The following is a 72,089-nucleotide window of genomic DNA, read 5'->3' as shown; positions in this document are numbered from 1 at the left end:
CCATTACTACCACAGGGTAAGAGAGTATGATTTCTTATCTGAACTGGTCTATTTCCATCATCCCCTCTAAAACATTCTTCATACTTGAGCCAGGATGATCTTTCTAAACTAAAACGTGATTATATCACTCTCCTTCAGTGATATATCACCACATCAAGATGAAGGCCAAACTCCATATTAAGTCTGATATAACAGGACTTTAAATCTATGTGGTAGCCATACTTCTCCTGCCCATGTTGACGTATCTCCTCCTGTCTGGCTTACCCGCTCTCTTCTAGGAACTCATGTCTAGTTAGCTCCTGCTTAAGTATCACTTGATCTTTATACTTTCCCTGAAAAATAAAGGTAGGTATGGTGTGCCAGTAGTATCCTGAATAAATCCCTGTCTCACTAATTAGAATTATTTGCTTATCTTTGTTCCCACTTGGCTGTAGGCTCCTAATAAGTACATAGTGACATTTGTTCATCAATATGTCTTATAATCTAAGAAATAGGTAATATAATCAAACAAATATTTCATTAGTGAATGAATGTCTATAGTTAAATTTTATCTCACAATGTTATGAATGGTGAATATCTTGGCAAATACAGTTGCTCTTGAGCATTGTAAATATTGCATGTCATGAATGAACGTGGTCCCTTCTGTCCAGTTAAATTTGTATGTTTATACATATTAAGCTGTAGGTTTATTCTCTCAACTTTAGATATATGCTATACGCTTTTACATTTTAGGAGTTATTTCAGTTTTGATTATGACATAGAAAATAAGGCCAAAGGAAATAATACATGAATTAATGATACAACAATCAGTATAATAACATTAGGCAACATATTTTAAAATAGGAATTTATGGCTTAATAATGGCATTCCTGATCAGCTTTCTGTCAGTTAAAGTGGAACTGGTATAGTAATAGGCCTACTTGATAAAAAACCAATGATAGAGAATTTTCACGGTTGATGATAAATTTGAGCTGGCTTCCTACAAAACAAATTATTCAGCTATACAATGGCTTTCCCAAAGAGCACATTTGCATGATCTTCAAGTTCACTGCTAGAGAGACTCTAAATAATAATCAGGCCATAAAGCCAGGGAAAGGCATTTTAGATTGCCATATAATTGGCACTGAGAACTTTGAGAATTCCGATGGAGGCTGAACGTGAGTAATCCTTCTTGGATAATAATGGAAATAATTAAGAAGGCTTCAAACACTCTGTCTCTGTAAAAGTTCAGTGTCCTAAATGTGAGAGAGCAAGAACATTGAAAGTTGTTTAATGGCTTTTTGAACAGATCTAATCAGGCGAGTTTTACCCTGTGACACAAATTGAGTCTTGGCTGATGAAAATTGAAGCTACTGTTGCAAAGAACATTCAGATTTTTGCATACTTTTTACCTGTTTGAACAAACCATATGGGAAAGTAATGATATACCTGCTTTAAATCACTTGGCCTTTCAAATTTTATATTCATTTAGAAGCAAACTTTAAATCCTTTTAAAGTGAGCAAAAAGAAAATATTTCAAATGTCCATATATATTAATTTTATAACTCTTCCATAAGTCACTTATGTAGTCAAGGCAGAATCTTAATTATACTAGAAACATTAAGATAATTAGAGGAACTCTGAACCTAAAGTCTATTTCTAAGATCTACCTTTATATCTTCCATTGACTTATTGGGTATCTTTTGGATGTTTTCAACTAAACTTGTTTACAGAATTTCCATCTTACTATGTTACTCCAGAATAGTATTTATCATCATTGGGAAGAACAAAAACAATTTGAATTAATGTAGGGAAGTCACCTATTCCAAAATTTGCTTATCCGGTTTTTTAGTACTATCGGCAACTTCAGAACTATGCTCTTGGTTTGTGAGAAAGATAGCAATAAAATCAGTCCCAACTAGTGTTTGACATAACTCAGACCTAATCCAGAAACCTTCAGAGAGCATGAAATAACCTGGAACAGGGCCAACAGTGAAGGGACCATTTCTGAACATTATGGCTATTCCAGAACTAACTCAAATAGTATTTTTTTTTAAGTTTATTTATTTATTTTTTGAGAGAGAGAGCTAGTGGGGGGGGAGGGGAAGAGAGAGTGGGAGAGAGAGAATCCCAACCAGGCTCCACACTGCCAGCACAGTTCCTGATGTGGGGCTTTAACTCACAAACCATGAGATCATGACCTGAGCTGAAACCAAGAGTCAGACACTTAACTAACTGAGCCCCTCAAATAGTACTTTGAAAAGTGTTTGTTAAAATTTATGCTTCACTTTACACATTTAGGAGTTCAGATCTATGAGAAGGAAAATTTCTAAAGTCTTAAGAGAGCTACTCATTTAAACTAATCTATGCTAGGGATGTGACTAGTGTAAGCTCTAATACATTTGGATGATTATATATTCACGTTTATTACAAATCTTAAAACATTGTGGACACCACTCACACAAACCAACTCAAAATGTGTTAAAGACTTAAAAGTAAGACCTGAAGCCATAAAACTCCTTGAAGAAAACATGAAAAAAGTTCCTTGACGTGGGTCCTGCAATGATTTTTTGGAGATGATAGCAAAAGCACAAGGAACAAAACAAAAAATAAGTGAGTGACACTACATCAAATTAAAAAGCTTTGCACAACCAAAGAAATGATCAACAAAATTAAAAAGCAGCCTACAGAATGGGAGAAAAATTTTACAAATTATATATCTGATAAGGGGTTAATATCCAAAGTGTATTAAGAACTCAGACAATTCAACAACAACAACAAAAATAGTCCAATTAAAAATGGGTAAAAGACCTAACTACACTTTTTTTCTAAAGAAGACATTCGGATGGCCAAGAGACATAGGGAAAGATGCCCAACATCATGAATCATGAGGGGAGTGCAAATTGAAACCATAATGAGCTATCTCCTCACACCTGTTAGAATGGCCATCATTGAAAAGACAAGAGCTAACAAATGCTGGTGAGGATGTGGAAAAAAGGAAACTCCTGTGGCACTGTTGGTGAGAATGTAAATTGATGTAACTACTGGAAAACAGTATGGAGGTGCCTCAAAAAATTAAAACTACCGTATGATCCAGAAGTCCCAGTTGTGGGTATATATCCAAATGAAATGAAATCACTATGTTGAAGCAAGATCTGTATCTTCATGCTCATTGAAGCATTATTTATAATAGCCAAGATATGGAAATAACCTAAGTGTCCATCAAAGGTGAATGGATAAGGAAAATGGAATATATGGAATATTCAGCCATAAAAAAAAGAAGGAAATCCTGCCATTTGATACCATGTGGATGAATCTTAAGAGCATTATGCTAAGTGAACTAAGTCAGCGAAAGACAAATACTGTATGATCTTACTTACATGTGGAGTCTAAAACAAACAACAGCAAAAGAAAAAAAAAAAGGCAAAGAGCAAAGAGAAAAAAAAGATCAGATTTGCAGTTACCAGAGGTAGGGATGGGGGGGGGAGCGGGGGCAGGGACATGGAGAATTGTAGAAAGGTAGTGAAAAGGTACAAACTTCCAGTGATAAGATAAATAAATACTGGGAATATAGCATACAACATGATGACTAGAACTAATACTGTTGTGTGGTATATTTGAAAGCTGTTGAAAGACTAGATCTTAAAAGTTCTTACTCTCACCACACAGTGCTACATATGTGAATTATCTTGATGAAACTAAAAGAAAAAATCAAATTTGTGGAATGGCTCTCTGTGTTGTCAAAATTAAGACAATTTTGTAGAAGCACTTTAGTAATTTTCAGCAAGACAATTTTTGGAAATACTCAGGTTGAGAATTACCTTCATGCTTTTCTGATAAATAAAAGTTGGTCTATGAGCCCATCTTTCATTTCTTCCTTCTGAAAAATATAGGTAGGAAAACAGTCAATTGTTAACAGACTCTGTGGGTATGGTGTGCGTGTGTGTCTATACATTTTGGTAACATCTATTGGTTTTAGTTTCTAAGAGTAAGCTAATATGGGGAAAATCAGTGATACAATGGATTTCCTATCTGATGTGGGATGTCAATGGAAAGGTTATTGGATTAAGCAACTCTTTATGGAAATATAAACACACATTTTAAATCTACTGAGGGAAAATACAGTGAAAGTAGAAATTTTCTATCCTATTTCCCATATAAATTAATCAGTTCTCAATTTACACTTGCTATGTTGGTAATGGGTCTTGGGAAAATAGGTTTTGAAATTTAAAAGAAACATTTACTTCATTTGTCTATTTGTTGTTATTTTTAACAAATTTACCAAGTTTTACAGTGGTGCTTTATCTTACTTCCTCTTAAATGTGACTTCCTCATGGCCACTCTATTAAATTTCATATATTTCAGATATGTGGATAACTAGCTTTTAAGTGATACTTGATCAGCGTTTCTGTGCTTGACTGTTTATAGCGGTAAGAATTGTACTTATTTCAGAATAATTATTTTTGAGAATGTGTAACCCAAGAAATCCTAATTAATGTATTTCTCCCCAAGTTATGAACACACTTGAGATTGCCTTTTTGTTCAATTTTAAGAGTTGTCTGTATTTTATAAGCTACTCTTTGCCTTTCTGATGCTATTAAGTACCTTCAGAGCACATCACAAAATGTTATTCTTCTTTAGCTTTTGGGTTATAATCACTGGAACAAAAAGCCACACAAAAGAATTTCAGAAGCACCAAAATGCACCTTGAGGACAAAATTATTCCCCTTATTATGTTGCTTTCAGGTTATAATAAACTTCCTTAACAGATTTAAAATTTCACCATTGGGATGATGCTTTTGAGCACAAAGGAGGTATTATTGCTAGAATGCTATTAAGGATGATAGATAATATATATGGGAATAGCTATATAAACTATGATAGATAATATATATGGGAATATCTATATAAACTCTCAACCAAGATAGCCTAGTCCAACTGTAGGTAAGTCTAAGAACTAAAAGCTTTTTGATATTTTGGACCTACTCTTAAAATTTTCATTTTAAGAACACTGTCTCTTTCCCTCTGTTTACTCTTCTGTATTCTAATGTGTTTGATTTTGACTACCCTCTAATTTCCTTTATTCCACTGTCACTGTCTTGAAACTTTGTTTTTTGTTTATATATATATATATATATATATATATATATGAAATTTATTGACAAATTGGTTTGCATACAACACCCAGTGCTCATCCCAAAAGGTGCCCTCCTCAATACCCATCACCCACCCTACCTCCCTCCCACCCCCCATCAACCCTCAGTTTGTTCTCAGTTTTTAACAGTCTCTTATGCTTTGGCTCTCTCCCACTCTAACCTCTTTTTTTTTTTTTCCTTCCCCTCCCCCATGGGTTCCTGTTGAGTTTCTCAGGATCCACATAAGAGTGAAACCATATGGTATCTGTCTTTCTCTGTATGGCTTATTTCACTTAGCATTACACTCTCCAGTTCCATCCACGTTGCTACAAAAGGCCATATTTCATTTTTTCTCATTGCTACGTAGTATTCCATTGTGTATATAAACCACAATTTCTTTATCCATTCATCAGTTGATGGACATTTAGGCTCTTTCCATAATTTGGCTATTGTTGAGAGTGCTGCTATGAACATTGGGGTACAAGTGCCCCTATGCATCAGTACTCCTGTATCCCTTGGGTAAATTCCTAGCAGTGCTATTGCTGGGTCATAGGGTAGGTCTATTTTTAATTTTCTGAGGAACCTCCACACTGCTTTCCAGAGCGGCTGCACCAATTTGCATTCCCACCAACAGTGCAAGAGGGTTCCCGTTTCTCCACATCCTCTCCAGCATCTATAGTCTCCTGATTTGTTCATTTTGGCCACTCTGACTGGCGTGAGGTGATACCTGAGTGTGGTTTTGATTTGTATTTCCCTGAGAAACTTTGTTTTATACACACTGTCATCATTTGTCACTCACCAGTATTCCTCCTCCTGAAATTTGTCTACCTCTCTGACCAATATCCAAACACAACCCTCCAGAACCAGACCTAAACATAACATCTTTCTTAAAAATTAACTGAAAATGGATCATAGATCTCAATGTGACATAAAAAACTATAAAACTTACAGAAGAAAACACAGGAAAAATTTTCCTTTGCTAAGGTTAGACAAGAAGCTCTTAGACATGACACCAAAGGCACAATCCATAAAGACAAAAATTGATAATACTTATCATCAAACTTTTACTCTATCATATGATTCTGGTAAGAGGATCAAGGTCTTTTAAGAGTATCAAGCTTACCATTGACTGGCAGAAATATTTTCAAAGCACATATCTGAGAAAGAATTTTTATCCAGAATATATAAAGAATTGTCTAAACTCAACAAGTAAAAAACATTCAATTAGAAAATAAGCAAGGGACGTCTGGGTGGCTCAGTTAAACATCTGACTCTTGATTTTGGCTCAGGTCATGATGCCATGGTTCATGGGTGTGAGCCCCCACATTAGGGCTCTGAGCTGATGGCCTGGACCCTGCTTGGAATTCTCTCTCCCTCTCTCTTTACCCCTCCCCTGCTCTTGCTCTCTAACGCTCTCTCTCTCTCTCTCTCTCTCTCTCTCTCTCTCTCTCTCTCAAAATAAATAAATGTTAAAGAAGAAAATAGGCAAAACAAATTTAACAGACATTTCCCCCAAAAGGGTAAACAGATGGCAAATAAGCACATGAGAGAAAAGACGTTCACCATCATGAGTCATTAGGGAAATGCAAATTAAAGCTACAGTGAAATACCATAGCATACCTATGGAAATGGCCAAAAAATTAAAAACAAATACTGAAAATAGTAAATGTTGACAAGGGTACAGAATAACAGAATTTCTTACACTTTGTTGATGTAAATGTAAAATATCATAGCTGTTCTGGAAAGCACCTTGGCTGTTTTGTACAAAGTTAACAATATACAACCCAACTCTCCTGGGTATTTATCCTAGAGAACTAAAAGTACGATTACACAGGAAAATGTACACAAATGTTCAGTCACTTTATTTAGAGTAGCCAAAAGCTGGAAAGTACCCACAACTGAACTGGTAAATAGATAGACAAAGTGTGGTACCATAAATGCAAAGAAACAAACTATTGACACACAAAACAACTTAGAAGAATTTCAAGGACTTAATGATGGGTGAAAAAGTCAATCTCAAAATACTGCATATGACATCGTTCTGTTTATATAACATTCTTGAAATGGCAAAATTATAGCAATGGATAACTAGTTAGTTATTGCCAGAGTTAGGATTGCAGAAGAGGGCATAACAATTAAGGGGGAATTTAAGGAGTGTCTTTTTGCTGATGGAAGAGTTCTATACCCTAATGGTAATATGGACTGTGTGGTAAAGGTTAAACAAATTGACTCTTGGGATAAAATTTCAAAGAATTGTACACATAAAAGAGAGAAAGAGAAGATTGCATTTACAATCTATATAAAGTGAGGGGTGCTCAGGTGGTTCAGTTGGTTAAGCATCCAACTTCAGCTCAGGTCCTGATCTCATGGTTTGTGAGTTCGAGCCCCGCATCAGGCTCTGCATTGACATCTCAGAACCTGCAGCCTGCTTTGGCTTCTGTATCTGCCTCTCTCTTTGTGCCCCTCCCCCACTCAGTCTCTCTCTCTCTTTCTCTCTCTCAAAAATAGACATTAAAAAAAATTTAGATATTTTTAAATCTAAGATTTTTAGATTTTTAAAATCTATGTAAAGTCTGTCAGTGAGTTGAGAGTATTATACCAATATCAGATTTCTGGTTTTGACTATGTACTGTACTTATGGAAGATATGGTCATTGGGTGAAGCTGCTTTAAAATATACCAGAATGTTCATTACTATTTTGAAACTTCTGGAAGGCAACATATTTCAAAACAAAAAGCTTTGATTAAAAGAAAGGAGAGGACATTGGATATTAAGGGACAATTAGAAGTCTGGCACACTCAATTAAAAATAAGGTCTTGAAGAACAGAATCACACCCTTTTAATTTCATATTTCCCTAACACCATAGTAGCTTAGGCCAAATTGTTTAATAAAATATGAACCTAGAAGAAAACAGGTGATTTAAAATTAAATTGCCAACTAAATATCTTAGTAGGATACTAAAAATTAGTTACCATATTCTTAAATTTCACTCTTAAAATTATTAACATCAATTACAACCAATATAAAGTAATTTTGGCGCATGAAAGAAGTAACCCTTCTTAAGAAAGGGTTCAGTTAACAACTTCAATATGCCTATATAAATTACTTGAATAATAAGAAATAAAATTTTGGGGGGACCTTTTGGTTTCCAAGTTATCATATTGGGCTTTATCAACAAAGATTTTCAAAGGAAGACAGAAAAAACCTATTTTATATTCAACCAATTTATACTTGTTTTAAATTAATTAAATTACTCCATGTAAACTTCTCTGAACTTACATCTTTTTTATTTCCAGACATCTGAACAATTGGATGAATTTGGACATTAAATCTTCACCTTTGGTCCTTAGATATACTTCATATGCTTCAAATATGATTGATTGCTTGTTGAGTCCAATTACTTCTCCAATGCCTGTGGGATTCTTAAAAACCCTAACATTTGCAGGAAATGACCTTTATCCTATTCCATCATGCAACAGCTGTCAGAGATGTTTCTGCTGCCCATTCTCTGTCATGCAGAGATAGGGTTTATTCAGTAAAACCTCTGTTGTTGGGCCAGTAAAACCGCAGAGCTTCATTTTTTAAGGCTCTTGTTTTGACATTGATGAAGATAGCAGGTGACAATAACAAAGATAAATGTTAGTGATTACCACATGAGACTTGTATATGGTCCATGTCTTAAAGCAATGGAGATAGTTGGAAATTATGTAAATACCACAAATCCTAAACTTTTGCCATGTTAAGAATAAATAATTGGATTGAAACCAGGAAAAAATTTAGTTGTCAATTACTTGGCATTAGGCTGAAAACTCCTCCTGCACATAAACTCTTATGAATCCAATTAAGTGCCCCAGGAAGCTGGCACCTTGTTTGGGGCTTGGTTGGAATTAAACTGATGATCAGAATCATCAAAGGAGTCTTAAGAGAAAAGGAGTTGACTAAGTTGTTGGGGTTATTTTTCCCTAGAAAAAGAAATCTGCTTTGAGATCAAACTATTCAGTTTCAACTCAAGGTGGGAAATAATTGTGTAGGTGGTTATGTACAGTTTCCTTTTTTTTTTAATTTGATTTTTTTTCTTTAACACGACTGGTTTTTCTCAAGCATTGGGTGTTTATTGGTCAGTTGGTTACATTTACTACCAGGTGATTGAAATGTACAGTATATGCAACTGGTAGAGGTTTCCATGGCAACTGTATAGGTTGGCTTCCTCACAAGACTTGGCCAGAATGAGGGCCAGGGTAGCAGCACTCTGTAAGTGAGCCGGGGTAATCATAGTGGCCTTGCCTGTAAGGTGACTGGGTGAAGAGCAGACACGGTACTGGGAGTCCATGTAGTTTCTAATTTAAAAAGAATTGTCCTCTGGGGTTAAAAAGCTTTAGTGTATTTCCTTTTTAAAGAATGCTGGTCTTCACATTTTCCTTTTTTCCTCCTTCTTGTCTTTTAAGGAGGCACAACATTACCTGAAGCTCTACTCTGACTTTCTTTCAGAGTCCAATGTTCACACTCGGCTTTACTTAGAGGACAATTTTCCAAACTTAATTCTGGGACAAAAGCCAGTGGAGTCGGGTGCCATTTTGAATCACTACCAGTCTTTTCTTGTAATTTCTTTCCACAAATGGTAATACTGTTTTACAAGTTATGAATATATCCCCAAGCCATTTACTGTGGTTTCTAAAATTTTTTTAATGTTTATTTTATTTTTTGAGAGAGAGACAGAGACAGAGTGTGAGCAGGAGAGGGGCAGAGAGAGGGAGACACAGAATCAGAAGCAGGCACCAGGCTGTGAGCTGTCAGCCCAGAGCCTGATGTGGGGCTTGAACTCACAAGCCTTCGAGCTGTGAGATGGTGACCTGAGCCAAAGTAGGCCGCTCAACTGACTGAGTCACCCAGGCACCCCTAAAGACAGTTTCTAATAGATGGATGGTATTCTATTTAATGTCTCTAACAAAATTTATTTGATCATGTGTCTGTTAGTGGACATTTAGATTGTTCCCAATTTTATGATATATAACATTATAATGAGAATTTTTATATAGAATTAGTTGTCCATCCATAATTATTTCCTAGAAGTGGAATTATGGTCAAAAAGTAAACAATCTTTTTGACTTGTCATTGCTATTGTATTTATTCCCATGAATTTATTAATAATATATATATTTCTACTACATCCCTTATGGATTGTAGAAAGAAGAGTAGTAAGTAATTTGGGACACATTTCCTAAAGGCGCAACCCATAAGGTAAAGTGCTAAATACCTGTTGATAAAGTAAGGCTGGCTGGATAAAATATCATCCAGAGAAAGCCAAGGAAGATTTCTGATTTTCAGAGAAATACCCTGCGGTGCTCTATTTGGGCATTCACATTCTGTGAAGAGTAATTAAATAAAAAGAGTACAAAATGATCCCTTTGTTTTTCTTCTGAAACAATCTAGTCTTTATCATATTCCTTGAACTAACCTGTGATTTCAAATAGTTCCTTAAATGTATTGAGAAATGCTTAACTGAATTTATTTAATCTGGGGAAACCATCAATAGCAGGTTCCCCGCCCCCCAGCCACCAATGGCATCAAAGTAGCAAGAGAAAATGGAAAATAAATGCACAATGGCAGTGATGTACTTTAAAGAGCCGTCAACTGATGTAAGCATATATACGAATGACATGACAGGAATAAGAACATGGACACAGTGAGGAAAACTCAGTCAAATCTCCTTTTAATGCTGCCCTTCCTCTTATCCCTCCCCACAACCCCATTCATAGGAAAAGGATCATGAAGTATTAGCTCCATACACACTTACTGCAGACCCACAGCGATGGAAGGGAGCTCAACTGACCTGGGCACATTTCTGTGAATTTTTATGCCTATTCTAATTTCCATTCCAACGAACAATTTTCATTTCTCTCACTATTCAAAGGCTAAAAGAAATTTAGCTTTAACAGTAAGCTAAACTAACCCTGAAAAGATGGTTTCTGGAAGAGGAATGGGTGAAAAAGCAGAGAGGAGCAAAAGGTAGACTGGAAAAGAATAAAACAAAACAAGACTGTACAAAACTTAGAAGAATAAAAAGTCAAATTAGAGTGACCTTAGGGTTGTCGCTGTTTAGCTGCTCTTATGTTTGTATGTTTTTATTTATGTTTGCACTGTTGGCCTGCATTTGGATTCACTCTTAGTTATGGCTTATAGCTTTCCTGTTACACTCATAGGGTCTTGTGGTTGGTAAGCCACCCACCCTTACATACTCCCAAACACGCATGGTGCATATATGTATATACACACATACTCAGAGGAAGAGAAAGAAAGACAAGTGGTTAAAAAAAAAAAAACAGTGAAAAAGAAAAAAAAAACAATTAGCTAAGTAGGAGTAAATAAAGAAGGAAAATGAAGCCTGTATGGAAGAAAGAGATGGCTAGAGAAAATGATAGAGAGGATTTGTGGTTCCGATTCATCTTCCATAGATTGAAAATAGGAATTTGAACTCAAATTTCTGTCACTAAAGACTATACTCTAATATCTATAGTATTCTGATTTTACATTTAATTTTTTACATGTATAGTAATTTTTATGCATGAAGTGCTGTTAAGTTCTATGAGAAGGAAAAATTTAATTAGGACCCATCCCTGCTTTCTAAGAGTTTAACTTGCTAGTCCCTGAAGATGTAACTCAATAGAAAAATTTTAAGGATATTTGATTATCATTTTGCCAACATATATTGAGTGCCTTTTGTGCATCAGGAGCTGCATAGGGCAATAAAAATACAAAAAAAAATAGATCATAGGTAATGAATGGATACATAGGTAGATAGAAAGATACATAGGATATAATCCTTGTCCTCCATGTACAATATGGACAGAGAGTAGATTACATTATACAGTGAGGGATGAGAACTCAAAGAAGTGAACCTAACTCAAATAGGGTGGGCCCTGGGAGGAATGGCCTATGGCTTTGGCTTTCTTTAGTAAAGCTTTTCTGAGTTGATCCTGGCAAGGTTAGTAGGATGATAGGAGCAATGCAGAGAGAAGGGGTGGATATTACAAAACATAGAGAAAATACAGCATACCAGAAGCAATGAAAAGTGATTGATATTGCTCAAGATAGTTCCAAAAATGATTTAAGAAAAAACAAATGCTGGAAATGAAGTCAAAGGCCAAATATTAGACCCTCTTGCAAGACATGCAAAGATTTGAGCCTTAACCTCTACTTAATTAGGGGACCTTTGAAGGCATTTAAAAAGTCCAGTTGTATCATAAGCACTGAGTGAAATTTATATCAAATGTTACTCAGAGAACAGTGAGAGGGTATCAAAAGGCTAAGACCAATTAGGAAGACAGAAAAAAAGTATAAACATCATCAGATATCCACGAGCTGGGCAGAGGATGACAAATATCTAAGTGTCTACACTCTCTTAGTGTGTTTAATAGCCAGGCTGTACACTTGATGAAAGCAGCTTATATGGGTTTTCTATAGATACAGTAAGTGTGCTTTGCCCTAGCTTCGAGCACCACCTGATACGTCTATTTCTGTTGCCTTATATGTAGTGTCTGCATCTCCCTTCAGACCTAGCTGTGCATGGTTCCCGGTTTTGGCTTTACCCCCCGCCCCGCTCACCCCCACTATCTTTTGAATGACTTGTACATCTATGTGATCTTCAGCTAGTCCTTTCTTACCCAATGTCCCAGAGTAGGTGGGAAACCATATGGATAAGGGCAGGTAGAAAAGACAAAATGATTTATTAGAGAGACATTTATGACATAGATATAGGCAGGGGTGGTGGTGAACAGGAGATGGTGCTTTTTATATGGAGGGGTGGGAAAAGATTTATCAGCCACAACACTGCCTACAACAACAGAACAGAAGATGGTATTATTGGCTGATTTAGAAAATTTACAAGAAGGGAATTGGCATCATATTGTAAGGACAATATATTCGGTTATATATATATCGAGATGGAAGTGCCAATGGGATAAATGATGGCAATTCCCCAAAAACGCAGCTCAATCTGTGAGGCTATAGAAAGACAGTTGGGAGCAATGAACATTTTCGCAGTAGTTGAAACCATGGCAATGGATGGAAACCATTAAGATAAATTGCATAAGGTAAACAGAGGAGAAATTCCAGACAAGGACATCAAACTTTGCAAGTAGGGGCAAAGGAAAGGGACCATGAAGAAGGTTCTGAGAAGTCAAACATGATGACAAAATTCAGAAGAGTGATAAACACTATTGAATGTAATGGCCAGGATGTAAACTGCCTCATGTTCACTGGAATAGGTGGACATGATACGGGTGACCTTGGAGAGGGGATTTTCTGTGAGTGGAAGTTACATTACGTGGAAAATGAGGAGGGGCGCCTGGGTGGCTTAGTCAGCTGAGTGACCAACTTCAGCTCAGGTCATGATCTCATGGTTTGTGAGTTTGAGCCCCGCGTCAGGCTCTGTGCTGACAGCTCAGAGCCTGGAGCCTGCTTCAGATTCTGTTTCCCTCTCTATCTGCCCCTCCCCCACTCATGCTCTGTCTCTCTTTGTCTCAGAAATAAACATGAAAAAAAATTTTTTTAATGAATAGAAAAAAGTGGAAACTTAGGAAAGGAGGGATTACAGGCTATTCTTGAGCTTGTTTGTGTTAGTAAGCTGAAAGAAAAGTTTTATAATTAAAAAATTACCTTGTTTCTTTATGGAGTAGAATAATCTAGCAATGAAGGAAAGATTGAAGATTTGGAAGAAAGAGGATATAATGAATGAGCTAAGTTTCCCAAGGAAGCAGGATGCAATATCCACATTGAAGGGTTTGGGGGTAAGCCAAGAACAAAGGGAAGAATGGTAATCTCTCTCAGCCAGAGGCACAATTGGCAGTGATGTGTGGAAGAATGGATGTAGGGCCTTTAAGGACAGGGATTAACTATTTAGTAGTACAGGGTAAAAGAATGAATGCTGTATCAATTTTAAACCAGAAATAAGTGACACTGCTAAGAAGCATATCATTAAAACATTTACTCATATATTCATTCAAGTAACAGTCATTGAATATCTCCCATATACTAGACACTGTACTAACCACTTGGAAGTAGCAATTAAAAAGCCACCCCAAAAAACTGAGGAATTAATAATGAGGAATAACATTTTTCAATAAGAAACCTTTGGTGTGATGAGTGTTACAAAAGAAAAATCAAGGTTTGTAACAATTTTTAAATGAGTCAGGTATTCTAACTTTCTCTCCTATCATTGCTAAATGGAGAAAAGTAGGAGCTGTATATTTCTACCTGCATTGAAACTCCAATCATCACATTCTCAACTATACGATGTATAGTCGTATGCAGAGACATCTGAAATCATTAAAAAATGTCTAAACTAACTGCCGTCGCAAAGCTACTTTGATGAGAGAACAGATGGATGACAGCATGGAGTTTCTATAAGCAGTTAGGAAAACAATCAGTGTTAGCAAACAACATCCATGGTAACAAGTCTAAAATCCCCAAGAGGATATTTTCCATTATTGGTGGGTAAACATTTAGCAATTTTGATTAGCAGAAGCTCTTCTAACCTGGTGGTGCCCACTCTCCAGAGTGTTTTCCAGAGAGCTTTTAATATAGCTCATATTACCTGTAAAACAGGTAAAGCTGTTTCTTACAGCTTTACTGTATCAAAGAGTATTTAGCACTTTCCCTTATGGGTTGTACATTTAGAATATATGTCTCAAATCACATACTATTATTTCCAGGTTCCTGAGAAAGGTAATGAGGGGGGAGGGAATATATATATAAATACATACATACATATATATATATATGTATTGATACTTAATGTATATGTATAGATACTTATATATATGTATTGGTATATATATATATACATTTAATGTATATGTATAGATACTTATATATATGTATTGGTATACATATATATATATATATATATACCAATACATATATATAAGTATCTATACATATACATTAAGTATCAATACATATATATATATATATATATAAATATAAATACATATATGTATGCATAAAATGAATTTATGGGAATATATAAATGTATATATTATATACTTACACACTTACACACTCTCTCTCAAAATAAATAAATAAACTTAAAAAGTAAAATTTGTTTGCAAAAGAGGAATACATAATTACTCCTGTTTGTATTATATATTCCTATATGTAATATAGATTTACAAGGATCTCACTGGGCTAAAAATCAACATATTATTGGCTGCATTCCTTTCTGGAGACTCTAGGGGAGAGTATTTCCTTGCATTTTCCAGCTTCTGGAAGCCACCAACATTCCTTGGCTCCCGGTCCTCTTTATCCATCTTAAAGCCACCAACATTATATCTCTTTGGGCGTTCTCAAGTGGTCACATTTTCCTACAACTCTCGCCTACAACAACTCTTTCCTACAACTCTCCTACAACATTCTCCGCTTCCTCCTTATACTTTGACCAACCATTGTGGTTACATTGGGCTCACCCAAATAATCCAAGATAATCTCCCTATCTCAAGGTCCTTAACTTTAATTACCTCTGAAAGTCCTTCTGCCATAGCATCATATTCATAGATTCCAGGGATTAGGGTGTGGGCATCTTTGGGGGCCATTTTTCTCCCTGCAAAAACCTATTGCTTAATAAAGAGTTGATAACAGGAAAATGGAAAAAAGAAAAAAAATAATACAGACAATGCTAATTATTTTGATGTACATTTTAAAAATAGAGGTATATTTCAGTGAGGTGAAACTGAGTTTTATATTCCATGTGGCCCCTGCAGTACTCTTCTGCTCAAATAACAGTGATAAAAGCTAAAAAATGTATAATAAGACAGTGTAGGAAGTAGTGAGGCACACCAGATAAGAAAGCAAAACACTTACAGGATAATACTGACTTATGTACTCTGAGGTCGAGAAAAAAGTCGTAATTTTAAAGGTCTTTTCTTCACATGTAAAGTCAGAATATCTGTTACCATTATTGTCATATGCATAGGTACTTTGTAAATAGAATTTCTCCCTCTGCCACCTCAAAACATTACTCTAAAAGTTACATGAGTGATCTGCGTGGGAAAGTTCTTTGTAAATTTTAAACACCATGGGATATTTACAAGATTTTGAAGGCACTTCACATATTTTACCAGTGACTTAAAGAAGCTTGTGATATGTTTGCTATTGTTATTCTTATTTGTTATAATTATAGGACTTTTATTCTTCTTTTTTTTTAAATATTACAACAGTTGAGACTGACAGGTTGGTTGTCGTCCCAATCCATATAGTAACAGACAGCACAGTCTAGTGCTCTAGAAATAGGATTCTTCCCCCACCCCTATTGGGTGCCCATTCCTATTTCTATTTGTGAATTAAGGGATTAAATATCTGAAGGAAAGCATATGACATAAGGTCAGGCTATGGTTGAAAACTTAGCCTCTAACAAAGTAAATATTTAACGTTATAAGAAGGAAAGAGGCTATCAATGTGAGGAGAGTGGTCAACTTCAAGGAAAAGAAAAAAAATTGGATGCAGTTAATTCCAGAGATTTATAAAGAGCCGGGATATAAACCAGTAATCCTGACAACTTGGAGTTAGATTTCAGAGTTTGTTTTGGTTTGGTTTGAGAGGAAATTACACACAATATGGAATTCTGCCAATGTAATGATATCTGTTGTATGATGAAGAAAAAATACTTAGAGATTGACCAACGAGCATATACAAAATTGTTCAACATCATTAATCATCAGAGAAATTCAAATCAAAACCACACTGAGATACCACCTCACACCCAATAGAATGCCTACTATTAAAAACAACAACAAAGAAGCAAACAAAAGAAAAACCCTAAAAATTACAAGTGTTTGCAAGGCTGTAAATTAGAATCTTTGTGCACTGTTGAATGTAGCCACTATGAAAACAGTATGGAGGTTCTTCAAAAAAATAAAAATGGAAATACAATACGATCCAGCAATCCACTTCTGGGTATTTATCCAAAAATAACAAAACAAAAATTGAAAACAGGAACTTCAAGAGATATTTGCGAGGCACCTGGGTGGCTCAAACGGTTGAATGTCCAACTTCGGCTCAGGTCATGATCTCACAGTTGGTGAGTTTGAGCCCCGCGCTGGGCTCTCTGCTGACAGCTCGGAGCCTGAAGCCTGCTTCAGATTCTGTGTCTCCCTCTCTCTCTGCCCCTCCCCTGCTCACACTCAGTCTCTCTCTCTCAAAAATAAATAAACATTAAAAATATATAAAATATGTAAAAAAAAGATATTTGCATGCCCACATTCATGGTAGCATTATTCACAATAACCAAGAGGTGGAATCAACATAAATGTCTGTCAGCAGGTAAATGAATTTAAAAATTGTAGTGGGGTAGCTGTGTGGGTCATTCGGTTGGGTGTCCAACTCTTGATTTTGGCTCAAGTCATTGATCTCATGGTTGTGCAGTCGAGCCCCAGGACAGGCTCCATACTGAGCATCGAGCCTGCTTAAGATTCTCTCTCCCTCTTTCTCTGCCCCTCTCACTCACTCATGCATTCTCTCTCAAATAAACATCAAAAAATGTAGTATATACATACAGTGGAATATTGTTCAGCCTCAGAAAAGAAAGAAATCCTGTTATATGTCCCAACATGGATGAACCTTGAAGGCATTATGCTAAATAAGCCATTCACAAAGGGACAAATACTGTATGATTCCACTTATACAAGCTATCTAAAGTAGTCCAATTCTAGAAAGAGACAGTAGAGTGATAGTTACCAGAGGCTGGGGGTTGGGGAGGAAAAGGAGAATTATTGTTTAATGAGTAGAGTTTTGATTTTGCAAGGTGAAAAATTTCTGGTGATCTGCTTCACAACAGTGTCAATAAACTTAACACTATTGAACTGTAAATTTAAAAGTGATAAATACGGTAAATTTTATAATAAATGTTTTTACTATAATTAAAAAATCCAAGATGTCCTACTGAGGTAGGTAGACCCGATGAGAACACAGGTGAACCAGCAAAGGCCTGGGGTGAAGATGAAGAAATGTTACTGGCAATAACTTAAAATGTATGAAAAAAAAAATGTATGGCCATGGGGTCTGGGAGCAAATGCCTACACATCACAACAGAGGTTTAAATGATACCAGTGTGGTAACCCCAGAGTAACATCCCCCACCAAAGATGCTGTGTGCATCCCAGGACCCACTCATTTCCTGCCACAGACATAGAGTTTTCATCATAGACACAGATACCACCCGGGGGCAGAAAAGAAAAGTGAGAAAAAAGGTAAAATATTAAGTATTTTACCTAAAAAAAAAAAAAAAAAAAAAAAAAAGCAAAAACAACAAAAAAACTCATTCCAAAGCAACCATTTAAAATCTAATAGGAAGTTGAATTTTAAAAAGGTTCAATTTTGGGGGCACCTGGGTGGCTTAGACAGTTAAGCATCTGACTCTTGGTATCAGTTCAGGTCGTGCTCTCCCTGTTTGTGAGATTCAGCTCTGCTTCAGGCTCTGTGCTCAAAGTGCGGAGCCTGCTTGGGATTTTCCATCTCCCTCTCTGCCCCTCTCCTGCTCGTGCATGTGCTCTCTCTCAAATAAATATATAAAAAGTTTCAAGGGGCACCTGGGTGGCTCAGTTGGTTAAGCAGCCGACTTCGGCTCAGGTCATGATCTCGCGGTCCATGAGTTTGAGCCCCGTGTCGGGCTCTGTGCTGACAGCTCAGAGCCTGGAGCCTGTTTCAGATTCTGTGTCTCCCTCTCTCTGACCCTCCCCAGTTCATGCTCTGTCTCTCTCTCCCTCAAAAATAAACATTAAAAAAATTTTAAGTTTCAATATTTAAACTGAAGGGGAACAACAGAGACTGAAGGAAATTCAGCTGTTAACTGGCAGTTCTCAATTATCTAGCCACCTTTGAAAGGTTGGATCATAAAGCAGAGCATGGCCATACTAGAGAATAACACAACTATTTTTTTTTTCTGTGGATACCTTAGTTGTTGTAGTGTACATTAAAATGAGTATCTCTTTTCTCAGTTTTGGCTGAGGCTTCAAGATAGAAACTGTCAATTACGCCCACGTTGCGAACCAGGATGTGGAGTCCACTGAAGCAGACCTTGCTGAAGAGGTGCCTGGCAATAATTATTGTGACCTTTAAAAGACTACCTGCTTCTATTTTTTTTTTAAAGTTGAACAGACTATTAGAACGGATTTTTTTTTCTTGGAGATGCTGGTGTGCTCTCACTACTGTGCCTTGAGGAATTTTCTGAGGGCCAAAGATGTATAGGATGAATCCCTCTATGTGTATGTCAGGAGGTAGACAGCTCTTTGGATTCACCCAGAGTCCCAGACTATTGTCTTAGTTCAGGCTGGTTTAACAAGATACTGTAGACTGGGTGGCTTCTACAACAAACTGGAAGCTGGGAAATTTGAGATCAAGGCATCAGCAGATATGGAGTGTGTTGAAGACTTTGTTCCTGCTTTATATCCAGTGAATTCTTGCTGAATCTTCACATGACAGAGAGAGAGAAGCTTAGGTCTTTTCATCCTTTATAAGGGCACCAATCCCACCATGGAGGTTCTACTCCCATACCTTCATCCAAACCTAACTATCTCCCAAAGTCTCCAACTCCAAATTTCATCATTGTGGGGATTAAGGCTTCAACATACGAATTTGGGAAGACATAAATATTCATCCATAGTGAGTATCTACTCTGGAGGATGTCAACTGGTCACATTTAACCCTTGGTTGTGACCTGATGACATCTGCCTGAGAGTCCATGACCCTTGCTCTTTGACTTGCATTTGAAGTTCTCAGTGGTTACCATTTCATCTTGCCCCAAGATGTGGCAGAGGAGAGGGGCAGAAAGATAGTGTTCCAGTCTGGGGTTCATCTTAGATCCTGTCCAGGAGGACTTCCTAGAAGGACTGGGTGACATCAAGAGAGGGCTAGATCTTCATATTCCCAGGAGCTGAGAGAGGAGACATAAGTGGTTGCCACAGAGATGCAATCCTGCATTCCTAGCACCATGACCGGAATGTCAGCACTGCCTTCATTTCCTGTTTGAGTGCATATGCTGCATACGATACCAGAAAAAAGGTAATGGCTATACCACTTAACAAACACTGGAACGGAGTATCCCAACTTGCTCAGCTGCAGGGGGGAAGGTGTAGGTCTCCTTCTGCCAGGTTTGCATTATGACAGCTACCATTTCTTGTTCTCTCTGCCTACTGAGATAGAGCTGGAAGGAGGAGGGAAAACTACTGCATTAAGAAAGTGAAAACATTTACTGAAGCATAGATTTTTGCCATATCTCCCAAAGAGATAATTGGTAAATTGAAAATAGCTCACAGTGTCCACCCTGTCAGCATAGACTACTCCAATTAAATAGAAAAATATTTCAGTGGTTATTCCAAATATACACATTACATCTAATATGTTCAGATGAATTTTAAGTAGTATGTTCCCCAGAAAGCACCAAGGACTGCTTTGCACAGCACTGGAAATGGTCTTGAATGCCAAAAAGTTCCTTCAAAAACCACAAAGCTATTTGATATACAGTTCACCTGGAAAAAAAAATCCCACAAGGTATCGTATATTGACTTGCTTAAACACACTACCCACAGATGAAGCAAAATAGTGATTTAAGCCAGAGATAAATACTTCATTCTTTTATATAGATTATATCCAAAAGGAAAACATTGGAAATTAATGATGTTATATTGAAATATGCAATTGTAAGTTGAGATTTCTTTGCATTAAGTTAAAAATATAGATATATTCAGAGAGAAAAGCACATGAGAAATTGTCCAAAAGGTGGCTGATATGGTATCCTGAATTTTTAAATTGAGTATGGACAAATGAGTTAGGCCAACTTTAAAATGACTATTCTTAAAATTAAGCCAACATTTAAAGTATAAGACTTAGAAATTTAAGGTCCCTCAATAGACAGAAAAAAATATTTAATTGGTACATTTCACTATTTTGTGAAAATTTTTAAATCTTAATAAGAACTAATGTCTTTTTTAAGGCTAATTCCTTTAAATGTGTATGAAATTACAATGCTAAATAATACATACAGTTCAGAAATTTTTCTTACTCTTCCATGGGTGTTGGTGCTCCATGGGTGTTGGTGCTCCATAAAAAGAGTAGCAATGTGGTACAGATTGTTTTACAATAATCTTCACTCTGTGGCAGTATTTATGGATTTATGGAATGGCAATAGGAAGAGACTCCGTCCAGAATTGTGAATGTAAGTGAACCCATTGTCACTGGGATATGGTCCAGAAAATTGTCTGAATACTTGTAACAATGGTACCAAAGTCTCAGAAAATATTTAATAAATACTAAATGTATCAACTGTATTGGTCATTATGACCTTCAAAGTCTGACCTGATTGATTTTTCTGAAATCCAATTAAACGTTGACATTGTCTCCTGTCTACAAAAACATGTATGCAAATCCATGGTATGAACAAGAAACAAATATTTAGAGGTCCTGAGCATGTTTATAGTGAACGTGAGCTCTGCAAAGTTAATATACAAAATGCAAGGCCAACAGCATATCCTGGTACAAACCAAACTGAAAGACGGCAGTCATTTAATGGGAAACATTCAATACTTATGGAAGCACACTGATTATCAAATCCAACTGTAAGAAGAGTTTTATTATTTATTATCTAAAAACCAAGGTATGCATTACCTATAAGATAGCCCCTGAGACTGAGATCACTATGAAAGGATATTTGATAATATTTAAGTTTGCTGAATTGGGTGTGCATTGAAAGGTAACAAAGCATTGCATGAAAGAAAAATCATAATTTTCTAAGAACTATGGATTAGAAAAGCCTGTTTCCTTCAACAGTGATGTATATTTCCCAAGGGAAAACTTAAACTTGGCAGGATCTGTAGTGTCACAGACACAGGTCCTTGGGCATAAATATTCAGAGTGTTTTAGTTACCTCTGGAGATAAAAAGAACTGTGAAGGCAAGATGGAGAATAAGAAAGAACCAAGGAGAAGCTTTACCGTTATTATTTTTTGGTTGATTGTCATATTATATTTTGTTTTGTTTTAAAGTAACTTCACAATAAATAATGGAAGAAAAAGTATGTAATTTAAGACAAAACATTTAAAACAATATTTTGACCATAAGAAGATTTCCCTATTTAATAGCAATTTGTTCTGTAAGTTTTTCATATTTCATATCTTCTTGATCCCTTATAGTCAGGAAGAATTAATTTCTCTAATAATTATACCTGCTTGTAACTAGCTTGCATGATACATAAAAAAATGTAAGTAACCTTGATTTTTCAGTGTTCATGTGAATACCTAAAGGGAAATCTATTTTAATATAAAAATGTTTCCTAGTATCATAATTTTAAAAAATTGTCATAGTTACCTTAAGCACTAAAAAAAGCCAAAGTTTCAAGTATGATATTAAATTCTCAAGCAAATCCAATGCCCCAAGATCTTTTTATGTGAATAGAACCTTTTAAAGCATATTTCTATAATCTTTTCAATGTGATTGAAAATATTTTAATGAAGAAATGTAAGTTACATAAATTTACTGAAATTGAAAGAAATAATTACTCATATAAAAGTTAACTCATTCACATAACTCTTGATTCTTGAAACTAAATTTACCTTTGAGTAAAATATGACCTTTGTTCTGGAACTCCAGTTGTGTGCTACATTAACTTTACCTCATTACATTTTTCAAAATATTTAATCAATAAAATCAAGACTCAATTTGTGAATTTAGAAACAAAAATCAACACATCACAAATTAGTGGTGAGAATATAACTTAACTATTCCACAAGATAATGGTCAGATACCAAGATAAATGTACAGTTCTGTTTTAATGAACATAATAGATTATGAGGCACTGAGCATTTTTATGGCATGAAGCATTGAACTATGTAATGTAAAAGACCCACATTCTTTTTCAGACTACCTCCCTAGTGAGTCACATGGGATAAATACTTCACTACCTTTACTTATTTTAAAGAACTTTACATCTGTTCTTCTTCATCACCCCAGACCCCCAAACCCAATGTCACACTTTGAATCTTTTTATCACTTACCATGGTTTTGCCTCTTAACTATTATAGTCTTTTGCAGCTTCCATATACTCATTTGTTCTCCATGAATTCACTGTTTCCTCCAGCCTCTTGATTCCCTTCAATGTATACCGTGCTGCAAAGCTCCTATTGGATTGACTTGTTTCTCCACCCCGTTAGGACTAATAGCCTATGTATTACTTGATCCAAACACACATTAGAACCCACTGTGTCCTCAGTCTTTTACTGTACTTGTGAAAATTTCCAGTTCTGGAACCAGCATAGTTAAAAATGGAGTATTTCTAGAGTCATTTAGACTGGGATGATACCTACTATTTAGCAAAGTATGTTGGTGACATTATCTTCAATTGATCCCCTCACAGAATGGTGACTATCATTGATTGATTGCAAGAGACGTTGCAGAAATTAACCATGATGAGTTTGTGTACACATTCTACATGCTATGTATGTCAGCTGTTCAACACATATTTGCACTTTTATTCTCCTTTAAGTCCCAGGATGCTAAACACAAGAGGGGAAAAGTACACATGCTGGGACTAACACTGGTGCTCCAAATGTACTGCTTTCAGTCAGTGAAGCTTTCTTGACATTGTTCACAACAGGATGTTTATTTGATTAGTTACATTCTCTGACCACCTTCAGATACCACATCAGAGCTCTTCCTCTAGTCTCTTACTTTTTGTCAGCATTTTATACCCTCAGCAGGTAACATCAATACCTATTTCATAAAAAGTATCAGAACAGGGGCAACTGGGTGACTCAGTTGGTTAAGCGTCCAACTGTTGATTTCGCCTCAAGTCATGATGTCACAGTCAGGAGATCCAGCCCCGCTTGAGGTTACATGCTGGATATGGAGACTACTTAAGATTCTTTCTCTCTCTCCCTCCCTCTGCTCCTCCCCCGCTCATACATGCTCGCTTGCTCTCTCTCTCTCCCAAAAAAAAAAAAATTATCAGAACAGCCTTCAAAGCATCATTCTCTCTCTCTCTCTCTCTCTCTCTCTCTCTCTCTCTCTCCCTCTCCCTCTCCCCTCTCACACAGAGCCCCAGATTAACCACAGAACCTTCTACTGCTGGTGTCTTCTGAAGCTGTGGGAAAGTACCAATGTTAAGGATAATCTGTGTTTATTGAGAAATATATTTTCTTTTGTAATGATTGTCATGGATCCTTTTTTTTATCAAAACAGTTGAATGTATATGATATTAGGAATTAGGAATCACATCTGAAGTTAGATGTTTTTAGGATAGTTTATAGTGATCCATGGTACATATGAATAAAGATTAGCAGTGAGTCCTATATTTACATTCAATAAGTTTATTTGTAAGTATTGAAAATACAGGACACTGTATATATTTTGGATCCGTAAAATGCCATTTCAAAGGCATAAGTATATTGAAACTGCAGGTACAATTTGATTCTGGCCAACAAATTCTGGCTTTTTGTTTTTTTAAGCTTAAGTTCATGCATGACTGCATACCAACTGGAAACATTATGCAGAACTAGTACTGCAAATACAGCCTGGGGCCTGCTTATGGTCTTCTGACATGCTGCCTTCTGTTATTCTGCTTAATTCATGACTCTAGAAGGCTAACAGCCCTCTAGATGCACTTTTAAGGAATTAGTGATCATAATGAAAATCACAGCCCCTATTCTCTGTTCCATGGGTTGATATAAGCATGTGTGGCCAAATGTAACAGGGCTGGGAGGAAAAATAATGCTTTGCCCTCAGGAATTTGACCCTATTTGAACTTTACTCCTGCTTTAGAGGTCTCTGGACTTTTCCACCATTGAAAGAGGACAAATTCTAAATGGTGGCTTCAGATGGAAAAACAGAAAAGCAGGCACTGCTTAGGTCAGCATTTTGAGTGAGCACCTGTTTTCTTCTTTGATTATTGAGAGGCTCAGCATGTTACAATTTCACAAGCAGAAGCTGTCATAATAATACATGAAGTGACTATAACCAATTAACCAGCACACACTATGTTTTCTATCAAGTTTTCATGTTTAACCAGCTATGCCTTTTTCTCCCCTATCCCATCCAAATCACAGAAAACCAAGAGTGCAGTGACTCAACAGGAAATTACTAATGGCAATGTTAGAAACCAGTTCAAATATCTATTTATGATTATAAGTAATCATAAATTATGTGATTATATATATGTGTGGGTATATATATATCTCCTGGAAGAATAAAATATTTATTAATTTGTATCCTCTCTGATATTCCCTATGTAAGCAAAAATAATTTTAAAAAGGCAAGAAAGTCTACTAAAAAATAATCTTGGAAATATTTTCAGAATATCTTCCAAATACAAGGGCATCTGCCAAATTGAGAAGTACAGTGAGCGCAAACATTACCTTCCAGACCCGGAACTTTTTCTGCCAATTTCTCTAAGAATTACAGTGTCCTGAGAGCCTACGGAAAAATACCATAATTGGAAGAGTGAGGTCTAGGAGGCATTAGAAGGTTATGGAGAAGTAGAGAACATCCCTTTTGAAAACTCAGCTCTTCAAGGGAGAGAGAGAAGATGGGTGAGAGGGAGGGAGGGAGAGAGAGAAGATGGGTGAGAGGGAGGGAGGGAGAGAGATAGGGTATTGGGATTTAAGGGGAGACTCCAGAGATCAGTATCATTATTTACTTGAACACAGATTCCAACTCTACGAAAAACTGCCTAGAAGTCAAACACAGAAAACAGAAAAAAAAAAAAAAATTACAGCCAGATTTGCACTGAGTAGAAACAATTGAGCTGAGAAATTTTTAAAAAATGAATCCACGAGCTTCATTGAAATCATTCCTACATCCTCTCTAAAAATTGTCTGCTCAGGGGCACCTGAGTGGCATAGTTGATTTAGTGTCTGGCTCTTAATTTTGGCTCAGGTCATGATCTCACGGTTTGTGAGTTCCATTCCTGTGTAGGGCACCGCCCTGATCCCACTCAGCAGGAAGCCTGCTTGGGACTCTGTCTCTGCCTCTTTCTAGTTCTCTCTCTTGCTCCATATCCCTAAACAAACAAACTTAAAAAAAAAAAATGTCTGCTTAAACCAAAGAGGGATTTAAATTCTTCAGTGAGGAGTATTTTGAGAAAACATATCCAAATTGAAGTGCCCTAAGTTGCACACATTTCCCACTGAAATATCTATATGGTTAAAAACATTAATGTATGTTTATAAAGGGATAAGTGGAGAATATATGTGCAATATATATGAACAAAACTAATTTCTTAATATTTGAAAATTTCATAAAAATAATGGAGAAAAAAGTAACCAGTTGTAAGTCTGGCCAAAAGACAGACTTAGACAATATATAAATGGAAAACAGTATATGAAAGAAGGAGATTCCCATCATAAACTGAGATATGTTGATTTAAACACTGAAATTTAAGTAAAAAGATGGACAGAATTCATCTGACACTGTTTAAAAGGTTATAGTAAAACTGGCACTTTGATATTATCGTATCATGTTACCATGTAGGATTGTAAACTGAAACACTGCATTAAGAAAACAATTTGGTTATCATTTATCCAATGATTTCACTCAAGTAGAACCAGAATATATCCTTGGAAAGAGACTTATTTTAAACATTATAATACATTCATATGATAATGTGACCAAAAAATAATGATGTATACATGTATTAATATAGATTTTAGTGATATGAAAGATAGTTTAATTTAAAAACTAATTCCCAGTGTATATTGAAAGAATTATGATAAATTTCATATTATTGTGCATAATGTGCTTTTGATGTATAGAAAATTCTGAAAGCCTATGCAACCAATTGTTTTTTTTTTTTCTTTTTCTGAGAGCTAGAATGATAGTAAAGGGAACATTTATTTTAATTCCAGTATAATTAACATATAGTGTTATGTTAGTTTTAGGTGTACAATATGCTGACTCAATAATTCTGTACATTACTCAGTGCTCATTGTGGTAAGTGTGCTCTTAATCCCTTTCAAATATTTCACCCATCTTCCCTCTGGTAACCACTAGTTTGTTCTTTATGGTTAAGAGTCTAGTTTTTGGCTTCTCTCTTTTTCTTCTTAGTTCATTTTTTTGTTTCTTAAATTCCACGTATGAGTAAAATCATATGGTGTTTTGTCTTTGTCTGACTGAATTATTTCATTTGGCATTATGCTCTCTGTTTCCATCCATGTTGCAAATAGCAAAATTTCACTCTTTTGTATGGCTGAGTAATATTCCATTGCATATATGTATCACCTCTTCTTTATTCATCTATCAATGGACACTTGGGCTGCTTCTATAATTTGGCTGTTATAAATAATATTGCAATAAATGTTGGGGTGCATATATCTTTTCAAATTGGTGTTTTCATATTCACTGGGTAAATACCCAGTAGTAGAATAATTGGATCTTTTGGAAGTTCTATTTTTAACTTTTTGGGGAATCTCCATACTATTTTCCACAGTGGCTATACCAGTTTGCATTCCTACCAACAATGCACCAGAGCTCCTTTTCCTACATATCTTTGCCAACACACGTTTTTTCTTAAGTTTTTTATTTTAGCCCTTCTGACAGGTGTGAGGAGATATCTGATTGTGGTTTTGATTTACATTTCCCTGATGGTGAGCGATAATAAGCATCTTTTCATGTGTAATTGGCTATCTGTATGTCTTTTTTGGAGAAATGTCTCTTCTTGTCTTCTGCCTATTTTTTAATTGCATTATTTGGCTTTTGATGTTGAGTTGAATAAGTTCTTTACATATTTTGGATACTGACCATTTATAAAATATGTCCTTTACAAATATCTTCTCCCAATCAGTAGGTTGTCTTTTAGTTTTTGTTATTGTTTCCTTCACTGTGCAGTTTTTTATTTTGACATCATCTCAATACTTTATTTTTGTTTTTGTTCCCCTTGCCTCAGGAAACCTATCTAGAAAAATGTTGCAATGGCCATTGTCAGAGATATTACTACCTGTGATCTCTTTTAGGATCTTTATGGTTTCAGGTCTCACATGTAAGTCTTTAATCTATTTTGAGTTTATTTTGTGCATGGTGTAACAAAGTGTATTCTTTGCATGTTGCTGTCCAGTTTTCCCCAATACTATTTATTCAAGAGACTTTTACCCATTGCATAATCTTGCCTCCTTTGTCACAGATAAATTGACCGTATAACTGTGGGCTTATTTCTGGGCTCTCTGTTCTATTCTATTAATCTGTGTGTATGTATTTTTGTGTCAATACTGTTTTGATTACTACAACTTTGTAGTATATCTTGAAATATGGGATTGTGATGCCTCCAGGTTGTTCTTTTTTCGAGATCTCTCTGGCTATCCTGGATCTCTAGTGGTTACATACAAATTTTAGGATTATTTTTTTCTAGTGGAATATCTTTACATTTGTGTCATCTACAACTTCTTTTATCAGAATTTTATGTTTTTCAGAGTACAGGTATTTTATTTCCTTGGTTATATTTATTCCTAGATATTTTATTATTTTTGGTGTAAGTGTAAATGGAATTACTTTCTTAATTTCTCTTTCTGCTTCTTTATTGTTAGTATATAAAAATGACACGGATTTCTTTTTTTAATATTTTGTAATGTTTATTCATTTTTGAGAGAGAATGAGAGACAGAGAAAGCAGGGGAGGGGCAGAGAAAGAGGGAGACACAGAATCCAAAGCAGGTTCAGAGCCGTCAGCACAGAGCCCGATGTGGGGCTTGAACCCACGAACTGTGAGATCATGACCTGAGTGGAAGTTGGTCGCTTAACTGATTGAGCCACCCTGGCACCCTGAAAAATGGATTTCTGTACCTTAATTTTGTATCTTGCAAACTTACTGAATTTATCAGTACTAGTAGTTTTTGGGTGCCCTTTTGTGTTTACTATATATAGTATCATGCCATCTGTAAATAGTGAAAGTTTTACTTATTCCTTAACAATCTGGAAGCCTTTTATTTCTCTTTCTCGTCTGATTGCTGTGGCTAGGACTTTCAGTACTTTGTTGAATAAAAATAGTGAGAGTGGACATCCTTGTCTCGTTCCTTATCTTATGAGAAAATCTCTCAGTTTTCATCATTGATTATGATGTTAGCTGTGGTTTTTTCATGTATAGCCTTTATTATGTTGAGGTATATTTCTTCTAAACTTAGTTCTTTGAATATTACCATGAAGGGGAATTTATTTTTCATTTAATATTTCTCTATTCTCTTCAAGAATATTCCCAGCGTGCAATTCTCTTTGTATTTCATACTCTTAAGAAAATTTTTAGAAAGCATCAAGGGGTACCTGGGTGGCTCAGTCATTTAAGCATCCGACTTCTACTGAGGTCATGATCTCATAGTTTGTGGGTGGCTCATGGTTTCGAGCCCCCACATTGGGCTCTGTGATGACAGCTCAGAGCCTGGAGACTGCTTCAGATTTTGTGTCTCCCTCTCTCTCTGCCCACCCCCCTCAAAAATAAAAAACTTAAAAAAATTTTTTTTAGAAAAGAAGGCATCACTAAACATTATCATCTTTTACTTTCATAATTTTTAATCTGAAATCAAACTTTGATTAAACAAGGATATATTAGGTATATTAATATTTAGATCAGTTACTTTAAAAAAATTTAACAATTATTTATTTTTGAGAGACAGAGTGAGACAGAGCATGAACAGGGGAGGGGCAAAAGAGCAGAGGACACAAAATCTGAAGCAGGCTTCAGGCTCTGAGCTGTCAGCACAGGGCCGGACATGGGACTCAAACTCACAAACAGTGAGATCATGACCTGAGCCAAAGTTGGACACTCAGCCAACTGAGCCACCCAGGTGCTCTTAGGCCAGTTACTTCTAATTAAAAAGCAGAGGTAACTTAATGTGGTTAATAGATAAGTAATAAAAGTGATGAATCTTGCCATTTTTATTTTTAATTTTTTTTTTCAACGTTTATTTATTTTTGCGACAGAGAGAGACAGAGCATGAACGGGGGAGGGGCAGAGAGAGAGGGAGATACAGAATTGGAAACAGGCTCCAGGCTCCGAGCCATCAGCCCAGAGCCTGACGCGGGGCTCGAACTCACGGAGCGCGAGATCGTGACCTGGCTGAAGTCGGACGCTTAACCGACTGCGCCACCCAGGCGCCCCGAATCTTGCCATTTTTAGATGACATTTTTTCACCTGAAAATATTTTGCTAAGACAAATTAACCGGTAAATCATTATTTCTTATAATCTTGTGTGAATTCGGAGCCAACTATAAACCTACTTCCTTATTTTCCCATTGTAGTAATGTCCAAAACAGACAACAATACAGAGCTAGGCCAGAATTTGAATCTTAGCATAATAATGTTCAGTATCTATCAAATCATAAAATCTCAATAGAAATTGGTTAAAATAGTACTATCTAAAATTAAATTAAAATATTTTGCTTCATTATTCAAATTATTCTTATACTTTAAGAGGAAAAAAATGTCAGTGCAACTGATTTAGTGGGGGTAAGGAAGACTTTCTCTTCTGTTTCTAGATAGCTGGTTTTATTGTCACTATTTCTTTACTTTAGAAATGTTGGCAATAAGGAAAGGTGTGTATGTGTGTGTGAGTGTTTCCTTCAACTTTTTTTAGACCAACTTTATTGTGGCCAGATGTGGAATGAATAAGGAAAGAGCTGCAGTGAGCGAAACTCCCAGAGTGGGCCTTTGGTTCTGCAGAAGATGTAATAAATGATAACCCTATTTTTCTCACTCTAGTGGCACCTGCCCCAGGACAGAATATAGTACAGTGTTCCCAACAGCACAAACTCTAAGTCTGCATTTACTGAAAAGTGAAATGGAGGATGACCAAGAAAAATCTGCTAAGGAATATGAAACAGTTTACAACATTTTTCATCTAATTCCTATTTAATTCATACACATTTATTATTATCCTCATGGTTTTAACAAGGGATTCTAATTATCAGCAAAGATGAGGAAATTAAGGATATGAGCACACTGCTTGATGATACACAGGTAACAAGTACCAGAACTGGATATGCCTGATTCCAAACACTTGTTGTTAACCACTGGACCACATTGTTAGAGGGCAAGCATTGTGTCACAAACCTATAAAATTTTTCTTTAATTCATATGAAAACAAGGACCTCCATAATGCTCTTATATATTCTGATTACTTACCAATTAACTTTACCTTTCCTTGTTTCTTAGTAAATGTTTTCCTTTATTTATTGTGATAATTTTTTTTAAGTTTATTTATTTTGAGAGAGAAACAGTGTGAGTGGAGGAAGGACAGAGAGAGTGGGAGAGAGAACCCCAAGCAAACTCTGTGCTGCCAGCGTGGAGCCCGACATGAGGGCTCAAACTCACAAAATTGTGATATCATAACCTGAACCCAAGCCAAGAGTCAAACATTTAATTGAGCCACCCAGGTGCCTCTTCAGTGATAAATTTTTCTCTCCCATACCTCATATTGGTTTTGCTATTTACTATACCATATACTTTTTTTCAGAATACGTGGAATTTAGATATTCACATTTTTAGTGTTTTTATGTATAATAATGCAAATATAAGTATAAATTTAAAAAATTCAGTCATAGATGTTGGCGAGGATGCGGAGAAAGAGGATCTCTTTTGCATTGTTGGTGGGAATGCAAGCTGGTTCAGCCACTCTGGAAAACAGTATGGAGGTTCCTCAAAAAACTAAAAATAGAACTACCCTATGACCCAGCAATTGCACTACTAGGCATTTATCCACAGGCTACAAGTGTGCTGTTTTGAAGGGACATGTGCACCCCCATGTTTATAGCAGCACTATCAACAATAGCCAAAGTATGGAAAGAGCCCAAATGTCCATCAGTGGATGAATGGATAAAGAAGATGTGAGAGATATATATACAATGGAGTATTACTCGGCAATCAAAAAGAATGAAATCTTGCCATTTGCAACTACGTGGATGGAACTGGAGGGTATTATGCTAAGTGAAATGAGTCAGAGAAAGACAAAAATCATATGACTTCACTCATATGAGGACTTTACGAGACAAAACAGATGAACATAAGGGAAGGGAAACAAAAATAATATAAAAACAGGGAGGGGGACAAGACAGAAGAGACTCATAAATATGGAGAACAAACTGAGGGTTACTAGAGGGGTTGTGGGAGGGGGGATGGACTAAATGGGTAAGGGGCATTAAGGAATCTACTGAAATCATTACTTCACTATATACTAACTAATTTGGATGTAAATTTAAAAAAATAAAAAAACGGGTTAAATAAAAAAAAAAAATTCAGTCATATTTCTAACTAAACCTAACTTTTAATTAAATACACTTAAATTTCAAGTATTCCTTATTTTACTACATAAAAATTCCATTACTTCTGGATTAATCACACTGGTTGATCAAAACCCAAAATCAACACTACTGTTAACATGACTATGTTAATTACAACGAAAGTGAGTTAATGAACATAGAATATTAGTTAACATTCTTCTTGAAATATCGCATGACTATTTCTTCTTTAAAGAAACTGGATAAATGCATTACAACAAAATATTTATGCATACTGTGAAATATTATTGATATCACCATGCCAAATACATAAAAAATATGTACTTAAATCTGATTTTTTCCCAAAAAAGCAGATTCCTAAGGAATATATTATTTCAAAAACTTATTTGTTCTTTCCTAGGTATGTATGTATCAGAAGTAATCACTGCAGTCTGTTTTAACACAGTAAAAGATATTACATCTCTTAAAGTGTGTATGAAGAGATTCAGTATAAATAAAGCACTTGGTGTGTATAGAACATTGACTATTGAGCTAGATGTGTTACCAACATGATTTCTGAATGAATTTTTTTTCTTATTAGGTGACTAAAGTATCATTAAAGAGAATTTTCAGTCTTTGAAGTTTAAATGACTGGGGACCCTGACCATTCAATCTGTATTTGATTATATTTTCTTGATGGTCTGATGGTATTTCTCAGAATTAAGTAATTTTATTAGTTGAAATGCATCATGACTCTAGAGATATCTAGATGTGAAAATAGTACAGAGATATATCAGTTTATTTCTTTTTTAGGTCAACTCAACATATTTTTAATATCTAGGTTTTTTTTTACCTTTAAAATGTCATGAATACATTTTTACGTTTATAACTCCTAGAACTGCATTTTTATTTTATTTGTTTTCATTGGAGTATAGTTGACATGCAATGTTAATTAGTTTCAGGTATATAACATAGTGATCAAACTTCTCTACACTTCACCACACCTCTAGATACCTTCTGTCAACATACAAAGCAATTATGTCATTGACTATATTACGTATGCTGTGCCTTTTATTATTGTGGCTTATTCATTCCATCACTGGAAGCCTGTATCTCCCACTCCCCTTACCCATTTTGCCCACCCCCTCATCCCTTCCCTTCTGGCCACCATCAGTTTGTTCTTGGTATTTGTAAGTCTGATTCTGCTTTTTTGTTTGCTTACTCATTTGTAGAACTACATTTTAAAATTATCTGTATTTTCTCCCCATTTTGCTAAACATACCTTTAGGGGAAGGACCATTTCTCTTCCTTCCCTCACTGCTTCACTATCTAGTCCATATTCCACTTCACTGGGTTTCTGCTGTCCACTAAATACAATTTATCACATCTCCATTTGGTTTTGAATTCATATTTTCACAGTGAAGTTTTCTTTATTTGAAATCATGAAATATCGACTTAAAATATTAAAAGTCAAAGTAATTTTTATGAATATTCATGAGAGTATTGGAATACACTTGAAAATTTCAGCTAGTTTTACGGGGTAGATTCATATTTGATGTAATGATCACAGCAATATTTTCCTTCAAACTTAGCTATATCCTAAAAAAATAACCTATGACAAAACAATTACAGACCCATCAAAATTCGTATTAATTGATACAAGCTCACTAAAGGACCTTTTATGTGAGTAAATTACATCTCAATATTTGATAAATAAATCTCAAGCTTTCTTCTTTTGAGGTCAGTCTTTGATCCCAGCCAATCCAGGAATCTTACCCGACACTAGTTCCATGTATTGTGCACAGTAGTGGCTAGTTACCAGCATCTAAGGACTCTGTTGTCGGTCATGGCAGTTATACTGCTCAAGGCAGACCCTCCCTTCTTCTGGCCACACTATGGTATTTCTCCCCAAAGGCAGCCTGTGTCCATGGTCAGTCAGGTCAGGTGTAGTTAAAGAAATGGGGGGCGCCTGGGTGGCGCAGTCGGTTAAGCAGTCCGACTTCAGCCAGGTCACGATCTCGCGGTCCGTGAGTTTGAGCCCCGCGTCGGGCTCTGGGCTGATGGCTCAGAGCCTGGAGCCTGCTTCCGATTCTGTGTCTCCCTCTCTCTCTGCCCCTCCCCCATTCATGCTCTGTCTCTCTCTGTCCCAAAAATAAATAAACGTTGAAAAGAAATGGGAGGATCTTGGGGCGCATGGGTGGCTCAGACAGTTAAGCCTCTGACTTCGTCTCAGGTCGTGAACCCACGGTTTGTGAGTTCGAGCCCCGTGTCAGGCTCTGTGCTGACAGCTCAGAGCCTGGAGCCTGCTTTGGATTCTGTGTCTCCCTCTCTGACCCTCCCCTGCTCACACTCTGTCTCTGTCTCTCTCTGAAGAGTAAATAAACATAAAAAAATTTTTAATGAAAAAAAGAAATGGGAAGATCTTTTATTGACTGTGGTTTTCATGGATTCTTTCCTCTTCTTCAAAGGCCACTCTGAAGAGCCCATGTGAGAATTTCATGGACTGAACAACAGACACTGTATAAACCAGTCGGTTTCAGTCATCTTTACTGTCTTCTCTCTTTCCTAGTTAAAAGTGTCCCTCTTTTTATGGGGAAGAAAAAAATATACCTTCTTAATTTCTAACATCAGGAAGATTTCTATATTTACTCCCATCTTACTGAGCATGGAAGATGTAAGAACTTTTAAGTCAGAAACACAACTTAAATAAACATAATTTAATCCATTTTTTCAAATGTGGAAGTGGACTGAAGTACTTGAAATGCATATACTGAACTAAAGTAGCATTTTAAGGGAAAAATTCTAACTGACCTTCATATTACAAATACATTTTTATACTTTTCAAGGTGTGCATGTAAACTTTTATTTAACAAACACTTATACAGTGTTTGCTATGTGCCAAATACTATGTGCCTTTATATATAGCTATATCTATGTATATATATGTTTTTAAATATATATATTTTTAAATATGTTTTTATATATATAAAATATATATAAATAAATGTTCTATATATAAAATTATGTTTTATATAAATACATATAATATATAAAACATAAACATTTTTAAATATATAAAAATAAATATATATATTTAAATATATATATTTATATACATACATATATATGTTAATTGGTTTGATTCTCATAATAAACTAGAAGGCAGGTACTATTATTTTTTTAACTGTTTTATTTTTTATTTTTTTAAATTTACATCCAAATTAGTTAGCATATAGTGCAACAATGATTTCAGGAGTAGATTCCTTAGTGCCCGTAACTTACCCATTTAGCCCATGCCCTCTCCCACAATCCCTCCAGTAACCCTCAGTTTGTTCTCCATATTTATGAGTCTCTTCTGTCTTGTCCCCCTCCCTGTTTTTATATTATTTTTGTTTCCCTTCCCTTATGTTCATCTGTTTTGTCTCGTAAAGTCCTCATATGAGTGAAGTCATATGATTTTTGTCTTTCTCTACTGACTAATTTCACTTAGCATAATACCCTCCAGTTCCATCCACATAGTTGCAAATGGCAAGATTTCATTCTTTTTGATTGCCGAGTAATACTCCATTGTATATATATCTCTCACATCTTCTTTATCCATTCATCCACTGATGGACATTTGGGCTCTTTCCATACTTTGGCTATTGTTGATAGTGCTGCTATAAACATGGGGGTGCATGTGTCCCTTCAAAACAGCACATCTCTATCCCTTGGATAAATGCCTAGTAGTGCAATTGCTGGGTCGTAGGGTAGTTCTATTTTTAGTTTTTTGAGGAACCTCCATACAGTTTTCCAGAGTGGCTGCACCAGCTTGCATTCCCACCAACAATGCAAGAGATCCTCTTTCTCTGCATCCTTGCCAACATCTGTTGTTGCCTGAGTTGTTAATGTTAGCCATTCTGACAGGTAAGGTAGTATCTCATTGTGGTTTTGATTTGTATTTCCCTGATGATGAGTGATGTGGAGCATTTTTTCATGTGTCAGTTGGCTGTCTGGATGTCTTCTTTGGAGAAGTGTCTATTCATGTCTTTTGCCCATTTCTTCCCTGAATGATTTGTTTTTTGGGTGTTGATTTGATAAGTTCTTTCTAGATTTTGGATACTAACCCTTTATCTGATATGTCATTTGCAAATATCTTCTCTCATTCTGTCGGTTGCCTTTTAGTTTTGCTGATTGTTTCCTTCGCTGTGCAGAAGCTTTTTATTTTGATGAGGTCCCAGTAGTTCATTTTTGCTTTTGTTTCCCTTGTCTCTGGAACTGTGTTGACTAAGAACTTGCTGCGGCCAAGACCTAAAAGGTTTTTGCCTGCTCTCTCCTCAAGCATTGTGATGACTTCCTGTCCTACATTGAGGCCTTTCAACCATTTTGAGTTTATTTGTGTGTATGGTGTAAGAAAGTGGTCCAGGTTCATTTTTCTGCATGTCGCTGTCCAGTTTTCCCAGCACCACTTGCTGAAGAGGCTGTCTTTATTCCATTGGATATTCTTTCCTGCTTTGTCAAAGATTAGTTGGCCATAAGTTTGTGGGTCCATTTCTGGGGAAAGCAGGTACTCTCTATACAGATGGAGATGTTTAGCAGTTTGCCTATGATCACAAAACTATTAAGTGATTTAAACTACTGTGTTATACTGAGTCTCATGATTTGGAAAAAGCAAGCTTACAGCATGGGTAGCATATGATGATAGAATATTATCATCTCCATTGGGCAAATGTAGAATTTACATTTACATAACATTTACATTTACATTTACATTAGAAGGAAGCATTTACATGTTCTGCTCAAGGACAGCTGAATAGAATAGAACTCATCCTGGAACCTAGAATGAGAAGGCACTTTTCCTGACTCTTGACCAAAATTTCTTTCCATTATAACATACTGCCAAAGATTCTGCAGTGTGTTAACTACATCAGGTAAATGTAAATTTTTAAAAATTCTTTTCCCAAGGTATAATTTATCAATGTTAAATCTTAACATTTGAGTGTATTTTTGTGAAACAAAATCAAAATGTAAAATTTAAACAATTAAATTACTACATAAATGATATTAACAGGATGCATGAAGAACCAAGCCTCAGAGATCAATAGTTTTACCATTTCAGTTCAGCAAACTCCACCCCTCAGTCCCAGATACCACCATTCCACTTTGTGTCTGTATGAATTTAACTATTCTCTTTACATCTTATAAGTGGAATCATACAATATTTGTGATTTTGTAATTATGTTCTTTCATTTAGTGTAATGTCCTCAAGGTTCATCTATGTTGTAGTGTATGTCAGATTTTCCTTCCTCTTTAAGGCTGAATAATACTCCATTGTGTATAGACCAGTTTATTTATTTATCAGTTGATGATACTTGGCTTATTTCCTCCTTTTGGCTATTGTAAATAATGTTGATATGAACATGGGCATATTATTATCTCTTCGAGTCTCTGCTTTTAATTCTTTTGGGTATATACTCAGAAGCAGAACTGCTAGATCATGTGATAATTCTATTTTTAATATTTTGAGAAATCATCATACTGTTTTATATTGTAGTTGTACTTTATATTCCTATTAATAATACACATTTATTCCAATATCTCCACATCTTTTCCTGTACCTGTTTGTTTTGGTTTGTTTATATCTGTTTTTGTTATTGTCATTAGTAGTCAACTAGTGGGTGTGAGGTATTATCTCATTATGGTTTTAATTCACATTTTCCTAATGATTAGTGATGTTAAACATCTTTTCTTGTGCTTATTGGACATTAGTACATCTTACTTGGAGATATGTCTATTCAAGTCCTTTGTCCATTTTTTAATTGGGTTTTTTTTTGTTGTTGAATTATAGGAGTTCTTTATATATTCTAGATAGAACTCTATCAGATACAATGCTGTTTGCAAAGAGTTTCTCCCATTCTGTAAGTTGCATTTTTCACTCTGTTGATTGTGTCCTCTTATGTGCAGAAGTTTGTGTTTTTGGTCTAACCTCATTTATCCATTTTCCTCTGCTGCCTGTATTTTCATTATCATATCTAAGACATTACTGCCAAACCCAGTGCCATGAAGCTTTCTTTCTGTGTTCCTCTAAGATTTATATACTCATAGCTCTTACATTTAGGTCTTTGATCTAATTTGAGTTAACTTTTGTGGATGGTGTAAAGTAGGGTCCAACTTCATGCTAATTGTAAATATGCCAGTCTTCCCAATGCCATTTATTGAAAAGACTATCTTTTTCCTGTTGAAACCTGTTTGTACCCTTGCTGAGAATCATTTATATAGGGGTGCCTGGGTGGTTCAGTTGGTTAAGTGTCTGATTCTTGGTTTTGGCTCACATCAAGATCTCACAGTTTGTGGGTTCAAGGCTGCTTGCATTTCTCTGTCTCCCCTTTCTCTCTGCCCCTCCCCCACTCACTCTGTCTCTCTCAAAATAAACTTTAAAAAAGTTAAAAAAAGAAAATCATTTAAATAGATTACATATATAGTCTGTTTATGTATATGTAATCTATTTATAATCTATACATAATACTTTTATATATATTATATTATATATATTATATATATTATATATATCTATATATATAATATATATAAAATGGTTTATTTCTATATTCTCTATTCTTTTGGTCCTTTGTCTGTCATTGTGCTAATACCACGCTACTTATTGTGCTAACACCACACTGCTTTATTGCAGCTTCGCAGGAAGTTATAAAATCAGAAAATGTGAGATCTCCAATTTTGTTTCTCAGGATTGTTTTGGTTATTTGGGGTCTTTTAAGTTTCTACATCACTTTGAGGTTGAATTTTTACGTATTTAAAAATACTCATTGGAGTTTTGATAGGGATTGCATTGATCTGCAGATCATTTTGGGTAGTACTAACATCTTAAATTATTAAATATTTCAGTCCATGAACACAGAATGGCTTTCTTTTTACCAGTGTCTTTAATTTCTTTGAGCCACATTGTATAATCTCAGTGTATATACATTTCACCTTCTTAGTTGAGTTTATTCCTAATGCTATTTTAAAGGGAACTGTTTTCTTAATTTCCTTTGGGAATTGTTCATTGCTAGCATAGAGGAATGTAACTGATTCTCGTGCATTCATTTTGTATCTTGCAATTGCTCTTGAATTTATGCTAATGGTTTTGTTGAAATCTAGGGTTTTCTATATATCACATAATATTTTCTGATTGAATTTTACTTCTTCCTTTCAATTGGGATGGCTTTTATTTCATTTCCTTGCTTAAGTGCTCTGGCTGGACTTCCAATACTATGCTAAACAGAAGTGGCAAAAGTGGGCATCACTGTCTTCTTCCTGTCCTTAGAGTGAGAGCACTGAGTTTGTCACCAATGAGTATAATATTAGTTTGAGTTTTAAAAAGATGCTTTTATTATGTTGAGGTGGCTTCCTTCTATTCCTATTTTATTAACTTTTTTCTTTTAATCTGGTAAGGGTATTGAATTTTGTCAAATACTTTGTCTACTCTAAGATAACCATGTAGGTTTTTCCTCCTTTATTCTGTTAATGTGGTATAATACAGTTATTGATTTTCACATCATGAACCATGCTTGCATTCAGTAATAAATCCCACTCATTCATGTTGCAGAATCCCTTTAATGTGCTGTGAAATTCTGTTTTCAAGTATTTTATGGAGGATTTTTGCATTACTATTTATCAGGGATATTGGTCCATAGTTTTCTGGTGTCTTTGCCTTTGGTATTACAATGATGCTAGTCTAAAAGAATGATTTGGGAAGTATTCACTCCTTTTTAATTTTTTGGATGAGTCTGAGAAGCACTGATATTAATTCTCTTTAAATTAGAATTCACCAGTAAAACCATGTGGTCCTGGACTTCTCTTTGTTGGGAAGTTTTTTGTTTTTTGTTACATATTCAATATCATTATTACTAATAGGTCTGTTCGGATTTTCTATTACTTCGTGATTCAGTCTTGGTAGGTTTGTCCATTTCATTTAGGTTGTCCAATCTGTTGATATACAATTGTCATAGTAGTCTCTTAGAATCCTTTTTTATTTCCATAAAATTGTTAGTAATGCTCCTCTTTTATTTTTTCATTTATTTTATTCTATTAATTCTGTTATAGTTAACATACAGTGTTCTATTAGCTTTGGGTGTAAAATATAGTGATTCAACAATTCCATACATTACTCAGCGTTCATTGTAATAAGTGTACTCTTAATCCCTTCAACTATCTCTCTGATCCTACCACCCCTCTGGTAACCATTAGTTTGTTCACTATGGTAAAGAGTCTCTTTTTTTGGTTTGCCTTTTCTCTTTGTTTTGTTTCTTAAATTCCACATATGAGTGAAATCATATGGTATTTATATTTATCTTGCTTTCTTATTTCATTAGCTCTCTATTTACATCCATGTTATGGCACATGGCAAGGTTTCATTCTTTGTAGCTAATACTCTACTGTATGTGTGTATATACACACACACACACACAAATGTGTGCCACCTCTTCTGTATCCATTAATCTATAAATGGAAACTTGGGTTGCTTTCATATTTTGGCTATTATAAATAATGCTGCTATAAGCATTTGGGGTGCATATATATTTTGAAATTGGTGTTTTTGCATTCACTGGGTAAATACCCAATTGTAGAATTACTGGATCATTTGGTAGATCTATTTTTAATTTTTTCAGGAACCTCCACACTATTTTCAACAGTGTCTATACCAGTTTGCATTCCTACCAGTAGTATACCAGAGTTCCTTTTGCTACACATCCTCCCAACACTTCTTGTCTCTTATGTTTTGTATTTTAAGCCATTCTGACAGGTGTGAGGTGATAATCTCATTATGATTTTGATTCACATTTCCCTGATGATGAGTGATACTGAGCATCTTTGCATGTATTTATTGGCAGTCTTTATGTCTTCTTTGGAGAAATGTCTATTCATGTCTTCTGCCTATTTTTTAATTGAAGTATTTGGCTTTTTGGTGTTCAGTTGTAGAAGTTCTTTATATATTTTGGATACTAACCACTTATCAAATATGCCCTTTGCAAATACCTTCTCCCAATCAGTAGGTTGCCTTTTAGTTTTGTTGATTGTTTCCTTCTGTTTTTATTCTGATGTAGTCCTAATGGTTTACTTTTGCTTTTGTTTCCCTTACCTCAGGAGACTATCTAGAAAAATGTTGCTATGGCCGATGTCAGAAAAATTAGTGTCCGTGCTGTCTTCTGAACTTTTATGGTTTTAGGTCTTACATGTAGGTCCTTAATCTATTTTGAGTTTATTTTTGTGTATGGTATGATAAATGGTCCAGTTTTATTCTGTGCATTTAGATGTCCAGTTTTACCAACACCATTAATTCAAGAGACTTTTTCCCATTTCCTAACCTTGCCTCCTTTGTCACAAATTAATCATATAATCATGGGTTTATATATGGGCTCTCTATCCTGTTCTATTGATCTATGTGTCTATTTTTGTTTCACTACCATACTGTTTTGAGTACTACAACTTTGCAGTATATATCTTTAAATCACATTTTGCTATCTGTTAGCTTTGTTCTTCTTTTCCAAGATTACATTGGATATTCTAAGTCTTTTGTGGTTACATACAAATTTTAGGATTATGTGTTTTAGTTCTATGAAAAATGTTATTGGTATTTTGACAGGGATTTCATTAAATCTGTACATTGCTTTGGGTAGTATGGACATTTTAACTATATTTATTCCTCCAATCAATGAGTATGGAATATCTTTCCATTTGTTCCTTCATCTGTAACTTTTTTCGTCAGAATTTTGTAGCTTTCAGAGTGTAGGTATTTAATTTCTTTGGTTACATTTATTCCTAGGTATTTTGGGCGTAATTTGAAATGGAATTTATTTTCTTAATTTGTCTTTATATATCTTCATTATTAGTATATAGAAATGTCACAGATTTCTGTACATTGATTTTTTTATCCTGCAACCTTAATGAGTTTATTTATCAGTTCTAGCAGTTTTTTGCTGGAGTCTTCTGGGTTTTCTATATATAGTATCATGTCATCTGTAAAGAGTGAAAGTTTTACATCTTTCTTACTAATTTGGATTTTCTTCTGTTTCTTTTTCTTGTCTGATTGCTGTGACTAGGACTTCCAGTACTTTGTTGAGTAAAAGTGGTAAGAGTGGACATCTTTGTCTTGTTCCTGACCTTTGGGGAAAAACTGTTTTTCACCATTGAGTCTGATGTTAGTTGTAGTTTCTTCATACATGACCTTTAATACTTTGAGATGTGTCCCACTAAACTTACTTTGTTGAATGTTTATGTCATGAATGGATATTGTACTCTATCAAGTGCTTTTTCTGTGTCTGTGAAATGGTCATGTGGTTTTTATCCTTTCTGTTGTTAATGTGATGTATAACACTAATTGATTAGCAAATATGGAACCAGCCTTTCATCCCAGGAATAAATCCCACTTGATTTTGGTGAATGATTTTTTAAATGTATAGTTGGATTTGGTTTGGTAATATTTTGTTGAGGATTTTTGCATTTGTGTTCATCAGAGATATTCACCTGGTGTTCTTTTTTTGTAGTGTCTTTATCTGGGTTTGGATTCAGGGTAATGCTGGCCTCATAGAATGAGTTGGAAAGCTTTACTTCCTCTTCTATTTTATGGAATGGTTTGAGAACATGTATTAAGTCTTTTTGAAATGTTGCGTAGAATTCACATGTGAAGCTGTCTGGGCTGAATTTTTCTTTGTGGGGGAGTTTTTCAATTACTGATTTACTGTGTCATTCAGAGCCACTGCTTCCTTGTTGATTTTCTGTTTGGGTGATCTATCCATCGATGAAAATGGGGTGTTAAAAGCCCTTACTAATAATGTATTGCATCAAGTACTTCCTTTATGTTTGTTAGTAGCTGCTTTGTGAATTTGGGTGGGTGCTTCTGTGTTTGGCATATAAATATTTATAATTGTTATATCTTCTTGTTGGATCGGTCCCATTATTACCATATGGTGTTCTTCTTTGATCTTAAAGTCTTTCTTGTTGTTTTAAATTCTACATTTTCTGACACAAGTATTCCTATGCTGGCTTTATTTTCACTTCAATTTGCATGATAAATGCTTTTCCATTGCTTTACTGTCAATCTGCCTTTGTCTTTAGGTCTGAAGTGAGTTCCTTATAGGCAGGAGAAACATGGATCTTGCTCTTGCTCTTTTTGTGCGTTCAGTCTCCCTGTGTCTTTAATTCTTTAATTTTTTGAAATTTATTTATTTTGAGAGAGAGCACAAGTCAAGTGGGGAAGGGGCAGAGAGGGATAGGGAGAGTATTCCAAGCAGGCTCCATACTGTCAACATGGAGCCCAAAACAGGGTTTGAACCCATGAAACATGACATCATGACCTGAGCTGAAATCAAGAGTCAGATGCTCAACAAACTGAGCCACCTAGGCACACCAGTCATCCTCTATGCCTTTTGTTTGGAGCACTTAGTGTATTTATTTTCAAATTATTTACAGATACACAATTATTGCCATTTTGTTACTTGTTTTTGTAGTTCTTCTCTGTTTCTTTCTTCTCTTGTTCTCTCTTCTCATGGCTTTTGGCTTTCTTTAGTGATACATTTGGATTCCTTTCTCTTTATTTTTTGTATATCTATTACTGTTCTTTGATTTGTGGTTACCATTTGGTATGTAAATTACATCTTCTGCTTATAGCAGTCTACCTTATGTTGATGGTCGCTTAATTTTGAACCCATTCTTTACTCTTCTCCCCTCCATGTTTTAGGCATATGGTGTCATACTATATGTCTTTTTATTTTGTAAATCCCTCGACTAATTTTTATAGATATACTTATTTTTACTGCTTTTGTGCTTCCTAATTTTCTTACTCCTACTTATTGTTTTTGCTTTCCACTCAAAGAATCCCCTTAACATTTCTTGTAGGGCTGGTCTACTGGTCACAAATTCCTTTAACTTTTATCTATGAAACTCTCTCTATTCTGAATGATTTTCTTCTTGGATAGAGTATTCTTGGCTGCAGGTTTTTTTCTTTCAGCACTTTGAATATATCATGCCACTGCTTTCTGGCTGGCAAAGTTTCTGCTAAAAATCAGCCTATAGCCTTATCGAGTTTCCCTGGTATGTAGCTATTTTCTTTTCACTTGCTGCTTTTAAAGTTCTCTATTTATCACTACTTTTTTCCATTTTAGTTACTATGTGTCTCGGGATGGACCTCCTTGGGTTGATTTTTTTGGGAGGCTTTCTGTGCCTTCTGCATCTGTTTGTTTCTTTCCTTCCGCAGATTCAGGAAGTCTTCAGCTATAATTTCTTGAAATAAACTTTCTGCTCCCTTTCCTCTCTTCTTCTAGTATCGCTATAATGTGAATGTTAATTATGCTTGATGGTGTCCCTGAGTTCCCTAAGTCTTTTCATTTTTAATTACTTTTTTCTCTCTCCTGTTCAGCTTGTTTTCCATTACTCTGTCCTCTAAGTCACTGATCTGTTCTTCTTCCATCTAGTGTATTTTTATTTCAGTGTGGGTTTTTTGTTTTTTTGTTTTGTTTGTTTTGGTTTTTTTTGAGAGTGCACGTGTATGCACATGTGAGCAGAGGAGGGGAAAAAGAAGAGGGAGAAAGATAATGTTAAGCAGCCTCCACACCCAGCATGGAGCCCCATTGCTGGGCTCAATCTCAAAACTGTGAGATCATGACCTGACCTGAAATTAGGAGTCAGCTGTTTAATGGACTGAGCCACCCAGGCATAAAAATACATCTAGTGTATTTTTAATTTCAGTTACTGAGTTATTCATCTATGATTGGTTCTTTTTATGTTTTCTATATTTTTGGTAAACTTCTCACTGAGGTCTTCAGCTCTTTTCTCAAGTTCAGTGAATATTTTTATGAGCATTACTTTTTCTATCAGAGTATACTTAACTCTGTTTAGGTCTCTTGCTGTGATTTTGTGCTGTTCTCTCATTTGGGATGTATTCCTCTGTCTCCTCATTATTTTCTAATTCTCTGTGTCTGTTTGTATGTATAAGGAAAGTCAGCTACATCTCCTGCCTTTAAAAGTGGTGGAGGCGCCTGGGTGGCTCGGTTAAGCTTCCGACTTTGGCTCAGGTCATGATCTCACACTTCGTGGTTGGAGCCCCGCATCCGCCTCTGTGCTGACAGCTTAGAGCCTGGAGCCTGCTTTGGATTCTGTGTCTCTCTCTTTCTCTCTGCCCCTCCCCCACTCATGCTCTGTCTGTCTCTCAAGAATGAATAAACGTTAATTTTTTTTTTTTTTAAAGTAGTGGCCTTTCGGGGCACTGGGTGGCTCAGTCAGTTAAGTGTCTGACTTTGGCTTCGGTCATGATCTTACAGTTTGTGGGCTTGGGTCCCGCATCGGGCTCTGTGCTGACAGCTCAGAGTATGGAGCCTACTTTGGATTCCGTGTGTGTGTGTCTCTCTTGAAAATAAATAAACATTAAAAGTTACAAAAAAAAAGTAGTGGCCTTAAAAAGAAAAGATCCTGTAGTACCCTGCAATGCAATGTCTCCTGTTCACCAGAACCTTGCATATCAGATGTGTTGGCTGTTGTCATAGGGTTTGGTCCTTGTGTTTTCAGTGGACCAGTCTCGGGCCACCTTGTGCTTACACTGAGTCAGAGCAGACATTTGCCAGAGATTCAGTAGTTGCAAACTGCAGGAGAGCACAGGGTCAGTCAGTGTCAGGAAGGTCCACGTCAGCAGGGGGAGACCTGAAGCCACAGGGGATCAAGGCAGGCTGGATCGTAGAAGGAAGATCCACAAAAGCAGGTGGGCTGGGACACATGGTGTTAGAAGGTTTGTGCAGGTCAGCTGTGATTGGGGACCTGAATCTGAGGCCTGGCTGGAAGGGGGACAGCTGCAAGAAAACAGGGCAGTGGGGTGCACTGTTAGCAAGCCAGGTGGCAAGTGCTGGCACCATGGTGGTTCCTGTAAGAGTCTATGCATGTAGGCTGCGAGGCACGGGAGGGAAATGGTGCCTACCAGTTCCTTTGTTCCTGGAGAAGTCTCCCAATGATTCCTGCCCCTCCAGTACATGCTCTGAGATTAGTGAACATATCTCCTTCCCATATACCCCGGGTGATTTTCAAACTGGTGCTTTTATGCTGCATCTCCACAGGCTGTTGGTTGTGCTATCTTTTTAAAGGCTGGGACTCAGTTTCCTCTTGCCCTACCAGCTGTCCTGTGAGACCAGTGATTTTTAAAGTTCCAGGCTTTAAGCCTCGATGACTGTAAGAACTCATGAAACTCCCCCCTCTGGTTTTCAGATCCAAATGTTATCGGGATTTGTCTTTCCCACGTGGGCTCCCAGTGCGTGAGGTGAGGGTATGTTACTTCCTCCTTTCTAAACCTCTGGTGTCCCTCCCTCCTGTGGACCGTCTGGTGGATCCCTTTAGAGCCTGTGTCTCTGCCTTTCCTATCCTCTCTGATGTGTCCTCTTCTCTACATGTAGCTGTGGATAGTCTGTTCTGCCAGTCTTTGGGGCATTTTCTGGGTTATTTACCCCGATATGGCTGTTATTTAGTTGTATCTATGGACAAGATGAGCTTAGGGTCCTCCTACTATTAGGTCATCTTCCCCAGAAGTCCCTAAAATCTTTTGACTTTAGTTATTTGAGTCTCCTCTCCCTCTCTCTGTTTTCATCACTGTAGCTAAAGGTTTGTCAATTTTGTCATATGTTTGAGGAACCAACTCTTAGTTTTGAGGGTTCATTAGTATTTATATTAACTTTACTATTTTATACTTCTGTTCATATCTATTAGTTGTAAAATGCAATAATAAAATAAAGAGATGGGTTGATGGAATAGATTTAATTACACCTCTAGGAAGTAGCACACCCAGGAACCAATACAAGTTTTCTTGACTAAATCCCCACTGTGCCACCCAAAATGTAGCATATACTTTTTTCTAAACCTGTTTTTAGAATCATTAATATAATATTGAATATAACTGCTGACATGGTGCGAAAAGAGGCTATTTATTTTTGAGAGAGCACACCTGCATGAGTGGGGCAGGGGGAGAGAGAGGGGAAGAGAGAGAATCTTAAGCAGGCTCCATAGCCAGTGTGGAGCTCAACACGGGCTCAATCTCATGACTGTGAAATCATGACCTGAGCTGAAATCAGGAGTCAGAAGCTTAATGGACTGAGCCACCCAGGCACCCCGGTAGGAGGCTATTTAAAAAGTAAAATCAAGGGATACCTGGGTGGCTCAGTCTGTTGAGCAGCTGACTTTAGCTCAAGTCATGATCTCATGACTCGTGAGTTTGAGCCCTGCATCAGGGTCACTGCTATCAGCACAGAGCCTGCTTCAGATCTTCTGATCCCCTTTTTCTCTACTCCTTTCCTGTTTGCAGTCTCTCTCTCTCAAAAATGAAATAAATCTTTAAAAAAAATAAGTAAATTCAAGAATTGGCATATATGATCATGTTTAAGAGATAGCTGGAGCAAAAGGCAATTATGAAACTGCCCTGATATGTAGGTCCCTGTAAGAGGAGGGATGCACAAGTTGGGATGGAGTTCTACAAAAAACGACTGAAGTGTATAAGGGCACATGCATGGGAGGATGGGAGGAAGAGTTGATGGAACTCAGGTTGCTTCTGTAATGTCTGGGCTTCATCCTCATTAGCACTTTTTCTCAGGAACAATTGGCTTATTCCATATAAAGCCAGTCTGTACTCCAGGGTGATTTCTCTCCAGGATTTTATAGACAGCATTTTCCAAGATAAAATGAGCAGTTATAGATTAAGTATTATATGGCCAAATCTGTGAAATACCTTTTAAAAATCAGGCAAGCCTCCATCTATTTGTGCATGAGCCAGGTCTGTCATTTACATTGCTATTTGTCAGAGGATCTGCAGACTGTTGGCATAGTTGGCATTAGTTTAATTAACACTGAAGCTTATAAATCAAAGTAAAGACTTCATATATCCTTTGAGACTTATGTTACTAACTGCTAAGAATAATTCTACTTTCTGGAGAGAAGTGAAAATTGGAAACCAAGAGTATAAATTTGGCTAATTTGACAATAGTTGTTACATCTATTAATTATCTTCTTTTAAATACATACATAAAATATTTTATTATCTATAATCAGTTGGCACAGATTTTGTGGAGTTGGGAATACAGACGCTTTTTTATTTCAAATTCTCTGTATTTGGTTCATACTCCTATTACCCAGCAATTATATTTAAAGCAAAAGTTAACCTGCTCTCATAAAATTATATAATCATGTAATCAGAAGGGAGATTAGTGGTTCTCTTGTTCCGCTTTAGAGAGATCTACTCAATATGGTCTCATTTAAAATTTTTAGTAACAATTTTCAGCATGCTGGTTTTAACCAGTTTTAAATCACTCAAGTTCATTTTTATAACTTTCCTACCTATAACTTTCCTATTCCTTTTACAAATTTCCTATCAGTCTTCCTCCCTTCTCTTTAATAACAGTTCTCTCTAGTTCTTTGAGATTTACGTAATACAGTGGAGTATACAGACTCCATGCCGCTGTGCCCCTTCATTCTGAGGGAGGGCTCCAGCAACGGTGATCCTGTAGCATGAAGTTAAACACTGTAAGGGGAATGGGCCTGTTCAAAGATCACCTTCCTCTTTGATCCTGCTCTTTCATGGGGTTTGGTTTTGCAACTGATGGTACTGCCATTTTCTCCTTCCCCAAACTCAAGTTCAGCGTCACCCTTTCTCTCTTGAGTTCATATCTCAGTGGCTCTGCTTTACCTAATATTGACTTTCTCTGTGGTAGTCACATTACCATTGTCCTCACTAATCCCTACTTATCCTATCACAGTAACAGCAAGCCTGGTTGCTTAGGCTCAAATCCTCGTGTTCCTTAGTGTGGTCTCCATTTGGCCTTCACTACCTCTCTCTCTACCTGGTGACTCTGAGAGCTGCTATTTAGGTCATGTGCTTGAGGGGCTAGTATCAGGTTAAGGTCACCGCAGCCTGCTTGGCCAAATAAAATGAATGCGGAGGCAGCAATACCATCAGGTAGCTAAGCTAAACTTCCAGCACACACACGCATACAAAACCATATTAGCTTTGTCTTGCTTGTGGTATAAGGTTGAAAGTCCTAGCCTTATTTTCCAGATCTTGTGGTCTTGTATAATTTGCCCTAACTCTACCTTTCTAAGTTTCTTTCCAGATCCTTCTGTCTAGCTCTTCTGTGTTCCAGCACAAAAGAGGACTGAACTTCTTTTCCTTAAAATGTTAAGAAAACTCCTAACTCATCCTTTGCTCATGCTCTCTCTCATTCTATCTTTACCTCTTTTCTTCCACATCACCTTGCAAGATCTCTCTCAGACGGCATGTTCTCACTGAAGTTTCCACCACTACCCTTATTCAAAATTAACCTCCCTTCTTTCATCTTCCACTGCTTGTTGTTTTGCCTGTATCAGAGCGTAACTTTTATCTTTCTTTCTTACACTTACTGCCTTACATTGCTCTCTCCTCTACCTAATTGGAAAAGAAAGAAACTCACTGCAGACAGAGATTTTCATATCGATCTTCCTCTTTATTTGTCTGAATGTCTATTATAGTGGCTTCCATGTGGTGGGAGCAAGATTAACAGTGGCTGCTTGAAGGATTCACCATCTCTCACCAGATGCCCTATTCAACATGCCTTACTGAGGTAGCCAGGGCGTCCTGAATATGCTAAGACTGTAATTCTTCCTCATCAAGACTCATTGTATTTTTCAAGTATTCAAGATAAGCAGAGTCTTTTGGAGATAACGCCATGTGACTTCTCTTCTTTTGTATCTGCTTTTGCCTGGATGGGGGTGGAAGAAAGGGGCACAGGCAGTTCAAATCCCTATATCACAGTTTGCTTTTCCACAGCACCTTTCATAGATCATAGGTCTCAGTGCCCAGATGGTTTTCTTCTATTACCCACTAATTATTAATGAGGATGCACAGCAAAGCCTCCACAGAGTAGCATCTGGAAAGCTGTAATTTTCTGGAGCTCCATTTCAATAACATGCTTCTGTCTGAGTGTTTAGATTCTCCTCCCAGAGAGGAGAGTCTCCTCCCTCCACAGGAATAAAGCCATCTCCCTTGAGGCTCAGTGGCTCCTGACCTTTTGGCACAAGGGAGGGAAGCAGGGCACCCCTGAGTGTGCCGATTCACAATCCCCAGGTGCTGCAGTGTTGTGGTGAGTGAGATCCGAGTGGGGATGTGGGGTCAGAGTTACTGTTTTATCTATTTATCTATCTATTTATTTAATTAATTAATTTATTTATTTATTTTATTTTATTGACAGAGTGGGAGAGAGAGAGGGACAGAGCTCTCTTGGGGGAGGGGCAGAGAGAGAGGGAGACACACAATCTGAAGCAGGCTCCAGGCTACGAGCTGTCAGCACAGAGCCGGATGTGGGGCTCGAACTCATTAACCATGAGATCATGACCTGAGCCGAAGTCAGATGCTTAACTGACTGAGCCACCCTGGTGCCCCAATAGCTATCTACTTTCTATGGCCAAAGTCAATTTTGTCCAAATTTTGAAATTTGGCAGAACAGACTCTAAGCCCAAAATAATTTGGTAAAACATTCACTAATTCTCCCTTTAATGATAGGGAATATTGAACCAATTTATAGGAAGGAACATTATAAATGTTATGTGGCAAGTACCAGGGATTAGGATATGTGATTTTTTAAAAAAATCACTCATGCCTGATTTTTCCTTATAAACTGAAATTCAAACTCATGTCAAAACTTTTAATAGAATGTTAAAGATAAGTTTTGAAGTAAACAGTAATTTCAGAATAGGATACAGAAGCTTGAAGTCAGAAATAAGTACAAAATAACCCAATACCATCTGATATTTGAATCTTATTGAAAGTATTTCCATGAATTGATAGTTTATCTTTGTTACAGATTTGAGGTGTCAAGGGTCGCAGTAATTTCTCCCAGAGATGACTACTGTCTCCTGAGTTCCCCTTGGGGTCAACCTGAATGAGTCCATTTCCTCTCTACTGAACAGTCTCCCAGCCAATGTCCCATGTTTCCCACCTGGCCCACATTTGACATGGTTCCTGTCATTTGTTTCATCCTTTGAATGAAAACTTTCAGCTTTCTTGGTTTTGCCAGGCTTGACTTTTAATGCTTACTGTACAAGCAATTAACAGGATTTGAAAGGTCAATGGGAAACAGATTAAAGAACGTTTTCTGAATGCCAGCACCCCGTGAAGCCAGGTCTGGAATGTGAAGGGTCATCCCTGTAGACATTCTGACTCCCCCTCCCCCTTGTCAATTATTAGGTGGTTTATGAGAATCCAAACAGCATTAATCAAAGTGACAGGGGGAAAATCCTGTATTTATATATGCCATTTAGGAAAAGTTATTTTAGTATAAGAAGTCTTGCTTTTGGAAATTTGCAAGCATGCACGCACAGGGGCATTTGTCTGCTTAGTCAGGAAAGGTAGTGATTACTGAGGGGACACTTCTCAGAGGGTTCCTGCGGTCCTACATCCTCATGCTCCTCTTTGGCACCCTCACTCCTAAACCAATTAGAAAAGTAGGTTAACAGCTCTGGGCAAATGGTCTGTCAGATGAAGACAAAGGTTTCAAGGAGGCAGGGAAATGGTTGGATAACACTGCTACATGAAGACAGAATATATAGTAGGTGTTTTCTCATACTCTGACTCTCAAAGGACATTTGATGGGTCCCTTGGGGCTTAAAAATACTAGTATCTATCAAAATCATGCTTCCTGTACATAGTACCTTTGCCTTGGGTTCTTTCAAATTGTACCAAATGTTTTCCAAAATTGAAAAGTGGGATGCATTACAGATACTTCTTTCTCATTTTAGCATCATATAATGATTTAATGAGCCTCACTGGGTTACAAATGGGATAGAACCATGTTCCCTTGTGTTCCTTTTTTCTTTCTAATAAAATGATCTCATAAGGTTGAAATCACTTTATTTCCTTTGGGAAAAATACAAGGCCTTTCCATTGATAAGAATAGTTAATTTCAACTTTAATTCTTTTTACTACATTTCAACTTTACTTTTTAAAAATACTTTTTGGTGGGGGGCATCTTCCTAATATCCCTTTAAAATAGTCTAATCCAGTATGAATCTGGGACCCTCAGTTCACTTATTAACTGGGATAAGTGCCTAACCTCAAAAATTGCTTAGCATTTTACTGTTCAATATATTCTACTACTCATGAGGGGACCAAGAAATAAGATTTAAAAAATCATTATCAGATGAAAGATACTCATCAAATAAATGATCATTCTTAAGGAGAAATAGGGGATTGATTTTTTTTTCTCATTTGAAAGCATTGACTTCAGGCTCATTTGTAATAAAATGATTTATTTATCATTGCCGAGCAGGGGAAATTGCTTTTCTAAAATAATAACACTCCTTTATTTTCTAAAAAAAAGCTAGATAATTATAGCAGCACATAAGACACTAAGAATTTCCTCTACCACCCTAAGTCTCCCTCCCCATTCTCCGAATCTGCTATTTCCCTGAAAGTTTTCAAATCAGCAAGCTTTAAATGAGTTTCCTGACAGTTCTTTTTCTCTCTTTTCCAAAATTTCCTAAGGTTACTCTATATATACCTAAATGCCAATAATTGTCTTGAATAGACTGAAGTAAAATAAATGAGATGGCTAAAATTCATTTTTATCTCATAAATGTTACACCTTGTCAATTAAAACAAATACTCCTTTTCTGTGCCAAGAAAACATTTTCTGTTACATTCACAATCTGTTTCAACTGCCATTGGGTACAAGGAAAACCTCTAACAGATGGGAATCAGTAAATAGCAATTGCAAGAAGAACTGACTATCTGAATAACAAATGGAAGACATATTCTGTATTACCTTGGCAGGCAGACGTGGTTCTGAGGGCTTTTTGAGGCACTGTACTACTGATTCGGAGGACAAGACTGGGGTCGAGACACCCCCTGAAAAAGAAAATATATGTATGCTTTACACAGACCATCACCCCTTATCTCATGTCACACAGAGTCAAGGTTGTAAAGACCTTTCTATTCTTAGAATATTTGGGAATAGTGAGACACAGGAAGTAAGGGGTGCAGCCTAGGAGGTGTGGAGGTGTTCATCCACAGACAAGGGGATAACATAGTCACCCTGGAGTTAAAGATCACAATGTCCTTCATTAACCTCTAACTCCACTTTCAACAAGAAGAGACAGAGATAGTATTCAAGTGGGTAAACACGGTGACGGTGACGACTCTCTAAGAGCACAATGCTCAGAGCCATTGTGCTCTGCACAAAGGCTGCAGAAAATGCTACCTAGAGAAAGCCTTACATCAGGGCCAGTAGAGGAGGTTGCCGTCAGCACCACGTGGGCCAGATGCCTGAAAACACTGAACAAGTGAAGAAGTCTTGGACTTCTTCCAAGGCAAAAATAGTAAAAAGCCCGTGTCTGCTTTCTACCACCCAAGCGGGAACTGCTTCACGAGTCGCTCCTTTGAAATTTCCTTTCCAAGTCTAAGCAGCGTGTGCAAGAGGAGTGCACCAAGAAATGTCTTAGGTGTGTGCTGAGATGGTAGGTAAGAAACACACAGGTGGACTATCCTCTGTGGCCTTTTCTTACCATTCACCTATGCTTACGGATTAAGGCCCGAAACTTTGAGGAACAAAGCAAGCTAGTTATCCCTGGATAGACTACTAATGTGAAAATGTATAAGGAAACCTAACTTCAACTTGGAAGCAGGGACCCGTGAAGGGAGGGCTCTCACGCAGGTATCACTCATCGCAGCTTGCACAGTTCAGCAGGAAGAAGGAAGACTTCCTATCCACTTGGCAGCAGCAAGCTGCACTCCCCGGTGGCCAATGAAAAACCATCACCACTTCAAACTCCTATTTTCCTCCAGTGAACTTTTGTTCAAACAACTGCCCCCCTCCCCCAACTTCCTCCTTTCCTCTATAAAAGGACACGCTCCTCCTCTGTTCTCTGGACTTGTCAATGGTTCGCCATAGTCTGCTTGTCTCGAATTGCAATTCCTCTGCTATTTCTGAATAAACTCCATTTTGCTGTCTGAATTGCTTACCTTTTCTTTTAAAAGGTTGATGGTAACAACCTAAATTCTTTCCTATCCTTCCAATAGAGAGATACAGACCTGAGAGAAGGACTCGACATGAGAAAGGAGGCTTGGAAGAAGGGAACATGCAGGAGCAGTTAAGAGAAGGTTCTCTGAACTTTTCAAATGTACCTGTTTCCCATACCACAGCATCTCTTTCCACCATCCCTTCACCTTGCCTTCTGCAGGGTCCTGGAACAGTGGAGTAGCTCAAAATGTGCTATCAACCACAGTTGTCTCCTAGGACCTTTTGTTTGTTTTCAGAAATAAGACTTCCAAGAAATGATAATATGAAACATGTATATTCAAGTTAAATATGCTTCATTATTTTCATTAATCTTTGCAATGCTTTTAATACATTCCTATGAAGCAACGGAATACAGTTTGGGATGAAAATTTATCCAAGTGAGACTTAAAATATCATTATGGCTATGAAGGATTTAGATATTAGGTTTTATACTCATTGCTCTTCAATTGTTCAATCAACCAAAAGGTAAATGGGGGAATATCCTGAGTTTTCTTAACCTCCCATTGAGAGAGAACATGAAAATTGGTGTTTTTTTCTCACAGCATAATCTTTGAACAGATCATCATAATCATTGTATGTCTGTATTCAAAATCATCATCAATGCCAAAAAATAACTCTTATCATGCCTTTACATACCTACTTGTCTATGCTGAGTCACACAGATAAACTGAACAGGGCCCCTGGCTTTCCTTCACCTCGCTTGTTTGTTGTTTTTTGGGTTTTTTTTTTGGTTGGTTGGTTTGTGTGTCCTTTCACAAGTCTCCCTTGATCCTTTCCAGGGAACCACTCTGCTCAATGCTGGTTCTTGCCCCCCCCCCCCCCCCAGCCAAATGACAGTTGTATACCTCTTACCATCTCTCTGTGTCCCTCACTGGGCCCTCCTCTAGTACTCAGCAAATAAAGATAAACCCCTCTGTGCTCCATATATCTTAGCAAATATCCAACCTTGTTCAATTGCAGCGTACGTTTGGCTCAAGTAAACATATTTAGGGAAGTCCTTATGTTCATGTGGTATATTGCTGTCAACCTATCTGGAGCTGATCTGTTATACTGCACAGTATATACATATATACATAAGTTCTTTACAGAACTAACTTGCACTAAGAAAGTAACACAATGAGCTCTAATATGAAAATGCATAGTTACGTAATCATAAGAGTAATATTTGCATTCACTGTTTACAGAGTCTACAGAAATCAGCATATTAAAAAAAATAAGCTGGCGGATTCCAGGGCTTGGCATAAACTAGTCTTTGTATATTGTCATTGTCCCAGAAACAGCACAACACTTGGTGAATAATTTAAAACTTTCCTGTATTATTTTTGAGCAGGATGTAGGAGTATTATACATTGCTTGTGACTACCCATGTCCAGTTAGGAAAAGAAAACCAACTCCACGTATTTCAAACCGATTCAATTAGAAAACTGGTTATAAAAGTAACCAAAAAAATGTATCAACAAAAAGAAGAAAGAAAGAATGGATGAAATTCCCCTAGACAGTGGTAACTGCATAATTTACTGCTATTAGTAACTGCAGGATGCCATTACTACTCCCGGGGCTAAGGACACAAAAGGGAGATGGTGTGACCCCATGTCCTCATGGCTGTGCTGCTGTGGATGCTGGAGTTCCTCCAGAGCCGCTGCTGATGGACCCAGGAGCCCACACTCCTTGTGACACTGCAGGAGTCAGAGCCCAGGAGCACTGGGCTAACAAAGCTGCTGGAGCCTCCAGTACTGCTAATGCAGGAACCCAGGCTGGCACTCGTCACTTGCCAAGTGCATTGCCAGGAGTAAAACACTGGCTGAAAATAAGGGTCTGCCCTTCTTCCCACCTCTCAATCTATTGCCAGTGTCTCCCGTTATCAGCAACTTACTAGAAATCTGCCCTAGGGGAGTCTGGAAAAGCGAGTGTGTAGATATTCTGCCCCTGTGATACAGAAAACAGCATAAAAAGGGAGTACTGGAGCAAAATGCCAGACCAGTAACCATCCCAGTGTTTTGCATAGAACATTCTATGTGTAGATAGCTCTATAGGAAGCCTGGTTGGCATTTATCTCTTTCCCAAATACTCCTACTCATATCACCTGCTAGAGGCTTTCCTGATTTTTGTGGTCATTACTTCTCTCTCTCTCTCTCCCCCTTTCCCTCTGACACTCTATCCAGATAGAATATCCCTAAATTCTCACATGCCACCTGTATTTCCACCTGTGTTCGCCAACTGTGTCAACTCTCTAAGGCAGCTGGAGGACTCATTGGCTTCTTGTCTTATTTTTCCTTACTCCATTATTTAAAGTAGTGTGTGGATCCCCTTTGAAACTCGGTTTTTTTGTTTGCTTGTTTGGTAGTTTTACTTTAACTGGTTGGTTTCATCAAAGAAAAAAAAAATTACCTTCTATTATGAACTCAATGTTTGTATCCCCCCAAAATTCCTATGCTGAAATCTTAATCCCCAGTGATGGTATTCAGATGTGGGCCTTTGGCAAATGATTAGGTCATGAGATAGAGCCTTCTTGAACAGGATTTATAAAACAGAGCCCCAGAACTCCCTCCTCTTCCACGATGTGAAGACACAGCGAGATAGTGATGCATGAACCAGGAAGTGGATTCTCACCAGACACCAAATATACTAGCCCCTTGATCTCTAGTTTTCTAGCCTCCAGAACCATGAGAAGCCAACTGCTGTTGTTCATAAGCCACCCAGGCCGTGGTGTTCTGTTACAGCAGCCCAAAACAAGACAACTTATGGCAGTAAGAAAACAAATTGGAGATCAGATGGGTTCCTGTCCTGTATTCACTAATATTGACATTACAAATTTGGGGAAATCTCTTCACTTCTTTGAGTATAAGTTTTTTCAAAAGGTTGGATGTGGTATCTAAATTCCTGTCCTACTCAATTATATGAGGTTTTAGAAAAGTCATTTATGTTTAAAATAACTCATGTCTCAATTCTGAAACACTTTCATGGGCATAACCTTTAAAAAGGAAGGAAGGTAGAATCCCATCCCAGGAAGGAAAACATATATCTATTATAAAATCAAATACACCACAGAATCCAGAAAATAGTTCAAAATGCCTTTTCCTGAACTTCCTTAAGTTATCTATTCTGTAGCAGGTCTAGTGGATTGGCTCCTGCCTTCTTTCTCCCACAATTCACACTTCCTCCCTCAGTCTCTCTGCCTCTTGGCTGTCACCATGGAGTTTCACTTTTTTCTCTTTTCCTCCATCTCAGAAGGCCCATTCAGTTTCACGTGGGTCATCCCTTATTAAACCTAGTAGAAATGGCTTCCAACCTCATGTCACAAGACTATGACAGCCATCTGCTCTTTCCGTCAAAACTTACAGGGACACATCTACCAGGCACAGAAACTTCCTCTTGCTGACTTTGACCAAAAATGATAACACAAACTTTCAGGACAATATTATCTCTCTAAGCTCTTTCCTCATCTTTTCAATCACCTTGTTTATTACCCTAGATATCTATGGCTGAAGAGGTGAAAGTACAGGTGACATTATAAGAGATGCAGGATGAGAAGATTCTGGTCTACCTTGCTACAGAACGTGCAGAGTTAACCATCTCATAAATTGTGAAGTAATAACAATAGAGTTTTAAAATTAAGGCTATAGCACAAGGAAAGATGGGAAAAACAGATTAGTTCACTTAACTTCTTGGCCTATGGCCATGCATTTCTGAACACATGGTTTATTGAACTCTTTCTTCTCTTGATAACAGTGAATGCTTCAATAAAATATATAACCAGGAGAGTTGCAGAAAGAAAACTAACAGTTACAAATAATATTTACTGGTAATGCTCAAATCAGAAATGTATATTAAAATGAAGCTTTAAAACTAAGTTTTATACTTGATTTGAACAAAAGCAGCTTATTTGCAAGGCGGTCCAGTACATTCCCACATCTTGTCCAGAGTTCGTAACATCTGCTTTTATTGTTTAGAATTATTATTTTGGTCACTGCATAAGTCAATGCTTTAAAATTTTTTATATTAAGAAACATAACAAAACAAATCCCACTTTTTTTAAGTTTTCATAGGACTTGGCACTTGAGTTTTTTGGGAAAAAAAAACAGAAAAAAGGGAAACGAGAGTAAACAACAGCAATATGCTCATTTCATATATTTTGAGGTCCACCTGTTTAAATGTTTTCAAAACCATTAAATGCATCTGTTACTTTTTTTTCTGTGATAAAACAAATTATATGAAAAAATAAGTATGCATAAGTATCTAAAGTCAATTTAGATAGGTTTTCAGATAGAAAATTAGGTAAGTTCAAAAAATACCTCAGATTCATTAGCCAGTCCCCATTTTGAAGTTAAGAGGAAGAGGGCTTACCTGTGTAACCTTGGGTACTATGTAACCTTGGGTACTATGTAATCTTGGATGATTCATTTTTATAGAATATTATTTACCTCTTGTGAGTTGTTCGAGGAATTCCTGAGTCCTTGTATAGTAAGGGCAAGGCATATAGTTATCCTTTGATCAGTAATGTATATTATTATTTAAATGGGAAATATATGTGAATGTAGTTCTTTATTCCTGGATCCAGTCGTATTTCTGTTTGTATATTTGATCTTGTGGAATCTCAATGGGCTACAGTTTCTCTCTCTAGTGTGTTCCAAAGAGCACTAGACCATAGTTATCTGTCAGATGCAGGAGGAGAAATGGCTTCTGTTTCTGGCTCAGTGACTGCAGTCTGCAACACCTGGAGGAAGGCATCTACCCTTTGTTCATTTCTTATATATATAATTAGGACATGATAGTAAGTGGTCACTAAAGTGCCCTGTGGTTCTAGTATGTAATATCTTTGAGGCTGAATCCTATATGGTATTATTTTGTTCTATTACTATATTATTATATGCCTTCTACTTTTTAGGATATTTCACAATCAGGAACACATCATTTCTTTTGAGGTATAAAATAAGATTCCTGGATGACATAATTGCATCTTCAGCTTAAGAAGCATCACTTTGATACTCCTAGTTTTACTTATATGGAGGACTTCATATCACTGCATAATCTGCATGTGACTCTGTGCTGTGAGCAGCTTCTATCCTTAACCTATGGCATTCCTGAACAGTTGTCATCATTTCACTTTATCACTCCCTGACAAAGAAGAACCTGTTTCAATGAGCTTTAGTGATAAACTGACATTATATTAAATATCTTTTGAAGAAACATTAATGGGAAAGGCAGTGTCACAGACTATTCACCCGTTAGTCTGAGTCTTCTGGAAAGCAACTATTAATACAGGATTAAGTATGCAAGGATTTTATTACAGTAAAATTGAGGGAAAATGGTAAAGGTAAGGTAAAATGGAGGGAAAATGATAAAGTGCCCAGGGAAGGCTGTGGAAAGCATCTTAGACTGTTGTCCAGCCTCAGCAAGTTGCATCAAAACCACTGGGGAGACCCTGAGCCACAGTCGGCCGTGAGGAGCTCACGTCTCCCAGGAACAGGCTGGTTAGTGTCCCTGCTGCTGCCCTCGAGCAGTGGCTGAGAGCAATCCACGGCATGTGCATCCACAGCACAAACACAAGATGGATTTCAAAGCTCATGAGCCAGGCTCTAGGTCAGTAACTCTGTCTCTAGTTAGAAACCTGTGAGGTGTAATTTCACAGCCACCATGGATAGGTATCTCTTCTCAATCTCTGTTTCAGGATCCACTGCAAAGTGCCACCCATCACCCAGTGAACCTTCCTTTGATCTAGTCTTTCAAACTACTCTTGCTTGGGAACTCCCCCCCTCTGGAGTCTTTCCACATTTCTTCCTTTCTCTGGTCTCTTCTGCAAGCTCATCCAAATTTGCAACATCCATCATTATTGTCCTGAATGTTCAAAAGTCATGACCTAGCCACTCAGGGAATTAAACATCAATTAGTTCCCAGAATTCACCATCCATAGAAGGCAATGAGTAGGATAACGAAGAACACAAAAAGTTTCCTTCCATGTTACAGCAAAGCTGTGCTGTCACCAAACTCCTCTGTCCCATTTCCTACTCCATGGTCCCATACAGTACTCCATGGTCTGTCTTCTGGATCCATGAACATACTGAAACTCCTCTCATAAAATCATCAATATCTGTTTAATTGCCAAATCTATTGGACATTTTAAAGTCATTATTCTTGACTTTTATATCCATTTAACATTATTGATCATCCATTTCTCAAAATTCTATTTTTCCTGGACCACTGCAATTCAGTACACTGCACATTCTCCTTACATCTTTATTCCTTTTGTATTTTTCCTCATGTTTTTTGTTCCTCCCCATTCCTTAAATAGTGGTGCTCCCCAAACCTTGTGCTCTTTTGATTCTACATAGTTTTTGTAGGAACTTTATTCTCTGCTGTGTAACAATTTTCATTTACTCATGGAATGTTCTATCATTTATCAAGCTCCTAGTATGAACCATGTACTATACTATGTCCTGATGATAAAATTATAGGGAAAAAAGTCTCTGGCTTTAGGGTACATAGTGTCCAATGGAGGAAATATAAAAGTCAATAGGCAATTATAGGACAATGAGATACTTCTATAATAGGTGAGTGCACATGGTTTGGGTCATCATAGGAGGGCATCTAACTCAGACTTGGAAAATTAGAGAAGCTTCTCATAAGAATATAATCAACAGTGTGTAATAACAATAAGAGGGGAAGTAGGGCACTCTGAACTAAGAAAGCACCACATTTGAAGGTACAATTAGTTTGGTGTATCTGCAATACTGAATTAAAGGAAAAGGGAGAGGTTGGGTCAGGAAATTGTAAAGTTAATGAAAGGAACAACCTTATGTGCTGTGCTGAGGTCTTTGGGTCTTAAGATGACAGCAGTGAAGATCGCTGATGGGTTTGAAATGAGCGCATGACTTAATTTCTTTATAAGTTTTGGAAGCTTACTCTATAGGAGGGATGGCTTAGAAATGCCTGGCTTCCCTGCTGACCTCATCTCCCTCTTCCCATGTTCTCCCTCAGCATTAGCCATGCTGGCCTCTCCTCCCTCATCCTCAGACACACCATCTTGCCTGACAAGCTGCTGCTCCTCCCCCGGACCCTCTCTCTTCAGGAGTGTGCAGGCTCTCTCCCCCACGTCTAGTTGTCTACTCATATAGCACCTCCTTAGACAGGCCTTCCCTGGCCATGCCCATGACTCTCTACTTGCCTCTACCTGTTCCTATCCCTAATGTCTGTTTGTTGTTCTTTTCAAAGTTATCACTACCTGACATTACTATATGTCTGTACATTGCCTATATCCTTCCTTACAATATAGCTTCTCTGAGGGTATGAATTTGAATTTTTTATTGTTCCCTTAATATTCAGAACAGGGCTTGACAGACAATAGTCATTTAATATATGATTGTTGAATGAAATTACTGAATCAGAGCCTGGGGAGCCCTACCAATAAACACATTTAGAATACAGGCCTTTATTAATTAGAATAAATTAACTACTGAGAATTTTCTCACCCGATATCTTAATAATACATCTAAGCTATGCTCAGATGAGAGGAATCCAATGCAATAATGAATTTCTGGGAACAATATTAATAGATTTAGTTTCTAACTAGTAAGACATTTGAAATGTTTTAAATACTATTCCTATATTCTCTTTTTTTTAACCTTATAGATTAGCTTTTAGTACTATTCCTATATTCTCTTCTTTTTTTTAACCTTATAGATTAGCTTCATAAACACAACCAGCTGAATGTAACTCAATAAAGATGGGGCTACCAACATTTAAATGTTGACAGGAAGGAAAAATGACTTTTCCTGAGTTATTTTCATAAAAGAAGATGACTCTCTGCAGAGTTAATCTCATAAAAGAAAAAATATTGGGTAGATAAAATATTTCCAAGCTGTATTAAAATAGGCTTTTTTGATAACTTAAGAGACTACATTTTAGGTCCATGGATTTCAACAGACTTTTTTTCTTTAGAGAATGAAAACATCAAATGTCTCTGACTTCATCTAGTTTTAATAAAATATTTTATTTCATGGAGTTACATTTGATAAGCTCATTCGCACTACATTAGTTGACGATTTACTCCAACCACAAACTCTAGCCAAACTAACACAGGTTTCAAATAAATCAGAAGCAAAAGCCTCAATCATACATTAATTGCATTATAGTTCAAAGTTTCATTTTGTGAAAACAAAGGTGTTGTTCCTCCTAAAATTAAAAAAAAAAAAAAAGTAGTGACAATTATTTCAAGTTGTCAACTGAATCTGCAGATCAGATTCTGTTAAAATGTCAAAATGTTGCTTTATGCCAAATTTACCCAACAGGTTCAAAATATGCTTTAAACAACAAATCAGTGAAAATGCCTAAAAAGTTTATTCAGTTTATTCAAAACTATTTCCTGAGGCCCTTCTCCTCATAAAGGACTGTGCCAGTGTAAGAATCCACAAATGAACAAACATGTTCTGAGAGCACTCAAGGTGCTCTTGAAAGGCAGCTCTTCACAGCTGTGTAAGCAGTGAGGTTGATCACAGAACGAGAGATGCCCATGTCTGAAAGGGACCCTTCAACCAACCATTTGAGGTCAGCATGCTTCCTGTGATACTCCCATCAAGTGTCTAGTCAGCAAATGCCAGTAAAAGGAGAAACATTTTCCTCCAAAGGGCAAGTTAGATCTCTGTAAAGTGTATATGGTTATTTATTTTTTTTTGTATAGCAGCTAGCATATAGCTCTTAATAATCAAATCTATTTTTCTTCCTTGGGGTCAATAGTAAAGATCTAGGAAAACATGAACTCTCTCAGGGATGGACCACTCCTTAGATGTGAAAGACAGAATGGAATCTATAGTGACTCTTAAACTTATGGCTTATATTCGTAATTACAAAATAAAGCAAGCTACATAAAAAAAGAAAAAAATAAAGTTTTCAATTCACATAAACATGCAGACTGATGCATTATAATCCCTCTGTTAACAAAGCACTTAAAACCACATTTAAATTATGAGTGTTGGTGTTAACCTTTCTCTTGATGGTAATAAAATAAAAACCATATCAAATCTAATTCTAAAAACCAAATATGGTAATAATTAAGCTTCTCAGAAGCCAAATTTTCTTCATTCTCAAGCATCATGCACCACTAGTGATTTTTTTTTCTGTTAAGTTATCCAACATTAGAGAAGCATCCACATGTCACTCTGCGGTTAAGTATGCAATGAAAATACAAACACCGCACAAAATGCAATGTATTTTCTTGACTGAGACAAAAATACACATGAGTTAATTAATTAGCTGTGTATATAATTATGTTATTATATTAACAGAAAACCAAGGGACTGTGAGAAGCATCACATACACAGAAAGAGAAAGAAGTGGGGAAAAGAGAAAAAAAGTAAAACAGGAAAATGCTGAGGGTGACATACAGTAAAGAGGATTAATGTAAAATGATATAAACTAATAGCAAGTCTCAGTGACAGTGCTGAGAATCAAAGGCACGAAAAGCAGAGAAAGAGCCTATTCTAAACAACCACAAATTGAGAGCTCTGAGATTGCACGTATCTCTGCATGTGGATGTGAATAGGTGTGTTGTTTATACCATGGTGACAGTAAAAGATTCACCACACGTGTTGAAACGACTTGTCGCTGAGAGTATAGTTTTCTGTTGCTGCCATAATAAATTACCACAAATTTAAGAGCATAACACAATGCCCATTTCTTATAGTTTCTATGGATCACAAGTTGGGGCATAGTGTGCGTTAGCTAGGTTTTCCGCTTATGGTCTCACAAGGCGGCCCACTCATCTGCACTCTTGTCTGGAGGTTCTGGGGGAAAAATCTGCTTCCAGGCTCATTGAGATTGTTAGCAGATTTCATTTCCACATTGTAGGAAGGGGGTCTCTGCTCCTGTGCTGACTAGTGGATGCGGATTATTCTCAGCTTCTGGAGGCCTCTCACAATGGTCAGCTTGTGGCTTCCTTCATATTCAAGGCCATTAATGGCATGTTCAATCTTTCTTGTACTTATAATCTTACATTCTCTTCTGCTTCATCTTTTAAAAGCTCATGTGATTAGCTCGAGGTCACCTAGAATATCTAGAATAATCTTACTATCTAAAGATCAACTGATTAATAACATTAATTACATCTGCAAAGCCTCTCTGCCATGCAACTTACCATAATTATTGATTAAATACTAGGAGATGAAGATCTAAACCTAAGAAAATTTGAAAACTAGCTTTCAAACAAGCTGATCTACATGTGATTTAAATGGTTGCTAAAATAATGTCAATACTTTAAAGACAACAAAACTCTTACACTAAGTAGTATAACATTAATAAATCAGAGCATTCAATCAAAATTGCTAGGCAGGTAAAAAAAAATATGACTTATAATTAGGATAAAATCAGTCAATAGAAACAGATACAGAAAAATCAGAGATGATGGATAAGAGCCTTAAGACAGGTATTTTTTTAATGTTTATTTATTTTTGAGAGAGAGAGGGAGACAGAGTATGAGCAGGGGAGGGGCAGAGAGAGAGGGAGACACAGAATCCAAAGCAGGCTCCAGGCTACGAGCTGTCAGCACAGAGCCCGATGTGGAGCTTGAACTCACAAGCTGTGTGAGATCATTACCTGAGCCGAAGTCGGACGCTTAACCGACTGAGCCACCCAGGCGCCCCAAGATAGATATTTCAAATGTGCTCTAAGAATTAAAAAAAAACATGGTAAGTGAAAAAGAAAAATGGAAGCTATTGAAAAACAAAACAAAACAAATGGAACCTCTAGAGCTAAAGAATATAATATCTAATTGGAAAAATTCACTAACTAGGTTTAAGAGCACATTAAAAACTATGGAAAAAACAATAAATGGGAAGATATCACAACAGAGACTATTAAAAACGAAATCATGTGATGCAAGGAGACTTAAAATAGCCACTCAGAGAATAGTGAGAAAACAGAAATCATATAACATACATGTCATTGGGATCCCAGAGGGAAAAAAAAATTGGGAAGGAAGAAAAATATTTACCAAATAATGACTGAATCTTTCATTGGTTTAATGAAAATCATAAACTCCCTAATCCAACAAACTCAGCAGACTAAAATCAGGACAAACCAACAGAAAAATACCGTAATTCTCCACATAGTGAAATTTTTGTAAATCAGTAATAAAGAGAAAAACTTTAAAGCTCCTGGAGAAAAAAAAAAAAAAGAAAAAAAGAAAAAATACACACAGAGGAACAAAGACTGAGATTTCTCAACAGAAATAAAACCAGACAAAAGATAATGAAACAACATTTAAAAAAAAAAAAAAAAAAAAGGTCAACCTGGAACTACGGAAGTAGCAAACAGAAAAACCATCCTTCAAAAACGATGGTGAAGTAAAGACCTTTTTCAAGAACAAAAGCTGAAATAATTTGTGACTAGCAGACCTGCACTAAAAGAACAATACAAGAGCTCTTTGGGATCAAGAAAAATTATACGAAACAAAAACCTGTATTTAGGTACAGGAAAAAAAGTACCAGGATGTTACTATGGAGGTTAATGTAAAATACCTTCCTCATTTAAAAAAATTTTTTTTAACTTTTGAGAGACAACATGCAGAGGAAAGACAGAAAGAGAGAGAGAAAATCTTAACCAGGCTCCATACTCAGCACGGAGCCAGATGAGGGGCTCATTGCAGGACCTGGGATTATGACCTGGGCTGAAATCAAGAGTCGGTCACAACCAAATGAGCCAGCCAGACGCACCTAAAATTCATTGTTAAAGACAAGAATAAACTACTGCAAAATATATAACATACGCAGAGGTAAAATGTATGGCAATACTAAAACCCAGAGGGGGAATGGAAGCCTGCTGTTCCAGGGTTCTTAAGTTACTATGGGTTGTCAGTGAAAGTATTTTGAAGGTACTCTGTGGTAAGTTAAAGTTAGGAAGGAGAGAGTTAAAGCATACTGTTGTAAGAGTCTTATATGGGAGGTGGTAAGGTATTATCTAAAGGTAGACTGTATTAAAGATGTATATTGTAAACCCAGAGGCAAAACCTATTAAAAAACAACAACAACACAAAAACCAAAGAGGTATAGCTAATAAAGCAGTAAGTGTAGATAAAGTCAAACACTGAACAATATTCCGAGAAATAAGGAAAAGATGATATTTAAATAATTTTGCACTGTTCTGCCTCATACAGGGGATGAATATGGGGATTTTGGTGTTTTAAGAACACTTTTAAGACAAAGAAATTATGATGTGCTATGTTTTATGCTACGTAATTGATACACTAACTCCCAAGATAGACATGGTTTCTAAGACCAACCCCATATGCGTATTTGTTAATATTTTTCCTTTAAACCTAATAAACTGAAATGGAATGGATGAAATGAGGAATCAGGTGACTAGAATCATGCTACACAACAAATAAAACTGCTCGACTGGGACACAGAAATAAACACATAACTTCTAAAGCAATAGATGAACATCAAGAAAGACTCTATCAGCAGGAGCTAAGCAGGAAGAAAAGGAGAAAAGTGATCAGGGAACCAGTACGTCTTCTCGGACCATAAGATATCCCAAAAGAGATCCCTGTAATCCCCAGTTTCCTATCTAAGACCACCTACATAAATCCAGAACACTGGGAAATGGAAAATCAATCCACTTCACTGCTGTCTCAACTTGAATGACAGTGGAGGAAAAACAGATTTCCCCTGTTAATCTGACATCCACTGCCCTGTCATTGGTTTGGAGCCTGAATCTTTATTGTTTATGTAGCTTCAATATACAAGCTGGAAATCGTAATATTAAGTGGAGTTGGGACTGTCATGCTCACATGTACCTGAAAGAAGGAAGTACAAATACTGAGGTACAATTTAGACTGACAGTTTACTTCTCAACAGATTACAGTGAAAAGTCCTTAATGTTTTCAGAGAAAATAATAGTCAATCTAGACTGTCTACACAGCTAAAGTATTTTTCAAAAATGAAAACAAAATAGACATGAAGAAAACTGAGTAAGTTGGCTTCTAAAAAACTCCCAACAGGACTTTAAGAGACAAAACAGATGAACGCAAGGGAAGAGAAACAAAAATAATATAAAAACAGGGAGGGGAACAAAACATAAGAAACTCATAAATATGGAGAACAAACAGAGGGTTACTGGAGGGGGTGTTAGGAGGGGGGATGGCTAAATGGGTAAGGAGCACTAAGGAATCTACTCCTGAAATCATTGTTGCACTACACGCTAATTTGGATGTAAATTTAAAAAAATTAAATTAAAAATTAAAAAAAAAAAAAGATGAACACAATAATGTTAAAAACTGAAAAAAAAAAACCCTCAACAAAATAAACTCTGTCAAAAAGGAAGGAAAATGGTCCCATAAAGAAAGTCTAAAATCCATCAAAGAAGGGAGAATAAGAAATACAAGGATAAATCTATATGCTTTTTTTTATTTCATAAAATCTTAAATAATGTTTATTTGTAGGTTCTAACACAAGCTAGAAATTTAAAAAATCTGACAATTGTAAATGTGCTCTGAGAAGGGTGATGGGAAATAAATTTTTTTAGGTCTTTGAATTAAAGGAGAGGTAAAAATATTAACTTTAGAATTTATATATATATGTATATAATATATATATTATATTTAGTTATTCTGTGGTCTTATATATATATATATATAAGCTCAAATTGTAAATCTAACTATTAAAATATTATAATGCAAGACATAGCTTCCTAACAGTTAAGGAGATGAAAATTAAAAACTTTAATCACTAGATAAGGATCCAGAGAAGGAATATATGAAACATGAAACATGAAACAAGAAACATGAAAACTGGGACATATGGAAAGTTCAGTAATATTTAAAACCTAACCTTAAATAGTGCTTTGATTTGCCAATGTTTGAAACATGCTTTACCATACCAGTTCATTTAATACAATAATCTTTTGAGGCACCTATTATTATTATATCATTTTACAGGTACAAACCTTAGGCAGTGAGAGAGAAAATGGTTATCTATAAGAGAAGGCAAGATTCAAACCTAAGCAGTCTGCCTCAAGAGTCTGTTTTTGGGGGGCACCTGGGTGGCTCAGTTGGTTAAGCGTCTGACTTCAGCTCAGGTCATGATCTCATGGTTCGTGAGTTCAAGCCCTGCGTTGGGCTCTGTGCTGACAGCTCAGAGCCTGGAGCTGCTTCAGATTCTCGGTCCCCCCTCTCTCTGCCCCTCCCCAGCTGGCACTCTGTCTCTCTCTCAAAAATAAATAAACGTTACACACACACAAAAAGCTAGAGTCAACGTTTTTAAATACCACCAAAACATAGAATTTAAAATGACTGTTATTACACCAAACATTGAAATAAACATACTGAATGAAATGTCCATTTTTCTAGCAAAGATTGTTTTACTGAATTGGGAAAAATCCATCTACTTAGAAAAGACATCTGAAACAACATAAGATCCATGTCATCGCAACTATCAATACTTTGTTCCTTTATATTGACTATTTCGTTGCATGCATATATCATGATTTGTTTTTTCATGCCCATGACTTGAGGGACATTGTGGGGCTACTATGAATAAAGCTGCTGTGAACATTTCTATATAAATATTTTAGTGGGCGTGCATTTCCATTTCCTTTGGTTTAAAAGTATGGAATTGTTGAAGTGCTCCGCAAAGTGGTTGTACAATTTACAAATCATCAGCAACGTTTAGGAGTTCTGACAACTCTACAACCTTGCAAAATCTTGTGATTTTAGGATTTTTAATTTCACTCAATGTGTGTGTACTGATATCTCTGAGATTTTAATTTGCATTTCTCTGATAATAATATTGAACAGCTTTTCATCTGCTTGTGGTTCATATATCTTACATCATTATGCATCTGTTTAAAACATTAGCCTATTTGCAAGTGTTCTTTTTATTACTATAATCATGGTGGTGGTGGTTGTTAAGTAGTTGTAAAAATGCATTATACCTTTTGGATATAAGTCCTGTGTCAGATACATGTTACAAACATTGTCTCTCAGTAGGTGGTTTGATTTTTCATTTTCTTAACTGATTTTCTGAAGAATATATACCTTAAATTTTTTCATGCACATAAAAAGTTCTAAGAAATCTAGAAAAAGTCTATTAAAACTAGTGAGTGAATGTAACAGGACTGCAGGACACATTCCCAATGTACAAAAATCAATTGCATTTATATATATGAGCAGCAAATAATTACAAAATAAAAATTTTAAACATACCCTGTATAAGAGCATCAAAAATTTATAATATTTATAGATAAATTCAACAAAATATGTGGAAAAATTTTCATAGTGGAAACTACAAACATGACTGAGAACAGAAAGTGGTAAATATTGATGAGGTATGTCCTTGTTCACTGATTTTGAAAATTCAGTATTTTTATGATATTATTTTTACTCAAATTCATCTATAGATTCAATGAAATGCCAATTAAAATGGGATTTTTGTGGAAATTGGCAAGGTGATTCTAATACTTAAATAAAATGAAAATAACCACAGAATAACTAAAACCATATTTTCTAAAAATATATAAAAAGTAATTAAGCTATCCATATTGAATTTTTAGGGGACTTCCATTCATTATATCTACTGTATCACACTATCCTTATGTTAATATTAATTTAAATTTTTTAATTCAAGTGTAATTAACATACAGTGCTAGGAGTCTCTGATGTATAATATAGTGATTCAACAATTCTATACATGACTCAATGCTCACCAGAGCAAGTGTAATCATCATCTGTCACCAAAGTATTTTTATAATCTTACTGACTATATTCCCTGTGCTATTGTTTTTATCTCCCTGACTTATTTTGTAACGGGAAGTTTGTACTTCTTAATCCCCTTTATCTCACCCACTCCAGTTCACCTACTCTCTGGTAACCACCAAATTTCCTCACTATATTTAAGAGATAATTTTTTTCTTTGTCTCTAATTTCTTGTTCATTTGTTTTGTTTCTTAATTCACCCATATCAATGAAATCATATGGTATTTGTCTTTCTCTGACTTATTTCACTTAGCATTATTACTTTCTGTATCCAGCCATGTTGTTGCAAATGACAAGATTTCACTGTTTCCATTTTATATACAACCACTTCTTTATCCATTCATCTATCAAAGGACATTTGGATTGTTTGCATATTTGGCTACTGTAAATAATGCTACAATAAAAATAGGGGTGATATTTTTTGAATTAATGTTTTTATTTTCTTTGGGTAAATAGTGGAATTACTGTATGATGTGATAATTCTATTTTTAAATTTTTGAGAAGTCTTCTGTTTCCTACAGTAGCTACTTCAGTTTACATTTCCACCATCAGTGCATAAGAGTTACCTTTTCTCCATGTCCTCACCAACAATGCTTATATACCTTGTGTTTTTTATTTTAGCCATTCTGACAGGTGTGAGGTGACAGGTAACTCATTGTTTTGATTTTCACTTTCCCTTAGAATTGGGTTGAGCATCTTTTCATCTGTCTGTTGGAGATCTATATGTTTCCTTAGAAAAATGTCTATTCAGGTCCTCTGCCCATTGGATTATTTTGTGTGTATATGTGTTGACTTATAAAAGTTGTTTATTTTGTATAACAACCCTTTCTAGGATATATCATTTGTAAATTTCTTCTCCTATTCAGTAGGTTACTTTGTCATTTTGTTGATGATTTCCTTCCTTGTTTAAAACCGTTTTATTTTGGTGTTGTCCATAGTATAATTTTGCTTTCTTAGAGATATCTTTTAAAAATGTTTCTATTGCTGATATCAAAGAAATGACTGCTTATGTTTTTTTTTCCCCTAGGAGTTTTATGGTTTCAGGTCTCACATTTAGGTCCAATTTCATTCTTTTACATGTAGCTATCCAGTTTTCCCATCACCATTTGTTTAACAGCTCTCTTTCTCCCATTGTATATTCTCACATCCTTTGTCACAGATTAATAACCATGTAAGTGTAGGTTTATTTATGGGCTCTCTAGAAATGTGTATGTCTTCTTCCAATTTATGAGCATGAAATATCTTTCCATTTCTTTGTGTCATCTATAATTTCTTTCATCAGTGTTTCATAGTTTTCAGAGTACAGGGCTTTCACCTCCTTGGTGACCTTTATACTTAACTTGGTTAAGTTTATATTTTTTCTTTTTGTTGTGACTGAAAATGGGATTGTTTTCTCAATTTCTCTTTCTGCTACTTTGTTATCAGTGTATAGAAATACAACAGATTTATGTACATTACCTTTTTAGCCTTTGACTTTATTGAATTTATCAGTTCTGGTAGCTTTTTGGTGGCATCTTTAGGGTTTTATACATAAAGCATCATGTCATCTGCAAATAGTGAAAGTGTTATTTTTTCCCTATGAATTTGGATTTTTTAAATTTCTTTTTCTTGTCTGACTGCTGTGGCTAGGACTTCCAGTATTATGTTGAATAAAACTGCTGAGAGTGGACCCTCTTTGTCTTTCAATTCTTTTTTACCAAAAAGCCTAATGTTAGCTGTGGGTTTTTCATACATGGTCTTTATTATTTTGAGGTATATTCTCTTTAAACATACTTTGTTGAGAGTTCTTCCATGTATAGATGTTGTACTTTGTCAAATGTTTCCTCTGTAGCTATTGGGATGATCACGTGGTTTTTATCTTTCCTCTTTATTTTTTATTTTTTTATTTTTGAGAGACAGACCATGTGCAAGCAGAGGAGAGGCAGAGAGAGAGGGAGATACAGAATCTGAAACAGGCT

The sequence above is a fragment of the Lynx canadensis genome, chromosome B1 (genome assembly GCF_007474595.2).
Source record: "Lynx canadensis isolate LIC74 chromosome B1, mLynCan4.pri.v2, whole genome shotgun sequence".
NCBI classification, from domain to species: Eukaryota; Metazoa; Chordata; class Mammalia; order Carnivora; family Felidae; genus Lynx; species Lynx canadensis.
This window is presented reverse-complemented; position numbering follows the sequence as displayed.